Here is a 67,775-nt window from a genome sequence, read left to right as displayed (position 1 = left end):
TTGCAGCGCATGTTTCCATGTTTTTAGGCATTTTTTGCAATGACACCACAGGACCAAATGCAAGCTGCAAAAGAAACTTTTTGTATTTTATTTTATGTAACTTTTTTATTTTTTGTATAATTCATTATTCATTATTACTGTTCTGAGTGTTCTGGCTAACCTTAACAAAAAGGCTCAAAATCAGCTCAAACTCAAACTCAGTCAAAACAACACAAAATAAAAAAGAAAAAGAAAAAAGCGCACAAAACATGATAAATGTTGGTAATGATGACAAATGTGTTCTTTTCAGTACCTGTGACAAAATCAAAAAATATATAAATGCAAAAAAATATTGAATTCTATAACAAAACATTGAGTCGGTTCATTGAGACGTACATGTATGATGTTAGTGCAGGGGACTGCTGTGATTGGTGGAATGAAAACGAAATGGACATAATTTCAAGACAGGGATTGGTTGAATTTGCAGCATTGCAACTTCCTGCAGGGACTGGTTTACCATCTGTTTGCAGGGAGGGTCCCTCAGTCTGCATGCTGGGCTGCCATGTGCCAAAAGTGGGGAAAGAATACTGTTTATTTACCCTGTCACCCAACCCTCCCCTGGTGGGATTCAAACATAGCGACCTTCCCTCCACCAGCCTGGTGGTCTAACATTTCTCCTCCTGCTGTCCCGACCACCGCTGCTGCCAACACAGCCACACGATCTTCACTGTGGTCTCATGTTGTAAACACTGTAAACATGTTCCACAGGGCAGCTGGAACACTTCAGTTCAGCTGCAGCATCACAACTACAATTCATCCCAAGTAGGTTTAAAACAATGTATATTATTATTGAATATGTGGCAGGGCTCAGTCAGTGTGGTCCACCTCTGTTTATGTAGTTTTAAAATAGTATTCCAAAATTCAGTAACCTAATCCAAGTATCACAATATTAAAGTAATGTATGTTGATTACTTTTCTTGCCTCAATACCAAATATGGTAAAATTGTTTAACCTGATATGTTTTATTGTAGGTTTATTTAATTGCTTAGATTCGCTAAAGCAATAACCATGCACTTTTAAATGTACTTTGTTATGTATGCCAGTTACAGTTTACACTTAAACTTAAATTAACTTGACATATACTGATTCTGGTCTTGGGCTTGTGTTTTTACCCAAACACCATCACCACCTGCAGTCCCCCAAATATTTTTTATCGGGTTTAATAATCATAGCAGTAGTAGTATTGTTTACAGGTTAGGCTAACTGAGTTTCTGTGTAGCGAATGTTAGCAGTTGGTCTGTGTAGCTAACATTAAGGTCTGTGTAAAGGAAAAGCGAATTTAGGAGCTTTTTTTCTGAACACATGATACTTGAAAATAGTTGTGAAAACATGTGAAAACACTGAGAACTATGCAGTACTGTGTCTGTGTTTAGGATTTTTTTGGACAGACCTGAAACATGGCTCAGTGACATGGTGGAGCCATGGTCCCCCAACACCATATAAACCCCACGAATCAACCCGGTGCTTCCTCCTCTCCTCATCCTCCCTAACAGTCAGTTACAAATGTACCTTCAGCGACTCTCTCAGTCCAAATCACTTCAGTTCCAACAATCTGACACAGAAGAAAATCCAATACCATCTTGGCACCGTCCTCCGGCTCTGGTGGCTCAAACATGTCTAAACACATCCGATAAAGCTGCGAGATGGAGTGTCCATGTTTCAGGTCGCTGGTGTTTGACACTGAGACAGCAGAGTGGACACACCACCAGAGGTTCAGAGAAAACTGCTTGTTTTTTCATATTTTTTGTATACTTAGCAATGTTTTTAATAACTCAAATTTGTCTGGGTGGTTAATAACACATTTCTGTGCCGTGGCAAACTCAGAACACATATTTATTGTTGCTTTAACAGTTAGTCTGTGTAGCTAACTTTAGCAGTTGGTCTCACCTGTAAACGTTTCTTTAAATTAGTTCTTAGATGACAGCATTTGTCACTGCGCTGTGATGTTTCTCTTTTCTGACTTTGAGGCAAAGTAATATTGAAATTTCCATATTTTTTTTTCATTAGACGTCATGGTGATGACTTGACTGTAAGATTAGCAGTTTCACTCAGACCAGAGTGATGTTGTGAGACTTGTGTGCACTGTATATGGTAGTATATCATGCTTTATTTCAAAATGTATATATAATCTTATGACCTTTTTTCTGTAACAGTAATGGAAAGCTAATAGAATGGAAAACTTCTTTTGTTATCCGTTAACCGTTACTCCCCGAGACGGTTGATAACATGTTTATCAAGCGTCTAATCCTTGAGTAGTATTATTTTCTCTACATATATATAACAGCATCTAGTATCTTAGAAACTCCCAGATCTCCACAGAGGCCCCAACTCAAGCCCCCCTCCAGCAGCCCTGCTCCTTTGAAACTCTCTTGTCTTTGGTGCTTTGATATGCCAGGTGTTGCTCACCGGCGCTAAGCGAAGCTCTCTGTGAAGAGCTTTACTACGTGTCACGTACAGGCCACTCAGCTCCTCGCTTTTGTTCTAGCCAGGACGCACAGATCTTGTCTGATGTGCACTCCTCACTGCGGTCCCCCGGGACCCGTCTCCGCCCGCGTGGAGACGATCTCCTCCATCTGTTTGCATACACACGCACACATGCAAAGCACACGTGTGCGCACGCCCGAACACTCTGTCTCTTGATCTGAGGTGTCAGCTGTAATGGAGGATAATCATGTGAGGCTGTTGCCACTCCTGCACTGACATTCTGATCACACATGGAACCACACTGCATCTGCCTGCAGCACGGTTCCTGCTCAGGTGATGAAATCCAGCCAAGCTCAGAGAAATTCATTCACTTTAGATGTGCAACATGATGTTTGACGTCAACTCTTCCTTGATCTTTTAAAACCAGCTTCCAGAGAGACACTATAGTCCACCTTCAAAATGATGAATGAGACACTTTGACTGATTACATATTAATTGTATGATAAATACAAAATTAATGACTATTTGTTTCACTGAATTGGAAGGTTTTTCTAAAAGCAGAGGATTACAAATCTGTTGAACTGTAATTCAGACTAGTAAAACTTTAGAATACAGTCATGTGACGATGCAGAGCTACAAGAGCCATTCACACAGGGATAACATTTTGAAGAACATAACATTTATACTCAAATACTGCAGTAAGTAATAACTATGTTAATTCCTGCAGTGCGATGAAATAATCACCGGAGCTGACACATTGTTAGTGCTAACATCACTGCTCTACTGCTAGCAAGCTTTAAGTTAGTACAATATAAAAGTTATGTTATTTTGCAAATAATTTCTGTCGCACAGTCTTGGACCAGCAATGCCAATTCAGCATTTCTCTACACATTCAAGGTTTGTGGCCAGTTAAAAGGCGTTTTTTCCTTTCCACTGTCACCTTACTGTTTGCTCATGGTGGGAATCATTGGGTCTCTATAAATAAAGAAGGGAACAAAGTGCACAGTCTCCACCTGCTCTATATGAAACGAGCCCTGAGATGACCTCTGCAGCGATTTGTGGCTATATAAATAAAATTGCCTTGACTTGACACATTATAGGCCTGCCTGGTTCATAAAACTGGCGGTGCTACTTAAAGGTAGATTCAGTAAGATTTGTCTGAGTTGTTCGTAAACGGACCAGCATGATGGTTGATTGTTAAGTGTCATTTGCAGGATGTCAAATATCGAGGTTTTGGGTTGTTGATGATGCTGATTATGCACATGGGATGTGAGAGTGTCTGTGGTGTGGAGGTTTTTTGAAGTGTCAGAAAGAGATAGTGAAGTTGCTATTTGCAACTTTGAGGTCGTGTGAGGAGGAGCCAAAATACATTCCTTCAACACTACAGTTTAATTGCCCATCTTAAGAACGGTGAGCCCGATAATTACTATGAATCTGTGAAGAACAAAGAGAAACAGGCATCAGCAAAAAAAAAAAAAAAACGCTGTCAGCAGTAGTTTTCTTATTTTGCCCTGTGAACATGTACATTTTAAGAAGCAGCGTGTTTCATGGCCGCAACTGCCAGTGGACTGACAACTCAGGATACAAAAAAGGTAACTGTATTCCATTACAGTTAGATTACAGTTACATATAACAAGAATGGGGATTATTTAGCGAGATTACAATTTGAAAATACATCTTAAGATAAAGAACGATACACTACCATATGAGCAAAAATTCTCTGGATGGAAATTTCAACATTATTTTGTCTTTAAATTCAAAAAAGAGGAACAACATCACAGTATAGATAAATCCAGCAACGTGAAGGAAGTTAACAGGCCACCGAGAGCAAACATTCTGACCGAAACCATGAAAAATCTTGCGAGAGTGTCGCAAATTTAGGGCTCCCTTCTAGACCAGACCAGCAGACACAGACAGCGATGGACACAACGTCCCAGTAAGATACACCAGTGAGGCAGCATGCACAGTACTAAAGCCTTGTGTATCTAAATGGAATGCAGCCATTATTATGTAATGTTATTGTCTTGTTCCTGCTATGATGTGTCAAAGTGTCACGTGAAAAAAGAAATGTAAGAACTGCACGTTACCATGAGACAAACAATAATCAAACTAAACAACAGCCTCTTAACATACAATTGTGATGAGTGTGGGGGGAGTCGGGGGGTGGGGGGGTGGTGGGTCATTATGTGCTCTCCATTGACTTAAGTGATTGAATCTCCATGTACCAACTCAACTGCTCCCAGGGGCTTTGTGTTGTGGTGTGTTTCCATGGCGCAAGTCATTTGCTGTTTGATTGTGGTGCTTTGGTGTGTCATGCAGGTGTGTCCCCTGCAAGTTTGCATGTGTGTGTGTGTGTGTGTGGGTGTTTGTGTTTGTTTGCAGCTGTGTACGTGCACCATTGGACGGGCGATCCTGGGAGGCGAAGGTCAAAGTAAGCCGGGTGTGCAGGTCCCAGATAAGCTGCTGGATTTGACTAATCTGACAAGAGAGGACGTGGAGAGGTGGGTCAGTAGGCCTGTGACTGACACACACACACACACACACACATGCAAACACACACACTTACACAACTCTGTCAATAACATATCTATACACACACACACGCACACCAGCGGCAGGTAGGTTATGTCAATACACTCAGCTGGAGTGTGTTGTTTTTGGCTCAGGCTGAGCTGCATTGCGGTGTGTGTCTCGTGTTTCATGTGCGGATTAAATGTAAGGTGTGTCTTTTTACAGTAGGATGATAGATTCATCCAGAACCTGTCCTAGTGGTTCTACCGAGAACCTTTTTATATTATGGTACAAACAACCCTTGACAAATCCTTGAGGACTCCTGGAAACAAAGGTGCTAACTAGAACCTTAAAAGGTTCTTCAACTTATCCCCATAGGAGAACCTTTTTTGGTTACTGGTAGAACCATTCCAGGTTTTACTTGGAAGCCTTTTGGAGATTTCCACCTACAGCCCCCTCTGAGGGTTCTACTGAGAACCTTTTTATATTATGGTACAAACAACCCTTGATAAACCCTTGAGGACTCCTAGAAACAAAGGTGCTAACTAGAGCCATCAAGTGTTCTTCAACTTGTCCTCATAGGAGAACCTTTTTTGGTTACTGGTAAAACTGTTCCAGGTTTCACTTGGAACCCTTTAAAAAACTTCCACCTAGAACCTGCTCTTGGAGTGCCACTGCAAACCTTTATATATCCCAAGGGTTTTATCTAGAACCCACCCCAAGTTAGACGTAAAACCTTTTATATAGGTTTCACTTGGAACCTTTTCAGACAGTTCCACTCAGAACAGCCTCTTTCCACCTTCTAAGGATGACAAGAACCCAGCCAGGTGGTTCTACCAAGAACCCATTTCTATTTCAAGGTTTTTATCTAGAACTTACCCTAGTGGTTCTATTAAGAACCTTTTTATTTTCCAAGGGTTTTATCTGGAAGCCACCCTAGTGGTTCTACCAAGGACCCTTTTATATTGTGGTACAAAGAACCCTTGACAAACCCTTTCTTCCAAAAAATTTTTTTGAATGAAAAGGCATATCAGTAGAACCCTTAGTCTTACAAAGAACCCTTGAGGAACCCTTTCTTCCAAAAATGTTTCATCATAAGTAAATGGTTCTTGGTAGAACCTCAGCCCTTCAGGAGGAACTGATAGATAGATAGATAGATAGATAGATAGATAGATAGATAGATAGATAGATAGATAGATAGATAGATAGATAGATTGATTGATTGATTGATTGATTGATTGATAAGTCTGTTGTAAGTCACAGTGGTATCAGTCATCTGGTGTCTTGTCGAGACGTGTCATGTCCACTCCATTATGCTGATCCTGTCTCAGGCTTTTCCTTGACAGCCCTGACCCTGACCCTGCTGTACCTCCCCCACCACTGTGGACTATTTCTCGTGACCTTAACACCGGACTGTCTACACCAGGGGTATACGACTGTTTTTCATGGGGGGCCACATGAGAAATTGATCAGGCTGCCATGGGCCAGACACAAATAACATAAGGTCTGAATAATGGCCAAATCTCTAATAATGGAATGGTCAGAAGTGTTCTTTAAAGGACACCCGGTCCCTGGTCCACATTTTGCCCTGGTCTGGTCTACATGAATACAGCTAGGTCACACTTTCAACTATGGCTACTATCTATTGTTCATGTCTTTCAACTGCTAAGAGGTTTACTTTGTACTAATGCAGAGCATTTTAACTGGACATTGAGTGTTTGAATTTGTGAAGAAGGACAGGTATTTGTATTTTTTATTTTTGTCGATTCATGCATGCTGCTTGAAGGTTGTGTTTTAAAGGTCCACACTGTAAACAAAATATTTGTTTTAATTTAGTTACTGTCTGGGCTGCCTTAAAATTTTGAGTTAACTGCATTTGAAAGGACAATTGGAGGTGATTTTGTAATGATTCAGAACAAATAAACTTTTCTAGTCAAATAAACTCAAAATGAACTCAGCTGCCCCTGAGAAAACATGTTCAATAAGCTTAAGATATTTAAGTTGAACCAACAAATCATCTTTTTGATGAATACAAACAAATTTGATTTCTGTTTTTCATTTTTCTCAGTCAGTTCTTCATCTCACACAAAGAACTTGGAGCTGCAGCTGCTCCTGTTGGAGCTCCTTTGTTCCAACACTGGCATTAGATTTTAAGTGTAAGGAGTCAGGGACTGAATCGTAATTTAACCAGGATCTGTCTCATTGTGACACAATATCTTTTCTTCCAAGCAGTCCTGTTCAAGACAGCAGCATGAGCAGTTTCACATACAAACTATTTCACATGTTACAACACATACAATACATACAAAACACCCACACAAGGGAAACAGAGGCATACAGGTAGAAACAATAATAACCATAACACATTTCACCTCAGGTCAAAAATTATGTAACGTGTTCCATTCAGGGCCGTTTGTTAAAGACCTTTAAAGGTATTTGAAGAAGGCAGCACGTCTAAGGTACTGCAGCTCATTCCATGACCAGAGTGCGTAACAGGAGGAAGCAGTTTTACCAACTTATGAATCTACACATTAAGTCTGTACTAGCAAAGTCGTTTCTTAGGTTTTAGCTAATTATGCAACAAGATTTAGTTTGAAAATAGTTTGTTGTTCACTGAGAATTGAGAAAGGACACAACCTTAGTAATGGATTTAACTACAAGTAGCTGAGGCGACCTAAACCAGGGGAGGTGATATTATCCAGACTTTCACAGCAAGTTAAGACTTTTCAAAACATTTTAATACATTAAATTAAATTTTAAGGCAAAATCAGGATTTGACTGAGCTGTTCGTAAACGCACCAGAAAAAGAAACCAGTTGATTGTTGAGGATTGTTGAGGATGTCAAATGCTGACGTTTTGGGCTGATAGTGTCCACAGCCAAAATAATTAAGTATCTTGACTATTACATTTATATGAATATTTAGTAAATGTTGCATTTTATGCCCTCAAACATGGAAATATAGGCCCGCTCTTTTCAGTAAATATATATATATTGTCAGTTCAAAATTATAAGTAAAGCCAAATAACAATAAATAGTTTAGTCAGAGAATATTTATCCAGATATGTTCATGGATTTTACATAAATATCTGGATGCCCTCCTGTTTCATTTAGCCTACAGACAGACGTTTGTCATGATGGTTGTAAACTTCCTCGTGCAGATTGGACTGATGATTGCACCCTTTTTAAGCCTCCACACCGGTGACAGTCGTGGCCAGAGGCATTGTATTTTTGAGTTGTCCATCCATCCGTCCCGTTCTTGTTAATGCGGTATCTCAGAAACACCTGGAGGGAGGGAGTTTCATTACATCTGGCACAAATGTCCACTGGGACTCAAGAAAGAACTGATGAGATTTTAGAGGTCAAAAGGTCACTGTGACCTCACAAAACATGCCTCTGGCTATAATTCAAGAGTTCATACACTAATTGTGACCAAATTTACACACAAATATGTAATAGGATAAAATGAGTGATGACATTTTATAACCAAAAGGTCAAAGGTCAACTTTGCTGTGACATCATAATGTTCAGCTCTCTGTCAGTCCTCTGTCCTCCTGTAAAAATAGTCTGTAAGTGAAGACAGCATGTTTCTCATCATTATTCACTGAATCACACATGTAATTACAGAGGTAGGGATACAAGTGTGAGGTGGAAATTCTAGTTTACAGCTCGCCTTTTGAAATTAAATAAAAAGGTATTTTAGGCTTGGATTAAATTAAGGACTGTGCTTACAGCATTCAATAAATGGAATTTAATGGACCTTTTAATTCTCTTAAAGCCCTTATTTTGTAAACATTAATTTAAGATATTCCCTGGTGTTGATCAGTTTTGGCTAAATGTGAGATTAAAACTGTTCTTTATCACTGTGGGAAACCCTTCATGGCCATGAGACTTGTAGCGGTAGAAAGAGATCTGAAAATCTGTACAATTACTGTTACATTACAAAAATATTACTCAAGTAAAGTAGTGTGTGTTTTCCTCAAACAGTAGTAGCTAACAATTGATTAATCGTTTGTAATTTTTGAATTTTTATTTTCATTTTAAGTCTATGTTTTACTCAACAAACATCTCCACCAGAAACATCAGATGAGGTACAGTTACTGCCATGACTATTGATTAAATATCCATGAATACATGTTTAATTGGTTAAATTCTTAATGATAATTAATTGATTAATGATTAATCACTACCGTCCGTACTCCAAATGTGTGCTGCTGCAGTGTTTTGTTTACTTTTTCGTCTATAAGTCTTTGTTTTCATTGGCCTGTTTCTGATCAGATCACCTGATTGGCTCCTAAAATGCAGACAAAAGGTTTGAATATTAATTCAAATTGTACTCAGTCCTCTACTATGATTTTAAAAGTAACTAAGCAGATTATATTTTGTAATGAATACTTGAGTAAGAGTAAGAGTACAGACAAGTACTCCCCCCAAAAAACGACTTAATTACAGTAACTTGAGTATTTGTAATTGGTTACTTCCACCCCTGGTGATTTGTAAATCAAAGACCGATATCAGCTGAACAGATGCATTTGTTTCTTTGTATAATAATATAAAAGGCTCCTTGAAACAAAAGACTAAATGTCAGTCATTTGGGATGCAAATGGTGGAGAAGGCAGTCATGTCCTTCATCTTGAATGGACGGACTACATGTGAGTATTTCAACATGTCACCCCTTGGAGCTCAGTCCAGATTCCCAGTCCGGCACCTACAATATATTGGAATAGTATTGGGAGTATTGGAGCTAACAAGGCATTAGCAGGCTCATGGTGGAAAACCAGTCTTTTCCATTGGCTCCCCTCCCCCTCGGCAACCAGACGGCTCCAGAAGGGATGCTGGGATGCCTTTCAAGACGCCTCATCCCCCTCTTTCTTCTCCTTCTCCTGGCTTCGTGTGTGTGTGTTGGTTACTGAGCAGCAGTCAGATGGCTGTTATCATACAAACCTGGGATTTGGCCAGCAGATTACTCTGAAACGCACTGGATGGCTGGCGAGGATCAGGCCCCCGTGGAGGCTCTCTTTCATCTGTTGTGCAAAAACCTCCTCATTACTGTCTATTCGAGCTCTACATGAAGATTAGTCATTGTATGAGAAACCGGTGGGTTGGGTTGCTCGGTTAAAGCCTCTAGTTGTTCTTAGACTATAAGAATGACTGAACAGGCTTTTAAAGCACAAATAAAGACAATGACGAGGTGATAGGTAGGTAAACAAGGGTTTCAAATGTTTTATTTCTTTAATATCAATGGCAAATATAAATTGCTGCTCCACAAGGTTTTTCCCCCCCAACATTTGAAGTGATTTCTTTAGAAGACAGTGTCCAAATTCTCCAATTCTTGAAAAAGTAAGTGCACAAAACGCCCTCCTTTTAAGTTATTATTGTTCAACAAACAGACCTTTCTGAGGAGAAAGGAAGCAGGCGACGACGATGTTCTCGGAGCTATGGCGCGGTGTGTCTGCGGTGTGTTTATTGTGTAATGCATGAAAGCACCACGCCTGAGACCGTCACAATGGAAAAGGAATGGCCTTTGTGTGATACATGTCGATATATCTTTAAACACTCATACATATAGAATTCTGTTATGTGTTTTTCTGTTTTTAAGGCATTTTTAGCCACTTCGTATGTATGCAGGGACAAAAATGTGCAAAAACCAAAAATAAAAACACACATGAACATGAGTTTTTTTTTCCCCTGATGCTGAAACCTGTAGCTTAAACAACTGGTCTGACTGTAGTCTTGTTCTTTGAGAGATTCCACACCTGCTTCTTAAGGCAGATGCTGAGAGCACCAGGGTCTTTTTAGGGAGGGAGGAAGGGGCGTGTGATCGTCGACACGTAACGCCGCTCCACCACCACCACCGACACCACACGCCCCTGCCTCGCCTCGCCTTGCACCACGGATGCCAACGCAGCATGTGGAGGAGGAGGAGGGAGTCACGCTCACACGTACACACACACACACACACGCACGCACGCACGCACACACAAACATGTTGATTGGCGAAGACAGACAACAGGCCATGGATGGAAAAGAAGAGGACAACTCCTGAAGACAGACATTAATGCTTGGGTTAATACATGAAGTCTTTGTCAAGTGGACTGTTTTTTTGCATTTCACTAGTAAACAAATGAACAGAAACAGCCTTACAAATGTTTTTTTTTTTGAAACCGCCCACCCTCTACCACCCCTGAAAAAAAATTCTCTCTGAAGACAGTGACGAAATAATCACACACACTCACACACACATACTGTATACACATGCACGCACCGACAGATGGCATTTCAGTGAACACACCTGCCCACTCACACCTACTTTTCAATACCCCTTTAGTTGGTTTGTCCCCCTTATAGCATGGCTACACAGTTCCTCTCCGTTTTGAAAAGGTTTTCAATTTGACAAAAAAAAAAAAAAAAAAAAAAAGCAGCATTCCACACTCAAAGACTAAACAATCCTATTATATCTATTTGTCTAATTCATCTTCATGCTTTAACAGAGATTTGGAAGCTGTGGGCGCAGGAGCGGGGAGGTTCCTTTGGCTCATGCAGCAGGGTTGAGGACATCTACATTCAAAAAGCTGCAATCCTCTCCCCGCCCGTGATTTATTTTGAGCCAAAAACAAAAGACGGAGGAGCCATTTTGTTTAAGGCAGCACAGCTTTCGCCAGAGGAATCGTCTCCACTTCTCAACCAACCAGCTCCCCTCGCTTTTACACTTTTTAATTCACATTTTTAGAAATTATGCAGATTTTTTTGTCCTTTTTAATCCGCCGTTTAAAGGGCAAGCTGGCTTGGAAAACGGCTAAAAAATTATGATCAACCACAAAGAAAACATTCTATTTATTTTTTTTTTTCTTTTTAGGAGCACCGTGCCGAATTCTGAACAGACACAAAAGCCTCGAGGCACAAGAGACGTCTCTAAATACTCTAAATATTCTATGGATTGACTAGGCTGTGCAAACAAACTACACATAAGAAACTCTCAATAAACCTCACGAGAAGAACATAGGCTAATATGACTAATTAAATAGATTTATATATATTCATCTATATATTTAGTATATCTAATAAATACATTTGTTGATAGACATAGAGATCTTTCTGTAAACTATTTACATTAAAAGATGTACATTTCTGCAGAAACAATAAATAGCTATGAAGGCAAGGCAAAGGAGAGAAAAGCTGTGGTTTTAAAGGGACAGTTCACCCCAAAATCCAAAAAGCTGTGTATGCATCTAGATAGGTTTGGTGTGAGTTGCAAAGTTTTGGAGATTTCTGCCTTCTCTCAAATATGACAAAAAAACAAAAACAAAAAAATGACTCACCAGCTATTTTGATAATCACTTTGAGTAATTCTTTAAGAAAAAACAAATCAAAATTCTTTTGATTCCAGCTTCCTAAATGTTAATATTTTCTGGTTTCTTGACTCATTTATGACACTAAACTTAGTATCTTTGGATTGTGGGCAAAACAAGACATTTGAGAACGTTGTCTTGGGCTTTTCTAAAAATTTTCAGACATTTTATGGACCAAACAACTAATCGATTAATTGAGAAAATACTCACTGCAGCCCTACTCAACAACAGTATCTCTTTCCAGGCATTAAATTATATTATATTATATAACCTGGTTAGTCCATGAAACTGCTCACAACAAGGTGTGTAGAGTATCCTGAGTAACCTGGTCATGATTTCTGTAAAAATACATTGCTGCTCAATATTTCAAAGTTGAGTGACATCTAGTCCCATTATATCGGAGAAGGCAGACATCTCTAAAGACTCTGCAACTCACACAAAAACTATCTAGATGGATAAACAGAACTAAAGGCCAGAGGGAAAATATGTATTTTTGATTTTGGGGTTGGGCTGTCCCAACATTTTAGTGCTTTTCACAAGTGAACACAGACAGAGAGAAGACTCTAAGCGTGTTCCCGCTGAAAAGTTAAAGCCAGTCGTTCTGTCTCAGGGTGACTCGGCTCGTCTCAAACTTCTCCCTTCATAAATAATTGGCAGGAACATCCACTTGCAAAAAATAATGCTCTCCTGTCCTGTTCCTCTCTACATAATGGAATGTGCTCCAGTCTCTCGACTGCTCTCTTCCCTTCCTATTATTAATACCTGGTGAACGGGGGCAGTGAAGAAGAAGAAGAAGAAGAAGAAGTAGTGTACAAAAAATGTACCAGCACCTGCCAAAATATACCAGCATTCGGCCCTGGTGGCTGGTGTTTTTCAAAGTTACCAAACCTTGCTAGTGACCCCTCTGTCGTCGCCAGGCTTCAGACGTGACATACACACATTATGATAAAAGGATGCTGTAAAAACGCCACAGTCGTCAGAGAGAGGCAGAAAAACATCAAACCCACCCCAAAACCCTCCCGAAACCCCTTCACAATCTCATGCTGCACGAGTTTTTTTGTTGTTTTTGTGTTATTTTCCCTCTGGATGGCAGGTGTGGACAGAAAATTACAGGATTTTTCTTTTTTTTTTTTTTCTTTCTTTCTGTTTTTTGTAACGAGCCTGCCCGCCAAAAAGCCCGGGTTCTAAGGGACATATTGCTGTCGGCCCTGACGATTTAACACCAAACAGTCAAACTTGAGCGTCCACAAACTCTGACGTGATTTTCATCTGGTGACATTGGTGGAACAGCTGCGGTGGGGGGCCTTTACGTTTTTAAAGAGACAGCATTTTTCTTTACAAAAGCAATTTTAAGTGCAAAATACCATGCACAGATGGTCGACTGGTGAGCAGGGCAGAAAAAAAGCCCCACGTCATGTCGGTGTCACACCTTTTTGGGAGGACTCTGTCTCACTGGACAACTAGGAGCGATGGAAGAGAGTGTGTGTGTGTGTGTGTGTGTGTGTGTAAGTGTGCGTGAAGTAAGGGTGAAATCTCATAAGTGCTTCCCATGGCTCTTGAGGCATAGAAAAAGAGGCAGTGGGACATTGTGTGGTAACATTCTCTGGCTGAAAGTTGTGTTTCTGAAGGACAGACGGACGGACTGAGGGAGGGAGGGATGGAGTGTCTTTGAATTCCTCGTTTGATTGGTGCAGAGCAGAGCGGGTGACACCCTGAGGACGGGCCGCTGATGATGTGCTGGATGTGGGCGGCCGTCTCGGAGGTGTTGCAGTCTGAATGGAAGTCACCGTAGAGGCCCGGCTGGAGGAGGGAGAGGCCTCAGACTCGGTCAGTCCTGGTGGGGAAGGAGGGGAGAGGAAGGAGGGCGAGAGGGTGAGACGATCTTGGGACGGGATTGGCTGAGGGGGAGGAGGCGGGAGTTGGGTGTAGGAGCAGTGGTGTCTATAGGCTGCAGCCCAGCTGCTTGGCCCTCTCCTGAGTGTCCTGCAGGCGCTGCAGGCTGGCGCTGGCGTAGCCCTCGTCGCTACAGCTGCTGCGCAGGCTGCCCCGCTCGTCCCCTGAGTCGCTCACGCTGCTGGTGCTCCACTCCAGGTCACCCAGCAGGTAGTCCGTCCCCTCCACGTCCACATCCAGGTCCTCTGTTGGAACACGAAGACAACATATTTATAGATCTGAATGATAATTTGATATTACCAATTATTTATTTAACTTTATTGGTCATCAATCTCATTTGGAGTGAAATGGACCATATTCTGATTTGCAGCGTGTTCAAACAGTTGTGAGAAGGGTTCTGCATGTTTTCCAAATGTAACGTAAGAACTGAGTATTAAGGTGGGTGACATTTCTATGATCAAATATTCTATGCATTGTAACAACATCTTTTTTTATGTTAGGATTATGAATGTTTTACCACTTGATTAGTTACGTGGTTACGAGTACAGTATACTTATCTCAGATAACTGGTGGATACTATCTGTAAGTCTTTGGATATCATCTATTTGGACTTTGTACAGTGAGCAGCTTGTCTGTGTGTGTGTGTGTGTGTGTTCTAGTCTTGCCCTGTTTATTTTGCAGTGTTCTGTGTTATGTTGTAAATTGTTAGCGCATTGTCACAATGTAAAGCTTTTGTGGACCCCAGGAAGAATAGCTGCTACAGTGTTGTAGCTAATGAGGATCCTGATAAAAACAACAAACAAAAACAAAACAAACAAAAAGACTAAACTAGGACTTGAGAGGCCACACTAACTACGGCCAAATCTTACCACTTTTTAACACGTAAATACAAATTACTCTGTTGGACTGTAGTCCTGACACATCTGCACTGATTACAGTGAAACTTCCTTGAGATCAGCACAACACAACACTTACATGCACACAGGTAACATCAATTATGCCGCAAATTACACTGATTTCTTACTTATAAGTATTATTTTACTTATTAGTTTAACTAAGTTAAGTACAGTTAAGTACAGGTTTAATACATAGTTTAGCAAATAGTTACATTTAAAGAAAGAGTTCAAAAACATCCAATCCACTGAGAAGACGTAATCTGTTACCAACCAGTGCAGACAGTCAGTCTCTAGATTATTGATGGGGGTAAATGTCTTTATTGTTGTCTTGTTTCCATCCGGATGCACCTGCTCATGTGCGAAGGCTCACCTTGGTCAGAGTCAGACTTGTCGGAGGACCAGGTGGAGCCGGTGCTGTCCATACGGGTCCTCTCCACCCCCAGCTGCTCCAGACGCCTCCTCAGGTGTCTCTGCTCCCGCTGTAGCTGCTCCACGGTGTGCTGAGCTCTCCTATCGCTCTCCTCCAACCTCTGCAGCGCGGGAAGAAAGAAAAAGACAACACGTCAGGAGAAGCTGTGACAAATGTTGCAGGGTTTTCACTCACTGGCTCATCGAGATGAACACAAAATAATAACTTAATCACTGTGAGAAGGCAACCCATTGAGCGCTGTGCTGGTTGAGTACGTATGTGTATACACAGTCTGTCCACACACCTTGATATGATCTTTGGCCTTCATCAGCAGGCTGAGGGTGGTGTGCCTGTTAGCATCTGGTCCTAAGGGAACGAGGGATTTCAAGCGCTCTAAACAGAGTCGTAGATGTGCCCGTCTAAACACAGGAGAGAAGAAACAAAGAGGGAGAGACAGAAACTGTCAAACATGATCAGATTTTTAACACATCAGACACCCAAAACAAGCACGTGATCTGCTGAGTGTGAAAGTTCACTCTTCGCCTAGGAAACAGCAGTTTGTCAAAAAAAAAAAAAAAAGAAAAGAAAAGAAAAATCTATTTATCAATAAGTAACTCAAGCTCCACTTTCTCAATTTTTTTTTCTGGGGCTTTCAGTTGTATCTTATGGTCTTCATCTTTGGAAGGAGGTCAAACAATGACAACTGAGACATCTCATCATGACAACTCCATCCCCTGATGAAGACCATGAGACGCAGGTGAAATCTTCAGAAAAAAAAAAAAAAGTAAATTTGTAATTGATACAACACTGTAGAAAGCCATTGCTTACTTATTATTAGGGCTGAGAATTTTTAAATACTAATCTCAGTAAAATACCAGTGTTGGGACTGATACCAAAATGAACAACCTGTTTTTTAGCCATGCTTGTGGTTTTGCTTGAAGGATGGTTATGTCGTGTTGGTTGGTCCACCACTCTGGTCCATACTGAAATATCTCAATAACCATTGGATGGATCGCTATCCAAAATCCCTTGAGTTTTTAAGTCTTTAATTTTAAGTTTTACTATTTGACTTTACAGCCCCAAACCCACTGAAAGTATCTGATGCCCGCGTATTAAAGTACATCTGTTGTTTTTAATGGGCTAATGCACGCAAAAAGTGCACTGCGGGCTCATCAATTGGCATGCATCAAATGAGGTGCGTCAATAATCGCTTTCAGTGTATTTGGGCCTTGACTGTGCCTGATTAAAATGCACTCTAAAACTGCCAAAATTATCATATGAATCAAAAACAGTCAGATCAAAGAATAAGTGAAGTGTGTATCTGAGTAACCATTCAATGCTTTCTTTTGATATTTGACAGTTGCTACAGACACATTTTGGGCTGAACCAAAGAAGTGCTCAACTTCCCCGCCCATTATGAAACACCATGAATGCAACTTTGTCATCAGTCGAAGTAGAAAATAAATATCAGCCAAAAAGGAAGGAGGGACGGTGATTCTCCAAACAATAGGAAGGAAAAAATGAACAAAAACGCTCCAATGTCAATGAGGTACTTGTATTTTCTCTACATTGTTCTGATTTTTGTCGAGAGTGCTGGAGTTACTCATTCACATTAAGGGGTGATGAGTAAAAGGTTAACGTGTTGCACAAGGTTCTATATGAACTGATGAGACTCTCTGTGTACGTTTCCTCCCAGGAAGTTATTGTAACATCACTACACACACTGTTGCCACACCGGATGTTTCATTGAGCAACAGTATACAAATACGCCCTCTACAAGAAGAAAACTGAAATCCAAAGATCACATGTGACATACGTTCAGATCTGAACTCATTATTAATGTCACCTGTCCTATAGCGCTACCCACCCGCTCTCAGCCACTGTCAGCTGGCAGCCTTGCCGGTTGCTAAGGTCTGGTGGGTGTTTGCGACCACTTGACCCCGCTGTTACACAACACACACCTCCAGCTCCAGCCTCGGCGGAGCGCGTACGTGTCTGTGTGCCTGTGTGTGCCTGAGCGAGTGGGCGTGTGTACGTCAGACTCTTCCTGAGAGGGAGTGTATAAATGGTTTTTCGGAGGGCTCGATGAGCTGTTCGCTTATTGTCTGCTGCAAGTAATCCTGAGTGAGCATCGCTGCCGGAAGAGACTTTATTCAAACTGGACAGAAGATGAGACAGATTTTACTGTGTTCAGAGGACGCACGCTAATATATTCTCACCCCTTGCCCTTTTAAAAACACACGCACACTCACTGCAAGTGAATCCCACACACGCACATACAAAGCAGTATTCAGCAGCTGAAACCTGGTGCCTGGTTCTCAGCTGACTCAGTCCAAAGGGCATGCAGACTGACATTACATAACATACAAATACCCTTGCCTGTTGCTCTGACATAATAACGGATCAGCGGGGCTAGCTAATGTTTGTTAAACAACACAGATGAGCAGCAGGCCGATGATACAGCGCTAGTCACATGGTGTCTGAGTGAGAGAAAAACTGTATGGGCGTGTCTGCAACACACAGTGCTTCTTCAGCAACAGGTTATTCTGGTTCAGTGTGGCTCCAGTGCAGTGTGTCAATAGGTGAGGATGTATGTGGAGCTACAGCCTGAGGACAGAACCTACATTTCTCTGCCCCAATTTCACACTTGTGTCCTTTTTAAAATGCACAGGGCCGGTCTGAGTGTACCTGCTGGGTCTGACATGAAGTGAATGCACTTGCATCCAAGGATATTATAGTAAATGGAGCAATATGTGGAAACTGTGCGTCTAAAAATGAGTATTGCAGTCCAAATATTGAGTTGGAGCCATAGACTTTATATTAAATAGGTTTAAATCCTACATAATATACGATCTATTGTTGAAGCGAGTTGTTTCCCCCTGCCCCCTCCTCCCCAGACTCAAGGATACTCAGGGAGCTCCTTCAAAAAGATGATTTCTTACAACTCATACTTACGACACTTACTCATTCTGTGAGCATTCTGCAATTAATGTGAAACGGATGAAAAAAAAAAGCCGGATTATAATGTTATTCCGGTCCAGAATGGAAATTGAGTTAAAAGGAGGACAGCGAGGCTGTAGAATTGTTGGCGAATTAGCGAGTATTTCAATTTAGCATGTTTCCTTAATTTCTAATAACAGGTCAAGGTCATTTTATTATTTATTACAGGAAATATATTGCAGAAATCTCCTTTAAAGGCACAATGTGCAATATTTTCCACCACTAGAAGTGTGTGGTGGAGACTCTGCACAGGTGGGTATGAAAAAAACTTTTTACTAACTAAAATAAAATAAAGATATAGAGGAAATGTCTGTCAGTTTGGTCAAATTTTACAGCACAAGCATTAGGAGGCTTTGGTGCATATTTGTGGTTTGGTGTATGCTTATTGACACTGGGATGTTTACATGACAGTGAATCAACTGCCTTCACAAAGTGTTGTATTCTAATATCTATTCTGAATTTCCTAAATCTTGCCCCTGACAAATACCCCCTCATTAAAAAAAATAAAACTAATACAGACACTAATAAACACTGAACTAAAACTAAACATCTTTAAACGATAAAAAAATAAACTGAAACGAGCAAACCCACTCTTGAGATTAAACTGAACTGAAAACAAAAATTAAAAGCAAATAAAAATAAAAACTAAATAAAAACATTAATTCATTCATTTTCCGTAACGGCTTATTCCCGAAGGGTTGCGGGGGGCTGCAGCCTATCACAGCTGACATTGGGTGAGGGGTTGCACATAGAGACAGACAACCACTTACTCTCACATTCACACCTACGGGCAATTTAGAATCACCAATTAACCTAGCATGCATGTCTTTGGACTGTGGGAGGAAGCTGGAGAACCCGGAGAGAACCCACGCAGACACAGGGAGAACATGCAAACGCCGCACAGAAAGGCCCTGCCCCAGCCAGCCGGGGGATTTGAACTCAGGACCTTCTTGCTGTGAGGCATAAAAAATAATGATAATAATAAAATAAAAACAATAATAAAAATAAAAATACAAAACTATAATAACTCTGGATGCAACCGAGTTGTCCCTTGCTGCCAGAAATGGTTCCTCTTGCAGCAGCCCCTCCAAAACCAGACTTACATCAAACTTAAAACGAAAACCAGGTCAGCACAGTGCACTTTTCCTGGCCAGCAGTAAATCAAGCCGCTCTCCTCGCTCTCGCCCCCTGACCTCCAACAGTAACAGTGACTTGCTAGGGGGAAACTGCATGTAAAAAAGGCTTGGCAGTGGCTGGGGTTGCGTTACGTGGACATAAACATGCACACACGCACACACACTCACACGCATGCTCTTGGTTCTGTGTGCAACGACAGAGAAGAGGAGGCTTGTGAAGAATAGGACTCTGAATGTGTGTACGGAGATTTCACTGAGCCAATATTGCTGCGGGGGGGATGGGTCTCGTTGCACTCCTCTGGCTTTGCTAGCAGAGGGTCGCCATGAGTAATTTACTATGTGCCTGTGATGGTTTTCTATCATCAAGCTACTGGTGGGAGAAACTGGCTAAAGGCTATGAATGTTCTCAAGTGTAATACGACGGGGCCGCGGTGATAATTTTGACTTACTGCCGGGCAAGAGGTGTCACCAAGCACACACACACACGCTTAGCCACACACACGCAGAGGGCTAAATCCCAGGCACAGGCCTTAGTGCCATATATTATTCAGGCTGTCCACTGAGCTGCTGGTTTGGATCAACTAGCACAGGCAGGTTGGAGGCACTGAGAGCGACAGAGACTCCGACAGCAGCCAAAAAAAAAAAAAAGATTAATATTCTGGTCTAAAATGTCTGCCTGAGAAACTACAGTATTCTCAGTTTCTCAACTGTGACTTAGCCAAAGTGTTATAGTAGAAGTATTAACATGATGGTGATTAATAGCAAAAGTAATAATCTACAGCCAAGCTAGCGAGTCTGTGAGGCTGTGGCACAGCAGCGCTCTCAACTGAGGCTGCACAATATGGTATAAAAGTGTTATTGAAATTGCAATAGCGATATTGTGATATGTTTAGTGGCAATGATTGTTTTTGCATCACAATATTAATTTTCAGGAAAAAAAAGATTAAAATCACAATAATGTAATATTTGTTGGGATTTGTACCATACAAACCATACATTTGGAAATGCAGACATTTGTAGGCCAGGACATCTCTGCAGTATTACTTTACTTGCACTTGGCCACACTGCAGTTTTGATAATATTGTGAGTATTTGTTTGCCCTACTTTGAACTATGTGCTAACATCAGCATGCTAAAACGATCAAAATATCAATGCTAACATGTTGATGTTAAGCAGGTATGATGTTTACTATGTTAACAAACTGTGCTATCATTTACTAGTCAACATTAAAGGGAAAATTCACCACTTTTTACATGGATGTGCAGTCAGTGTTCATGGTAAATGTAATCATTCAAAGCATTAAACTCCTCAGTGTGTGCTATACTAAACAAGAGTAGTGGTCACCTGTTCACCTGGCAAAAACAGTGTTAAGTGATCAAACTATTCACCTAGCATGGCCCCCTGGCAACCCAGAGGAGGAGACAAGAAATCCAAGCTGTAATAGCCTGTAGTTCTGTAGAACAACCGATTTTGCAGCAGGAAAATTCAGCTTTAACAGGCAATATATTATAGCTCGAATTGAGGAATTTATTGCCTCACATGATGAACAGTGGGCATCCACACTTGATGATGGTGAAGATCAGGGGATCAACAAAGTGATTTAAAGTCATCCTCTGTGGTCCATCAATGTGCGACCCTAATTTCGTGGAAACCCATGCATTATTTCCGTTTAGATCAAAGTGGTAGATCTGCCGTTGTTGCCATTACTAGAACCATGCTGCTAGCAGGACTAAAATCACATACAGCAAAGCGGTTCATAACAAATCAGTGTCGTGCTCCAAAACAGTATTTCCTGACAGTGGAATGTTTTATTCTATATAATTCATACTTATATGTCTGTCTTCAATGCACATTAAGCACCTTAATCTCACGTTCTACCTGTCATGGCTTTCATTCCTCCCTGATATTATTTTGTTTTACAATACCAGCTCCTTCGCTTGCTCCTGCAGTAAATAGGAAAAGTAATAATGGAATGATTATTATTGTTATTCATATGCTCCAAAACTGAGCAGCATAAATGAACCAGCTCTATTGAGTTTGTTGAGACAGCTCAGTCGCAGGTTATTGAAACACGGTCAGCAGCACTCAGGTGCCAAAGGGCACACTGAGTCACCTGATATAACCATGATACCTCAGTTCTCTCATCGGTTTCAGAAGGTGGTGAAAAAGCAGTGGTTTTATTACCACAAACCTATTGAAACATTCAACAAAAAGCAGTATTGTTATTATTGTTATTCGGGCTACGACTAATGGTTACAGTATTTCCATTATGGGTGATTCTATATCTGCTCTATTATTCATTTGGTTTATTAAATGTCAATCATAATTTTCTAGAGAACAGTGTGACATTGTCAAATGTTTTGTTTTGTCTAAGCAACAAAATAAAACAAACCCCCTAATGTTAAATTTTGTGAAATATCAAGAGAAGCAATAAATTCATGTAACTGAGAACCTTGAGTTCAACTTGAAAAATTACCTAAATGATGAATCTGTTAACAAAGCTGCTAATTTTCTTTTGCTTGACTAATTAATTAAATCGACAAATCATTGCAATTATTATCTGTATCAATCTCTTGTCATTTTAAGGCTGGTTGAGCAAGAATAAACTTCAAAATGCTTGTTTTTTTTGCCAGGTTCTCTCCTAAAATTTTAGACTTTTTTCTAAGGATGTTTACAGTTCTTTAAGTGTGTGCCTAACAATAGTCAGGTGCATAACAATATCAAATCTTCATCATTTATTTTCCTTTTCAAGAACAATTGCATTTGCATGTAAGTACTTAATTTAGACAATTACATATCAACTTTTCAATTTCACTTTTCATTTGGTCATACATGACCATTTTACAATATCAGTTTGTTTCAAAAATCCAATTTTCTTTTTTGTTGTCCTTAAAAAAATCATGAGGATCTGAGTCTCCTGAGCATTAAATAAGGATCATTTATTCATCATTTTAGTACTTCTAAACAATCTGATGTAAAGAATCTATATCCTTGGTGACAGCAGGGTGGTGTGTGACTTGGTATTCTTATGGATTGTGGAACAGCAACAACTCACAATTACGCACAAACACACACACGAACAGACAAATACATTTTAACATACCTGTTCTTTTCCATTTCATTGTGCGTAGACCTGTGGAGATAAAACACACATGTATGAGAGACCACACATAATAAGAGAGGCACTGATTAAAACAGGGTAAGGTTTCCTCTCTGTGTGCCATCAATGCAGTCCAAGGCCTTACTGCAGGGGAGTGAGGGAGAGACAGAAAAGGCTGTGTGGGAGTTTATGAGCAGTCAGAACGGCTGACAAAATGAGATTCTAGGAAATAAGAAGAACAGGCAGGGTATTCTGATGCCCGAGGCTTGTTCAACAGAGGACACTTGTGCTTTTTTAAGGACCACACTCAGAAATACGTGATGGAGGAGGCCGGGGGTAAACATAGTAACAGTAACCAGAAACAGAAACCAGGAGCAGAGGAGATGGGACTATGCCCCTTCATATTGGCTGATTATCCACGGTACGTGTAGCACAGAGAGGTGGGGGTGGGGGAAGACACCGTGCTGAAGGTAAACTGAGAGATGGAGGTGTGCTAGTGGCCGGCGTGACTCCTGCATTGCAGTGTTAAAGCAGCACACACACACACAGAGAATGCAGAAATGGGGTTAAGTGTCATTTCTGGAAGGAATGTGCTGGTGTGACCTGTGTGGTGGTGGTGGTGGTGGTGGTAGTAGAGGGGGGCAGAGGGCAAAGAAGAAACTCCCTTCAGCATTCCTGAACTTTCATCTACCTCCACCTGACCTCCTGATCCCCCCCCCCCCCCACCCCACCCCAGGTCCCAAAAATAACCTCTGCACCTTCAGCTCCACTAGGCTCAACGCCGTCACCATGTCACTGTCAAGATCTTCAGGGGAGGCGCTCACAGACACACACTTTAATTCACCTCCACGTTCGACAACTTCACTAACCTTAAAACTACTGTCTTCCACTATTCTCAGTTGCAACCTTTGATCAGCAGTGAGTGTCATGCCTGTGTGGCTGTGTGTGGTGCAGGGTGTCATCTTGTTTCAGCGTTGGGTGCTCTCTGTCTCACTTGGCCCCCTCGAGCCAGTGAGCATTCCTGTGCAGGGCAGACAGCCGCTGGTGACATAACAGTGCTAGCAGGGGAACGATTCCACTTATTTAGGCTACATTTCAGGCTGTGGGACAGCTCCAACCTGCTCCTCTAGCACTGTATCCCTCCACCTAACACACACGACGCAACACGGAACAGCTAATATAAAGTAATGATGAGATTTTGTATTGTGAGCAATGTGGAGTAATGTATGGTTTGCTGTAACTCCATATCAGCATGTGACATTGGATCCCTGCTGGTCTACCAAATACACACACTGACTCCATCACACTTGGTCATTCATTACACTGGATTACATAATGTTACTCCGAATCACTGTACTACTATCATATTACATAATCATTATATTCTGAAGCTCTATCTCACTAATTCTCTACAGAAAAGGAAATACCTTCCCCATCTATGTTTCAAAGAAGATCCAACTAAAGTTCACCTACGAACTGCCTTTCTAACAGAACAAGAAACTATCTGGTTACCAGCAGCCTAGTCTGACCATATTCAAGTCCCTGTTGCTATGGGAAATGATGACAACAACCACCTCTACATCCTGAAAAAGTAATTACTCACCGCCAGAAGGACTGGAAAACGCTAACAACCAAGAAAAGGGGGTTACGGACTTGTGGCCATGGTGTTTTTCTTCTTCGTCTTCAGATTAATTAGCCAAGACATTCAATTAGTTTACACCCTGCGGGCCCTATTGGACAGAAGCTGCGGTCTACAGGTGCACCCTGTGAGTTTGTTTCAGCTTTACCTGGACTGTTTAACAATTTTACAGACAATTTTACAGACAGTTGCTGCTGTCATTAGTGGATGATGTTGAGGATAACGCTGAAAATGATGGCGCAACCAAGAGAAGAGGCTGAGCATTACCAACTCCTTGAACTCTGCCTTCTATGGTTCTTTACATGTTTTGCAAAATTGCTTGAGCTGAAGTGGCTTCTATTCGCAAGGTGGTATCAGAGTAGTGTCATAAGTACATGAGCACATCATTGGACTGATACCTGGAGCTGGTAGTGGTGCATTCAGATCAAACTTAAAAGTCGGAAAAGTTCGGACTACAGGAGGAAGGTGTGAAAGGGCTTAAGAACAGATTATACTGAATCACTGAATTTTAGCATGATGATTCAGAGTTTCCTCCAGCTCTGTCAACAGCAAGGTCCTTCAACCATTAACCTGCGATTTCACCTCTAAAGCCTTCCTGTAGCCTCACCCACCAAGTCAACCGCATCAGCCTGGAAAACAACACAGGGTGGAGAGCGTGGAAAGACTCCATTTGCCTGCTCAACGAGGACGGCGAGATCACTGTATGATTTCCATAGTGCACTGTAGATACGCTGTGTGTGTGTGTGTGTGTGTTGGTGTGTAGGGTGGGGGAGGACTCTTCATCTATGTAATGGAGGAGCTGGTGCTCTCCACTGCCTGCCAAGAGTGAGGAACAGAACAGGAAAGACATGGAGGGGTGGAGGAGGTGAGGAGAGAGAGAAAACACAAGAGGGAGAGATGAGGGGGAGGGGGGAGTCACTACTACTGACACACATGCACACACACACTCACACACGAAACATTGTGTATGTGACTCCCCTCCCCCACTACTCACACAGCTACACCATAGGGAAACAACAGACAGTGGAGGGGCTTGTATGGCTTCAAAATACATACAAGGCTTGCCTGCTCTGTATTTCACCAAGTGTCAAGAGGAACAACAAAAACAAACTTATTATTAAGCCTGATCAATTAATTATCCACTCTTCTCTGGCAGAAATCACCCCACCCCCCACCCAAGAGGCAAATTCATTCTGTCATAGTGCTGGTCTGCCTATTAATGATCAAGAGCCAACATCATAGCTGAGGAGAAACCCTTATTAATAACAAGTGTGGCTCTGCTGCCCTTAAATAGTAATGAGTAATAGCTGATAAAGTACTCAGAGCTGTAGCTTAACATAACCTTGATGTTAAATAAATGGTCAAAGTAAATGCTGGTAAGCTGAAAGGTTTCATGCCTTAAAATAAGGACAAACCCGCAGCAGCTACTTGACACACAAAGCTAGTTCCACATCTTCTACACTACGCACTTCTAAAAATATAGTGCATGCTAAGCATGTTGAGGCATGTTGGGAGCTGTATGCTCTTACAGCACTCCACATCCTGCGTGTTTTAGTGTAGGGAGGTGATGGAAGAACACCACATATTTGTCACTGTCACTGACTGGGCTGTCGAGCTCAACAGACAGACAGACTGGCTAACAGGCTAAGCCAAATATTTGAGTAACTGCAAGTTCCTTTTCAACTGCAGTCTTTTCTGCATACATACATTATGTCTATAAACAATGAACGAAAAAGTCTTCCTGTCTCATTACAGGAACATTCCTAACTGCTTGTCTTGTCTTAAAGCTGGGGTAGGCAGTTTCCTTTTGGTGTCATTGAGCAATAGTTACATAATAATCTTCAAGCATAATGTAATTCAATTGGTCTGAGAGAAAACTAGACCTTTGCTCTTTTTCTTGTCTCTGTTTTCAGGTTTTAGAAAATCTTTTCTGGGACCTTTAACTTAAACTGGGCATACACTGTACGGTTTAAGTCCATTTCATTTCAGAATGAAATGGTCCATTTCAGAATGTTTGAGTTACACAACTCATTTTAGATTCAGAATGAATTTAAGCTTTGTCCGGCGTAGTTTTCCATACAGTGTAAAGGGGGAATGAGGGCCGACAAATTGCTCCTGAATGATCATCGGACACTTGGATGAATCTCCGACACGTGAATGAAACTTCAGTTGGCTGAGGTCAGGTTCTCACACAGTTGCAGTGGCAGGTGCCATGAGTGGATTCCCTGAAATCAGTGCCCTTTTCACTTTTTTTCCTGACATACTGGATCGCACAGATGATCAAGACATGTTTCTGTCTTGTTAGCATTATCGAAAGCAAACTTCTACCTGCCTCTGAGCTTTCAAACAAATCTTTATTGACAGTTGTCATAAGCTGTTTTCCATTTTACACATATAGTGTGGCTTGACAGTGAAACCATACCGTGTGAGCACATAAATCATGAGTTTTCTTCACATCACAGATGATTTAATCGGCCATTACAATTGATCAAGCGTAATTTAATCTAACTACAATCGAATAAAGATCTGAAATATAACAGATTATATTCATGAGCACTCTGTATTTTAGCTGATATTCGAGTTTATGTGTTTGATACGTAGGCCTTTAGGTCCTCATATATTTCACAGGCTATGTAATGCCTATGAAATATGCAATATGTTGCTGTGGAAAAAAAGCTTCGATTCGGGGGGAAAACACAGTTGGTATAGTTTGGCATAAGCAAAGATTTTTTTTAAATCAACACTTAATTGATTAATTGATCTTTAATATTACCAATGATTATTTAAGGAAACTGCTTACAATTTCCAACCCTAACAACATTTCTAAAATTGTTCAGTGCATGCCCAGCTTTAAGTTTCAAAGAAATAAAATCTGTCTATTCCAGAAGCAATTCCAAAACTCATCGCTGCACCATATCCTATTTTAAATCTTGTATCTTATCTTCTGACCAGAGCTGTAAACTCAATTCTCCAATCTCCACTCGTCTTGTCACGCCTGTATCTGTCTGTAATGTACAGGAGACTTCTTGTATACACGACAGCCATCTCACTTCACTTGTAACTGGCTAGCTAGCTTACTATAATGGACAAGAATAGACGGGCGTTCAATTTTAGCTTTGATGAGCGGGAGGTATTAATTGTGTCCATGAAGAAGAAGGAACCCTGACATGCTACATTGATCAAATTCAACATTAAACTTCTTGGCAGTGGATATGCCATTAATACATGGTCCAGGAAACCTAAAGCATCATCATACAGTTTGAGTAGCCTTTAGATAAATTCCTATCCTAAGAAAAATGTATTTAGGAAATACATTTCTGTAATACCAAAAAGCCTAAACGTCATCCTAAACTGACGTAAGACTTCAAACTAAGGATGATTCTGTAACAATGCCTCTGTTTATCAAATACACTACTGAAGTAAAAGTGGGTACTTATTGTGCTTGCAGCTACATTATGACAGTCGACTAGAGCTGAAACGATAAGCTGATTAAGATATTAGTCAACTGGCTAATAAGGAAATGAATCTGCAATAGTTTTGATGACCTAATGATCATTTAGTTCTTTTATCAAGAAAAACTGCTGAATATTCTCTAGTTCCAGCTTCTCTACTGAGATCATTTCAGTCATTGAGTATCGGACTGCTGGTCAGACAAAAAGATATTTCAAGATGTCACATTGGAGTCTGAGAATGTCTGATGATGCTATTTATTTAATTAAAAATATAATTAACTAGTTAACCAATAATGAAACTGACTGTGAGTTGCAGTCCATGCACCGAGATGTAGATGGTGTAAATAGGGCTGTGATACAATATAATGTAAGATGGGTACATACTCAGCGTATAGCATATTCAAATGTCTCTGTACAACAGTCTAACTTTATATCTGCAGGCACTAAAGCTGGATATACAGTGGGTTACACAAGGTAAGAAGCCTATATATAAAGCTGCTTCACCTCAGGTAACCTGCCTGCTGACTCATTTTCAAACATCAGGCTGGCAGAGGAGGACATTCAGTCCCGTGGAGAATGGATGATGGACAGTGTGGACTCACGTGCCCACATGACCCGACATACCTGATGTGGGTTCAACCCAAGTAAGCAATCAATCTGAATGTACCAACATGAATTATATGACCTGGCCACCACTCTACTCTTCTGTAATGCTTTTTCATTGTGGCGTTTTGTTGCCGTTTCCCACCTAATATGGTATTTATTGTTTATACATCAAACGCGCATTATGCAATTTGTGCTGCTAAAACAATAAACAAAAGACGTAGTTTGATGATATTGTCAAGTTGCATGGGATCATGGGAGTTGTTGACCTCATTGTTAAACAACCAGCGCTGACTGCCCAGTTAATTGCAATATTATCGAAGTGGCCAAGTGCAATATTCAAATCGCAAAACCAAATGTGTGGGAGAACAGCATTATAATGAAGAAATATAGTGCTGCAGAGATGCCCTGACCTAAACATCTTCTCAGTATGAAAGAAAACACCAAAGCCCAAACAAATATCACATCAACACAATTTAAACTGTTGTTTTCAGTGTAAATGAAAATTGCAATTAAAAAAATTATCATTCACGCTAATCATATCCCATACTGCAACCGTAATTTCTGTCAAACGCAGCCCTATTTACAGACGAGGTAATGCATTTAAGTTTTTATCGTGTTATCTTCACTTAAGTTCGCTGACTTCCTTCCTTGCTTTCTGACGTAGCCCGTGTTTCCTCGAAGTTGTACCAGATAGCGGCTATTAAAGAAACACACTGTTACCATGAATAAATGATGGATTTGTTGACTGGTAAATTTTGGTGTAATACAAGTACACACCTCAAGAAAATATATATCAAAGGATAGTGCTTTTAGACATTTCAATGCAGAAATGTTACATATTGTTGCTTTAATCAGTTGCCTCTCTCTACACACATATATACACTGTTTTTCTCACTTGCCCCTTTTTTCCTTTACTTTTTTATCTTTCTGATGAAAAGGAGGCACATAACGGTGGGTGGCAGCAATATGTCATTGTTGCGTCTACTGAAGAAGCAGGTCCCCCAATGTCACCATTTATCTGAAAAATCAATTTTTTTGGCATGCTGACTTTTCTGCTTCAGCCAACCATAAAGCCCCTTTTTGCACTGATTAAGGCTTTTTTTCCCCCCAAGTGTTTCCATTTAGGGCTCTCATGTGCATAAATACATATTCCATTAAATCTTTTTGGTCATATATAGTGTGGTTCCACTTGTGCTGCCACCTTTGATCACAGAGTCGTTTCATCCTTCCATCGAAACAATCTCAGAATCGTGCCTCATCAGTGTCCGACATGTACAGACGCTAACTAATTACACAAATACAAACTATATCCTCCTGCACAAGCCCATAAAAACCAAACTGCAATCTAATCACAGAGCGCACATTGATCTGTGGGTGGATCTGTGGATGCAACACCAATCTGTCCTGAAATGACTGATTCATAGAATTCCTTTTACGGGGTCTGAATGTACACTATGTGTGTGCAGCACAGGTTCTGTTGAGGTGAATGGATCTGTCAGGACAAGAACCCCCGCCCCCCCTCACTGTAATGTCTTCTGCAGTCACCTTGACTGACCCAGTTAGCTTTACTGAGTGGCCACTCACTTCAAGCCAGCCTGATGTTTGGTGCTGTCAGTCACACGCTTTAAAAGACAACAAGGGGCAGTCAAAAGCATGGCCTTAGACCAACAGACTCGCACACGCAGACACAGCTTGTGATAAGAGAGGACATGTCAGGTCTTGTGTCTAGGACTAATTAGCATTAGGAAGAGGGATGTCAGCATTTTCACATTGTGATTTTGACGTCGCAAAAATAGCAATGAAAAAACAAAACCCTTGACTTTGTGCAGGTCAGTGAGTGATTATTCCAAATGAGAATAGATTCCAAAATTACAATCCTGAGGGAATCATTCAGAAATTTTAATTTCAATTCTACTTATTGAGTCCTACACAAATTTCACTTGCACTAGTTTCAAAATAAACCATGTACTGCAAACACCTACTGTATATCGATTTAGCTATCTGCCTGCTATCTCCGTCCTATAAACATGTGAGTTCAATGCATGCATGTCTTCTTGTCTTCTAATGTATTTGTCTTGTTAAATTGTGATGCTTAGTTAACCTACTCAGTCATTGCCAGGTTGCTTGAGTAGCAGGTGAATATCAATAACTGACACTTGTACCATTCATCACATTTTAGCCAAATGCTATGCTACAAAATGCTTTATACAAAGATTCAATTGTTACAGTAAAGTAGCCTACATAAACTCCAAAATATTCAAGAAACCAGAAAAGAGAACACCGCTGTGACAGTTATCTAGCTAACATTAGCTCAACTCAGTGTTCCTGCTGGTAATATTTCAGCCTGTGATAATTGGTGCTTCACAAAACTATGCTTTGTAAAATGAAGAATCGGAACAGAGAATTGTTGGGGACTGAAACTGATAAGCAAAATCAGAACTGTTAAAATCCAAACAATAACCAACACTACCTACCACAAATAAGTGATGATCTCAGCAATAGTTTAAAAAACAGGTACCTGTGTCCTCCAATTACATAAATGGGCGATACAGAACTACAGGACGCATTGCTGAAAGATTACCCATTATGCTTTTGATGCTATACTGCCCCTAACTTTGGGTGGAGAACCTCTAAAAGCCCACTATTTTCATCACTAACTTATATAGTTCTATTTTCTCCAAAACAAACGGTTAGAGTTGTATCAGTGGGAGGATTTTCACACTAGTGTCAGTTCTCCCAGGCTACCACCAAATACCAGTGTTACCCACTTTCAAATGGATTCCCCAGCTTGGCCTTGGCCAAAAAAATCTCAAGTATCACGTTTATATACAATAAATATCTCAATAATTATTAGGCTGCCATCTTTAAGTGCTTTCTAGCCCCTCCCCGTACTCCACCACAACCCATTTCAGTGGGTGGTGAAAAAATTTTCATATTACTCTGGTTTGAAATATGTATTTCTAGCTGCGGCACCAACAAATGCCAAACAAAATAATGTTGATTCAGTCACCACAGATTTTAAATTGCCGGTGAGATTTGAAAAGAAAAAACACAATCCAGGGGAAAATGGATTAACCTTGCAGCACTGAGCAGGGACACCCTTGACGTAGGGATATTATGAGCACCTTGTTGCAGCAGAGCTGAAAATGACACAATGCACATTTTCTGGCCAAGAAGACCTCAACAGCCTTTTACCTGCTACTTGTGTTTTTCTTGCTTTTGCTTTTCCTTTTCAAGCTTTCCCTCTCTCGGCTGCTGATGAAGGGTGGCATGGAGGCATAGCCGTGTTCAGCTTCTGCAAGCAAATAATAAACAACATAGTGGTCACATGTCCAGATATCTGGCAATGCACAAATATAGCCACAGGAACAAGAAGCCAAACCAGAAATAGGAAGACTACAAAATGTGCCACATTTGATCTTGAGCTGTTGAGAATTCAGTAGCAATGTGTTGTGCTGAAGTGCAGGCATGCAATGAATGGATTTCATGCGGTATCTTTATACAGTATTTTCTCCCCCTCAGCCTGGACAATGATGTCATCTTGAACTGGAATAAACCCCACTAGCAAACCACAACAGAGGGAAAGGAGGGGCCTCCACGAAAACAATGTCTCCCTGCACATCTGACTGCATCTGCCACATATGCATTAATTCTTTCGTTAGAAAGAAATGCACATCCACGTGTGTTTTTGCACATTTGCAGTATATCCCAAAAAGGTGAATATTGATCACTTTGAGTAGGCGATGCATTCTGCTGAGGTGTTGTGCAAAATCCCATAACGTTTCTGTATTTAATGCATGACCCGATTATTTTTATATAAAAAATAAAGGGCAGCAACAGGACTGAAGATAGCTTTAAAATGACATGTGCATAAATTAACGAGGTTTGGGGGGGTGTCATTGTATTCCTTTTTTTTTTTTTTTTTACAAATACATCAACAGACCGTGGAAAACAATGCAATTACACTTTACCTCGTTCCCTGCGATCAAGGTACTCGGCTGCTTCGATCAACATCTGCACCAGTCCGATCGCCGCCATTTTCAACAATAACACTGATAATAATATAAAAATCCGATGAGGGATTCCGTGGCTGTACACAACCTGCTTCAGGTCCTACCTCTGGCTCTCCTTCTTCTCACACTCAGGCTGGCTTTGCTGTTCTGTCACTTATTGTTTCAATAGGCGAGTTAAAGAGTTACTCCTGCAGTGTGTCAAACGGGCTATTTAAAAGTTAAAGGTCCTGAACGCAGCACCAATTAAAAGCCACACGAGCCGCTTCTTTAATGGTTGTTTAAATGGTTAGGGTTTGGTGTTAGCTGGCTAATCAAGGCTGACGCTAACACTTCTTGGTTGCTTTGCCCTCTTTATGAAGCAATTTATTTTCTAAATATCGTCGGTTTTCGAGGCAGTTCTTCGCGTTAAAGCGGCTTGTTGACAAAAACAAGACGAAAGGCAGCTTGACATATAAAAATTAGCCGAGTGTTTTCTTTTTCTGTTTGGCAAAAGCTGACGTTAGCGCTCCTGACAAGTTGCCAAATTAACGATGAAAAGTTGTTGCTAGCTCGGTTATATTGCAAAAATTCAGCCAATTAAAATACAAGAATGTCGCCTCTTTCAGTTGTCACAGACTTGCCTGGTGTGAAATGGATAAAAACGAGCTAGCTTGTCTTCAAAGTTAAAAACCGACGATGTCATCCAACCTTATCGGCTCAGGGCTATGTGGCTGGCTAGTTTTGTGCTGGTTTATCGCTGAATCACGCGTGATACGTCTCGCTGGAAACACAGATAGCGACTGACATCAACTGAGGACAAGTGAGTGTTTATCAAACTGCTTCCAAAATAGTGGCTTGTTGATCTGGGCGACTGCTAACTACTGTACTCTACCACAAAGCCTCTGTGTGCCGCGACGTGATTGGCCACTGGACACAACAATTCAAGCTCCTATTGGGCGTTCGAACAGTCAGTCGTCCAGAGGGGTGGGCGGACTGATACTGAGGGCCTTAGTCCGCCATTTTGGTTCTAATTCGCATTGACTAGAGCCTTAATGGAGTGTCCCTGCGCTACACACTCCTGCGCCGTGATTGGCTGCTTTCAGATAAACTTATTAGTTATTGGTCGCAGTGCCCACGAGCTAAAGTGACAACGCCCGCTTCTGACAGAAGCCACGCCTCTTTGCCATGCTGTTTCGCGGTGGATGGCAGTGATTGGTTCTCGTTGTGTTGTCTTATTTCGAGTTAAGGGATTGGTCTGATTCACATGCTCTCTTCTTATTGGTCTCTTACTTCACCTATCACAAATACATCCGCGCAGGCGCACGCCCACTGCCTTCCGAAACATGATAGCAGTGAAAAGGCTGCTTCAAAATGAGACGGATGCCCATTTAAAGCAGGAAAAAACCCTGGACCTACGCAAAAGATAACATACAATGGGTGTTTCTGCAGCAAAACGTCCTTGGTCTAGGGCTAAATTTAGCTACTGAATGAAAAACAGCACATAGTATAGCACATGTAGAGAGAGAACACTAAATTAGTCTAAATTTAGAGGCAGAAAAACATACAAGCGAGCTAAAAAAGAGCAACCAAGTGATAACTGAGTGTTGGTTAAATCATATTTAGAAACTCAGCTGCACTAGACTCCTAACACTATGATCATATTTATCATTTTTATAAGTATAAATGTCAGCGTTAAGAGACATTAAACACATGGATCACAAAAAGTTCCTGCACACTATGGCAGATGCACAACAGGCAAATATGGCTTTAAACAAAAAAAATTCCACAATCAGGACTGCACACATTTTTGAAATGCCTTTATTTCAGATAAAACCTCAAAAACACAAAGACCTATGCATTGTGTCCACAGTGGGTATCCTATCGATACTCAGCTGTGGCCAACTGCAAGCATTATTATTTACATTCACTTATAAAAATGTATATACAGAATTGTTGCATAACACAAAACAAGGCTGAAGTAACATGAAACAGCACAATATCATCCACTATTGGAAGGGGAGAATGGAGGTAAGCTTCTCAGGTATCACAGTGAGTTGTTGATACTTTTCAAGCGATGAAGTCCAGTGGTCTGTTGAATCCACCTTTTCTGTTCATGTACTGCCTAAAAAATAAATATATAAAAACACATTACATCACTGTTACCCTCGCAACACTTGCAGATTACATCATCGAGCACCAATGGGAGAGCCGGGATCTCTGCATAGAAACACCTGCAGAGGTGATTGGCTATAATAACGGGTTGATGCTGAGAGCGCACACTGTGAGGGGACTGAAAAGTTGACGTTTTAAAACTCGGGAACCCGACCAGCAACTGGGGTTCAGATAATAACTTCAAAAAAAGATTGCTATGTAATAAAAGCAGGGCTTATGAAACATAGCAGAGAATGGTCTGTGGCTATGTGCAGCACTGCTGCGATGCTACACGACCAACAAACAGTTCCGTGCAATCAGAAACACTTGTTTTCTCTGATGTTGACGTACCTGTATTTTCTCTTCATGGTCACGTTGACAGCATGTGCTTTGGCTGATCCTTCCGCTTTCTTCCCCTGTTTGAAAACAATGTTACTGCCTCTCACATCCAAAACATCACATGTTACAGTTCAAGTTAAATACATCACTATTAAATGAAAGGTAGAAGTCTCTGCTTGAGCTCCATTGCTCCTTTTATTTACAAAACTGACTTGTGAGGATTATTTATGAGCCTGTGCAAAAACCTTTCACATCTATTTTGAACTACAGTAAACATACAAACAAGGTTTCTGCACGTTTCAACAAGTAAAATTTTAAGGATCAGTTCACTCCCAAATGAACAATACTGATTTTTTTTTCCCCTGACCTGTAGTGCTATTTATCCATCTAGATTTTTTTGGTGTGAGTTGCAGAGTTTTGGAGATATCAGCTGTAGAGAAGTCTGCCTTGTCTCAACAGCGATGTTCCTGCAGTAGAATCTACTGGAACTACTTTCTACAACAAAGAAAGTTTTGGGTTTTTTTATTTTGGGGTGAACTGTCCCTTCAAGACCTTTTCAGACCCTTCTAAGAAAATTACAAACGCAATTTATGACCTATTTCATGTCCACATTGGCTAAAAAAGCATGCTGAAGGGATAATTGACCCAAAAATGAAAATTCACTCATTGTCTACTCACCATCATGCCGACTGATGTTCGAGTTTACTTTTACAGTCCACAAATACTGCTGAAGTTTCACAGGTAAACCACATTGCTCCATCTCCCAAACAATGGAAGTGAATGGTGACAAGACAAATGTAAAAAAAAAAAAACAACAGAGTAAAAACATAAAATGCCTCCATACTGCTTGTCTGGTGTAATCCAAGTCTCCAAAACCTCCAACATGCCAAATTGACTTGAAAGACATCATTCACACCATGTTTTTATCCCTAATCTTCACTGTAGATCCTTAGCTTGGAGCCACGTTCACATGCCACATGCACACCGTCTGAACTGGATATGTGTGTTGTGACTGTGTGCAAATGACATGTCAGGACTTGAGCAGACTTGGATTATGCCAGATGAGCATTATAGAGGCATTTCAGGTTTTTTTTTTCTGTTCTTTATGTTTGAAAACTGGTCAGCATTCACTTAAAATGTTTGGGAGATTCTGCAACACTGTTTTCCTGTGAAACTCCAGCAGTGTTTTGTGGACGAACAAAATTAACCCAACCCTCAGTTGGCATGAGGGTGAATAGATAATGAATGAATTTTCATTTTTGGGTGAACTATCCCTTGAATTAATTTCTTAATAATTAAACTCCTAATGAAATTTATCAATCCAAATTGCATAATGAAAGCCTTTATCTTTTCCACACTCTAAGGTTGAGCATGAAGCTAGCTGAGTGGGTTCTGATAAATTCTGACTGGGCTTATAGTTTCCATTAGTGGTTATTGGTTCCATGTAGGTTTTGATCTGTATATATTACAGCGTGTAAGCGAGACTGAAGCGAGACTGAAGTTAAAACGTTAAATTCATCATCCAGTCAAATTTTAAGACCTGCCAAAATTTGATTTAAGACATTTTAAAGCATAGCAGTCAGATGATCTTTTTAAGGGCCCCTGAAAACCCTGAACAACTGAAGTAGAGCTGAATTTGGCTGAGAAAACACTATGGCCATGCTGGCAGTTTTCACATTGTATCTGACAAAATAAACATAAAACTTCATACATCCAACATGTATTTCATAATAACGCATCCACTGACAGAAAGAAGTTCAATCCAACATTTCTATTTCCTTCAACATCACAAGCCTGCAGCTGCTTCATAATGAAACACGGACAATCTGATGGAAAGTGTGAAACAAGGAAAGCCGGTGGAGAGACTTCACTGTAAAGCAGCTGCATATAGAACGTATGATGTAAGCTAAGTAATTGTGAAGTTAGCTGTGACGTCAAGTAAAAGTTACTCTAAATTTAGATGTGATTTTAAGTTTCAGATTTGTTTGTTTTCACTTGTCTTTTTTGTCAATAGCTAATTAATAGTGTAATACAAGCATGATCCTCATCACACCTTTCATATAGCACATTAAAGGGGAAAACAGAATAGTGACCACTACACATTCAGGAGCTACCTACTCAGTTAACCCCGGCTGCTCTGATACTATTGGCATTCACCAACAGTGTTTGTGGAAATTAAGAGGACAATGGTGATAAAAAAAAATTGGTACATTGATCGGATTCACCAAAATGAAGGCAAACAAACAGCAAGCCCTTCTTCAGTTCAGCTGTTGTATGCTATTAACTTTATTTGTGACAAACTGCGCCTCCTTGTGGCTGACCAACATATGACACCCTTGTGCTCTCACCTTGGTGCTGTCAAAGGAGGAAAATCCCATCAGTTTCATCATCTCAATTTCCTCTTCTGTTTTGCCCTGCATGTCCTCCGCTGTCAAAAAATGATGGTATTGAATTTCTGGCATGAGCATAAATGTCACATTTGCAAATGTCACAAGCACAGAAACAACTGAATCTCCTCTGTAATTTATATGGATATACTAATACTATTCCTCTAATACCTGAGATCTGAATGGGCTTTGCTGTCTTTTCCTTAACTTCTTTGCGCTCATCGTCACGTCTGTCTTTTTGTCTCACAGGAGAGAGGGAGGAGGAGCGGTGACGTCTGGGAGACCTGCAAAGGCAATACAAAGATGGTTGCAAGACGGGTTACCACGACTACTGAGGATGGACACTTCTGTAACTAATGAGTGATTAATATTGTTCATGGTTTGTTTAGCGTTTTTACACTGCAAATAAATGAGCTTGTTTGGATGAAGGATGAAAAGTCCTATAAATGCAAAAAAAAATCTAACAGATAATGCCTTTCAAAGTGCTTCAAAAACTGTTTGCTCACCTTGAACGCCTCCTGTGAGGAGACCGTGAGCGACTTCGCCGACGGTCACGGTCCCGATCTCGAGAACGAGAGCGGTCCCTCTCCCTTCGCCTACGCTCACGCTCCCGTGAAGTTGAGCGGGAACGCCTTCTCTCTGCAGACGAGGAGGAAATGAGATCATGACTTTAGTAGTAAACTGGGGGACTGTTAATAGGGCACACTGGCATTCATACACTCTACTGTTATTCTCTACATAGAAGATCTGGGAGATTTTTTTGTGCATGTCTCTAAATTTTAATTCACTATACCTTATGTTCATATGTGTATAGCCTACATGTTATTGGTACCATGCAAGTCCTATTTTAGTGTTGTATGTACAGTTTTCTTCTACAAGGATATATTGAATTCAAACATATGCCACAAGGTTGCTCTGAAACTGCCAATACATTGGTAAGATATACATTTCTTACTGATGATGTAATTGTAAAGTCACATTTCCTCTGATCTTTCACCTGTGATGATTTTAGGTAAAACTATACCCAACAACACATTTCATCAGGAGAGCAAGATTTTTAGGCCAGGTCATCCATACAGCACTGCAGTACCTCATTGTAATGCTGCAGTACGTTTTTCCTTTTTCAAAAAAATAACAATTTGGTTTTGGTTCTGTGATTTGGCTTGAATTGGACTTGGCCATACTGTGATTTCATTACAACTGATTGTGCAGCCTTATGAGTGAATTTTAATATCTGGATGAACTATCCCTTTTAGATCCTTAGACTTTTAGTCTGCAGCCGATTTGACATTCACATAGTGACATAGGGGGGGAAAAAACAAAACCAAAAACCAGATTTAGCGTCAAATCTATAGTGAATTCTGCACACATCTAGAACATTTTATTGGCCTCCAGCTACTCCAAAACACGATCGTTTCTCGAAGAGAACTCCAGACCCCCGAAAGATCTCGCGAGAGTTATCATTTCACCCATAATCAAGATGTTTTCATAACCAGCGCCAAGTGTTTTTTACCCCTAAACCTACATCGATTTTAACCACTGTGTTGTATACTATAAAAGAGAATTAGTCTGAAGAACATGCACGATGTAGAAACAACGAGTACAAATCTCGGGAGGTTCGCAAATCAAGGGTTCTCTTCTTGACACGACCCGAAACACATTTAATGCAACTCAATGCAATTCAATAATATTACATTAATTTCTGAAGCCCTTATAGCTAATCATGTCAAATAGCTAATCGTAAAACGCTACAGAGGAACGTGTGTATTCAACTTATAGAAAGCTGACATTAATACTATACACTATGCGCCACATTTTAAGATGTGAAGTAGGCTAAGTGTCAAAGAAAAAAATACTCCCATTAACACTCTCTTATATGAATGTATTTGCTCTGTCTGAGTGCAAACATAAGACAGCAGAAAATAGCGTTCTCGGAGCTAAAATATCCAGCTAACGTTGACCATACGTAATGTTAACGTTAACGTTAGCTTAGTTAGCTAAATACTTTAAATATCTTACCTCGTCTGGGGGGAGTTCGACTCCTGCTCCTGCCCATTTCCCTCACAGATCAAATGCTTCCCCCGAAGACCAATGTAGTAATAAATATAAACCACTCCGAGGTGACAAATATTAATAAATAGATAGGTGTTTGTAATTCGTTGTCGTTGACTGCTGCTATTTCAAGGCAGGCTCCTCTGTTGCCTGAGGTTGAAATGCGAGCATCCGGTAATCTATCAGTTGAACAGCGCCCTCTGTCGACCGGGAGGAGAGCCTGCGTCTGTGTGACTGTAGGACCATACGACAGATCATCTGTGGGGTCCTCAGAGTCAAAAAAATAAATCAGTATATCATCCCTTTATATGTCCATATCGATAGATATAATGAAAATGCTTAGAATTATTATTTCATGTTATTTGTCCACATTTATTTTCTTAGATCTCTTAGATTTATACTTTTTAAGGAACTCCTTAAGGGATATTACTTAGAGTAGTACTTTCAAAGAACACATTTATGAATACAGAAACCAATATTTAAAAGCAAACAAATACTGTGTATTAGTTGACAAATTAGTAGCAGCAGTACCCTTGTGAGAACTTCAAAAAGCCTATGTAGGTGAAAGCGCCTTTCTCATAGTTGATGTGGTTTTTTTTTTGTTTTGTTTTTTGTTCTTTTTGTGAATTCTTTGCACTATTTACACAAATAAAAATGGATTTTACTGTCAACCACCTGCAGTGTAAATTTCCCTTTTGCAGTCATATTTGTGTGGCACTCTTATCGAAGTGACAAGCAGCAAGTGGTGAACAACACAGGAGAAAAACATGAAACACATGAGATGCCCGGTTGGTTTGAAATCAAACTTGATCTTTAATGACTGATACATGGTAACCTTGCAACACTCACTTATACATCCTAATAAAAAATAAATTAAAACCATGAGCAAACATCACACGTCAGCATTTTTGATAACAGCTACTGGTTCGAACAGAAAAGAATTACAACTGTTAAGAGGTATTTTGCACACATACGTACATTTGAAAGAAAATGAAGAAAGTGGAATGTTTAGTACCTTCAGTATCTTCTGTTACTGGGTTTCAAACTGCATCGGCAAGCAACAATTTCTTTATGCTTCTTTATCCTTTTTTGGGGTAATAGTGGCATTAATAGCGGCTTGTGTTTTGTTGCGAGCCAGTGTTTTTATTTTTTCCTGCATTCTTTTTCCTTGTTCATCCCTGCTGTAATAATATCAATAGGCTGATAGTTTTTACACAAAACCAGCATTCAGAAGAGCACAATCAGTAGCTATCAGTATATTTCTACATGTACCGCACCTGTGCTCACATGGTATACCTGCAACATCTATCTGATAATTAAACCAAATCATGACTAGAAGATGCCTATGATGGTGAACAAATGCAACGTACTAGAATGTCAATATACATATGGGAAGTGCCTATACATGGATAAGGGGTGCATAATTCAAGGGAACTTAAATTTCCACCGTGTCGAGCAAAGTTGTGGATTTAAAAACATGGTAAGAAACAGCTGGAAGTGCACAGGATCACACCAGTGATTCCAGTTTGAGAAAAGAACATGTTTGACTGCCTATACAGTGAAGTTTAGTAATGGTTTGATAGCACAGCAGGTGAAAATAAGATGTGAGTAATACAGGGACTCTGTGTGTGTGTGTGTGTATGTGTGTGTGTGTGTGTGTGTGAGAAGTAGTGCGTCAAAACTTGTAGCCGACCTGGGTCAAATAGTATGTGAAAATAATTATCAGTGTTTTTTTTTAACCTGCTTAAAGGGATAGTTTGGATTATTTGAAGTGGGGTTGTATGAGGTAGGGGAGACTGGGGGCAACTGTAACAGGGATCATTCTAACACACTCAATTCATTCCTCTAATCATAAACAAGCTGAAGGGATGACGTTTAGTCTGCACGTGCTCAGAAGAATTCTTTCTCAGCCTGCGAAAAAGGAGCAAGATCATTTAATCTCGGCAGAAGTTTTCAACAAAAAGATGATTTTGAGGTATGAAATTAATCTCTGAATGTTTAGAAGTTTCCTTCTGTGGTCTGAAGTTTAGTAACTGTAAATTTAACCTGTAGGTTATTGGTTAAAAAAAATTAACATGAGCAACCTTTGCTAATATAGGCGTTGTTAGCCATCACACAAGATTTTAACATGGCTGCAAGATCAGGGGCAATCCTAAAACTGTGTTACACCTGTCCCTGAGCCATTAGAATAGTTCTGTAGTCTTCTGCAAAAATAGAAACAGACTTCTTCTTTAAATGCTTGAGGTGATCACTTGAGGACAGCTCTTATTTGAGATACAGACGGTTAATATGACTCTTTTTAAGATTGACAACTGTCCCCACCAAAGGCGCAACGGTGACACTCTGACTTCTTGCAATTAATTAAATTTTATAGTTCTGTCCATATCAGTGAAAATATAATCAACTGTATTACTAATTAGTGCACATACATACGTTTCTTGTTTTAAAAGGTCACCAGTGTATTTCAAGGAGTTTGTGAGTTAAGAATGAAAATGTAAAAAATGTTACAATTGCCCCTGGTCTCCCCTACTTATCAAAGTCATATCTATAGCTTTTGTCCCGATTCTCCTGCTGCTGCTCGCCGTCGCCATCTACTGTAGTTCATACACTCACTATAAATATTTCATAAAACCCCTCTTCAAATAATCTGAACTATCCCTTTAAGATGAATCACCACATAGATACATCGGTGAGTACCAGTGTTACAGTAAAGTATTTGGGTGTACACCATGTCTATGAATGACATCTTAACTGACAGGGTGTGAATAGATCTGATGTGGTTAACTCATCTGCTACTCCATCACACACTAAGAAATGTTTCACAGTAGTATTTCACCGAGGTCTGGTGTGTGTGAGCACCTCAGGTCTCTGCTTTCTCCTTCTGCTTCTTGCTCTTTTTCAGGAACGACGGTGGCTTGAACTTCTTTTTCTTCTTGGACGGCGACTTGGAGGGCGAGCCCTCCGGGGTGCCGCCTTGGGGTTTGGCGGGCGGAGCAGCGGGCGTGGAGGAGGTGTCATTGGTCGAGAGAGCCTTCATCCCTTTCTCCAGCTCCTCTGTCGTCTGCTTCTCCTCCTCTCCTCCATTCTGTATGGCTGGAGAGTCGGTCGTTGGCTCCTCTGCTCCGCGTATCGTGAGAAAAAAAACAAACAGGGAACATTCAGTAACCAGACACTGAGCCCAGAGTGTGGTGGAGCTGCAAAGCTACATGCAGCATGTCACTGCAGATGAACATGCTTGCTTAATGAGACATGGGTTGTTGTCATACTGTTTCTCTGTACTTACTAGTGAGACAAGACCAAAGCACCAGAAGTGTGCCCTATGAATCAGTGTGGAGTGACACAGAAAAGGACAGACAGACAGATACAGAGGGAGAGAGTACAACAGATACAGTGGGTACAGTGACAAATGAATTTCACAACAAAAGGAACTGAAAAGTGGCAAACATAAATCAAACAGTAACACACTTCAGACATTTTGACTTATGCAGGTGTAACTAATAACAGAAACCATGTCTGCATGCAGTTTACTCTGGGTCTTTGGAGATTTTCAAAAGAATCTTTTAATGTCTTCCATCACATTTTATGATGACATCACCCTAAAGAAAAACAATCCACAAACAAAATCCTCCAAATGAACTGATCAGATTAAAGGAGTTCGTCTTCTTTTTATTAGAGCCAAAATAGCTCCTTTCATTACATAAATGTAGTTAATGGTATTGTAAGATTGCTGCTTGATTGCCCCATTAATACAGGTGCGTGCCTCCCTTTGTGTGCATCACACTGAGCTTTTTAACTGCAAGCTGAAGTGATTACATCTACCTTTTTTCAATAAATCTAGATTTTTGGAATTTAGTTTAGTTATTGGAAATATTTGGATCACACAAATGTGTGTGAATGTTGTAATCCGACCTTCTGTTCTTTGCTTTGGTAACCAGTGTAGTCGTGTGTGCAGGTTGGTGCACTGTTGGCTTTGAGGATTGTGATATAACGCCACCTAACACAATGAATTCATTCATTAATTTTCAACCAAACCAGAGCTGATGACTAACCAAAATGGTTTGTGTGAGTTTTATTTTGTTTTCATTTCTATATTGGGAGTATTTTACGATGACTTGTGAAATAAAATTACTGTATTATTGAGTGGAGTGTGGAGGGATGACGTGCCCATTTGTTTTGGTCTGAGATGCTGGTGCTCTAGTGCGATATCTAGTGGCAATAAAAGTTATAGAACCGGTGGGTCAAACTCATTTGAGTTCATGCACCTGTGTAAAGAAGTACAACACTCTGAAAACATTCACAATTACAAAACAGATGATGAGCAGAGATGTCTTGAGAAGTGTAATTTCAACAATATGAATCAGGCATAGCGGTCCATTTTATTTAAAAACTGGAATTAATCAACTCTCTGCAATTTTCCCAGTTTTGAGATACTTTACTTGAGATTTCATATTTAATGCCACTTCATATTACGTTGTACATTTGCCTGACAATTTAAGTTAACGGTGACTCTTCAGATTTTGATTTTAAATACAAAATATGTCATAATTTGTTATTAACCCCCCAACAGCAGTTAAACTAAAACAATAAAATGCTATTTACTGTACACATGAATGCAACATTAGCATTTTCAGTGGTAATAATTATGCATTTTGTCTACCTAAGTACTTTTCATACATTAAGTTAATTTTGTTTATAATATGTCTGTTTTTAGTTTAAAGATTTGAATGTAGGAACATTACTTATAACTGAGCAGGTTTAAATTATGTTATTGTTACTTTTACTTACATAACAGATCAGAATATTTTGTCCACTGAAATTATGTCAGTCAGCAAACTAAATGCTGCCACATTTTTATAAAATACATATTTATCTGTCTGATTGGTGCTTAAACTAGGATGATATCTGAATGTGTGTTTTATCTAAACACAGACAGTATAAACTGCATATGATGAGGTGTAACACAGTGGTCAGGTTGCATGTGAAGCGTGTAAAAGCAGAAGCATGAGGCTGCCGGTCAGAAACGCAGCGTGCAAGGCGAGCAGGGCAGACAGTCGGCGCTCTGCCAAGCCTCACCTGAGAGAGGAGGCTGGCTGGGCGGAGGGCCCTTTGTGGGGGAGGTAGCAGGGGGAGACTCCTTGTCACTTGCCACCTCCTCCCCTACTTACACAAACACAGAGACACACAGTGAGAGACAGTGAGGGCTCGGCTGTGCAAGGTTAGATTTGTGAGGAAAACACAAGTGAACAAAGTTTACACGACAGTCACACAAGTGATACCAAGTTTGTTTCAAGGGGCTGCGTGGAGCATTTCAACTTCAAAAATGAGCATCTTTACATTTTCAAACTTTAGTCTCTATCAGCGTCTATACTGCATTTTACATTTTGTACCATTTAACAAGGATTCAGCAGGAAATCTGCTTGGAAGGAAAGTGAAACACAGCAGAAACAGAGCAGTCGACTTCACAGGTTCTTACAGTAATAGATGCTGGAATAAGTTTAATTTGAAACTGATAGCCTCTGTTGGCATTTAAAATGCTTCACACAGCACCTTTCAGAAGGTCAGAGGACAGTGTGCAATGCATTAATAGTGAAAGTGAGGGGAAGCATGTTAAGCTGTATTAATAGACACCACAATGTCGACAGTAAAAGAGGGGCGGTCCAAGACAGTGAAAGGTTATAAGATTAATCAAAAACCAAAATGAAGACATACATAATTAATACAGTAGGTTAAATAATGAAAATGGATATATTAAGCTTTATGGTTTTCCCTTAACCTCTGGCCAGTTGCTAAAAAATGGAAAAGATTCTCATTTTTCTTTCATCTCTTGTCGGTTGAAATAAAGTCAGATACTCTTAGCACCCAGGTGTCAGTAGCCAAACAGGTATTTGCACCCAATGTGGCTATTTACACCCACATAACAGTGACAAACTGATTTTTTCTAAACCCAGAGGAGGGAAATAACGAAGTACAAATACTTGTTGTTACTGTGCATTAGTTTTCAGGTATCTGTACTTTACTTTAGTATTAATTTTTCTGACAACTTTTTACTTTCATCCCCTACATTTGAACACAAATATCTGTGCTTTCTACTCTTTATATTAACACGCTTGTTAATGCAGTTTTAATGCATTTGAGGGGAATCACTGATTATTTTTATTCTGCTTCATTATGTGCCGTCTTCCCAACATCAAAACTGTTTCAATGGACACTACAATAACGCATTCATCAGTGCATATCAAACACGACAAGATGGAAACAATATAAAAGACATAAAAAGACAAAAACAGACAAGAGAGGGAGAGTCGACTGCTTTCTACCTGTTTTTTGTACACAAAAAGCAGCTAGAAATGTCCTTCAGAGGACTACTTTTTACTTTTGTACTTTAATTAGATAGAAGGACGTTGAATCAGTACTTCTTGTTTACCAGACTAATTTTTTAGTATCTGTACTTCTGTTTGAATAATGAATATGTATATTTTTGCCACCTCCTCCTAAACCTAACCAAGTAGTTTTGCTGCCTAAAAATAATAACTCAATTAAGTCTAAAAAGTTAAAGTGAACACTGACCCCAGTCTCCTGGATCAGCACTCGAAACTCTGTCTCCTCTCTAAGTGTGCGACAGAGACTGTCTGCAGCTTGACAAGTGGGCTGAGTGTAAATAACACACTAGTTGCAGGGCGACTATTCTCACCTGGGTGCAAACAGACTGTAAAAATCACTTAAAATTTAATTAATGGTGCTGTTTATCTTTAATTTTGCACTTTTTGTCTTTTACTTTGGTTTTAAATGTAGATGTTTAATCATTTACCTGTTCCCTTTTTTCCAAAAACTACAATCTTTTCCCTTTCCACATCCTTACATGATGAAACAAGCATGTCCGTATATGTCAGGACATGAACTGGGTCAGGTCGTCTTTGTGTGAGTGTGTGTCTGTGTGTAACTTCAACTTAGAGCAATGACAGGACTGTGTGACCAGCAAGTTTACCTTAAACAGCTGTCGCTAACTAGCTAGCTACAACAGTGAGCGCTAGCCTTTTCAGTTAGCTACTTAACTTAAGAACTTAAGGAGAGACATGTACTGTAGATAATGGGTGTCAGAATATCAGAAGTTTCAACTTTAATACAATACTAGTACCTCTTTCGATACAACAGGCAAAAAAAAGTCCTACACGCACATTTTCTTCTTTTCTTTACGCAGTGCTGGTACAGAAAACCTCACTGAACACTGTCTAGTTTTGCTGCTGCAAGCCACATTTCAGACAGGACAATGAAGACTGAACTGAAGTAATCTTTTTTTTGCTTCACTGCTTTTAATACTATGAAATGTTAGTATTTATTGCTTTCAAATGTAGTATTGAAAATGTATTGAAGTATAAATACTTTTTGACAACCCTCATGCATATTATAGGAGTCTAATTGTATGGTTAAGAAGCTAAACAGAGTTCATATAATCAGTGAGTCAGCTGAGTCGAGTTGGATGAATCATACCATTAGTCCCTCCATCCTGTTTCCTCTGCACTTCCTTGCGGTACTCCTCCAGCTCCTGGTCTGTCAGCTCATTGAAGGGGTTGGGAGGCTCTGGCTCTGGTGGGACTTTAGGCGGGCTGGGTGGAGACTAAAGGACAAGCAGAGGCACAAAATTACAGCTTTTAACTCTGCAGCTCATCACGAGGGGGACTTGGAAAGGAAACAAGGCAGATGTTCAGCGAGCAGTGAGACTGCAGTTTACCGGAGGACTGTCAACTGTTATAACGCTGGCGAGGACTTGAGACTGTGGTCCTGCCGTCTTCATGTCCTGACGATTCTGCTGTCGAATCTAAGGAGACAAAACATCTTCTATAACATGCAAAGATAGGACTGGTGGGAGACAGAAAAAGGCTAAAAGCAAGGAAATTTTACCTTGTTTCGAGTCTCAATCACCTCTTGAGGGTTGGTGAAAAGAGGCACAAACTGGTTTGGGTTCTCTATCTTAATGGCTGTGCTGCCAGCCTGTGTCACCTCTTCTGTTTTCAACCACTGAGGGAAAGGAAACAACATCAAATCAATACCTTCTAAAGAACAAACAAGCACAATTTTAAGACTCACTATGTCCAAAACTTAGAGGAGCCTGTCTGTAAAGAAAACATCCACTTTGTTACTTTAAAAAATGTTTTGATCAAGCATCTTTGATGGTATGGATGTTTGCCCAGCAGAGGGCAGACTCTGCTCTGCAGTATCATCACAGAGCAGTGGGCTTTCACCTGCAATGCAGAGGAGAGGAGAGAGAGGTGGGTGGGAGGGACTGAAGGGGAGGAGAGAGAACAGAGAGGGCGAGCCAAGCTCCTCCCACTGATGTAAGAGGAACCAGTCTCATATTGTTTTCATCTCCGAAGGACTCATCACTGCAGCTCTGCTTCGCTTTTTCTCTGAGGCACGGAGAAATAAAAACAAATGCTCCACAGTGTGCATCAACCTCCGTGTGAGTCAGAGGGAAAAGTGTTGATCTGGGACACAGTGCACATCAAATATAGCCAATTTCTTTTCAAATCATCAAAAAGATGGGGAGTCAGTTACTTCATATCCACATCTGCTGACTGCTCACATCAGTCATCTTGAAGCATAGTTTCAAACCTTAGCAAGATTCGAGCCTTTTTTATACCTACACCTACCAAGTTATAGTTTTGATACCAAGCCATTATTTTGAAAAAAATCTCATTATTTTGAGATACTATGTCATTACTATAAGATACTATGTCATTATTTTGATATGTTAAGTCATTATTTTGAGATACTAAGCCTTTTTTTTAATGTGAGACACATTATGGCCACAATGTAATAATGTACACAGCATTGTTCAAACTGCAATGAATTAGTGGAATAATGTTTTTGGACTACAACTTTATCTTAATGAGAGAAATCATTCCCAGGGCCTCACAGTGGTGCGGTGTCCCGGGCTGGCTTGCTCCTGGCTGACTTTTTGGTAAGTGTTGGGGGTGTTGAGCCATCGAGTCCTCTCCTGCTGCTGGCGCTGGGCAAAAGGGTGCTGCCTCAGAGCCGGGTGGATTCCGTCGTCGTCAAACTGGTGGAAAGCCGTGGCGGTGGCGGGCACCTCCACCTCCCTCCGCGTCCGCGATCGCTCCAGGAGCACAGGGAAGCGGTAGGCGTAGCCTGTACGGTAGCCCTGGAATACAACAGCGGAAATACGTTTTAGGTTGTAAACATGCTGCAGAAAATATTAACTCAACTGCTGCTGGACAGAATGCTGGAAATCAGGAAATTTTCCACTGGTCTCCTGTAGCAACACAATTGCTGCACCATGTCATGTCAATCTGTAATTGTACGCTATTCAAATGTCGTCGCACAGCAGGAGATAACAGCCCAACTTTAATGGTGTCTCAGCCTCCAACTGAGCTGACAGGAACAGGTCAACATTTTGGGAAATACACATATTCACTTTCTTGTTGGTAACCAAACTAGGTCTAGTTTTACGTGAAATTATGTGCAGGGACTACATCTTGGCTGAGAGCAGCGACCTTCTGGAGTCTTGTCACTGTGAGATTGTCTGGTGACCAGCAAAAAAAAAAAAAAAATCCTCTCTAAAACCACAACTTGACATTTTTACCGTTCTTAGGATACAGCCAGGCTAGCTATTTCCCTCTGTTCCCAGTCTTTATGCTAAGCTAAGCTAACTGGTGGCTGATGGTAGCCATATATTCAATGGATACATATGAGAGTTGAATAAATGTTATCGTTAAATTTAAACTTTTCAATAACTTCTGTGATTGTGCAGGTGACTGGAGAGGGAGTAACATTTTCTAAAGTCTTGCCACGTTTTGTTTTCAGTACTTGTGTGTGATGCAGAAGTTTCTGCGGTTATTTGCTGTTTAGTTACTGCTGATGCAGACTGAACATTTCATCCCGCTGCTTTACATTAAAAGCTTTCCATTTGCAGACCACAGGAAGGCTTTCACGCTGTTATTGTGAAGCAGCTACAGGAAATGGAGCGGTATTTGTCACAGCGCTTATGGTAGAGATGGGAAAGATTCCCAGCAAGCATTCACATCACTGGACAACTCAAGACGGTTGTAGGACTGCAAAATTGGTGGTGTGTGCAGACAGAGGATACAGCACTATATCCATTACATTTGGTAGAATTACTTTGAAGGACTTAAAGGTACCCTGTGGTGTTTTATCCACTCATGGTGCTGTGAAATAGTGTTTCAATTAGCGGGTCCCCATTTTATTTGTATCTCATACATGAACAAGTAAATACAATTCCTGTTGAAGGCTGCTATTCCACTGTTAGTGGTGCTGGAGATGTTAGCTATTTAATGTTAAAAGAGAAATATGTAACACTGTGATCGCTATATGTCTTCAGAGATTAAGGCAAAATGCTTAACTGAAATACTGTCACCACCAACAACAACACTACAGCCATGACGTTCTCATTTGAAACGTCCATTCCAGTCCAGAAGATCTGTATTTGTTTGCCCATTTCATGTTAATTAGAGTTCAAAGTAATGCTGAATGTTTGCTAAATGTGTCTGTTAATGAGACGTAAGAAATCAAGATGTTCATAACACTTAAACTGATCAATATGTTAATGGAGCTTGGCAGGCAGTGAGACAGGCAGTAGAGTGTGTATCTTCAGAGCAGTGGGCTTTTGTTTTCAGGATAACAGGATAAGCTTACAGTGAAAGACAAGTGACAGTTATAAACAGCTGATCAACTTACAGTGTAAGACCCATCATTGCTTGTTATTGTCCAATTTTAATTTTGCACTCATCTTGTGCTCGTGCATCTTCTGTCTCTGCAGCCTGCAGGCAGCCTGCCTGAGCTTTGAGTCTGAGCAGGAGAGCGTGGCGTGTCAAGTCACTTCAACCACAGATCATATATTACATAGAAATTCAACTTACTTAATATATCATCTATGGCTCCAACTTGCTATTTAGACTACAGTGCTTATTTTTGAACCCTAGGGTGTTACATATTCCATTATTAAACTAAATAAATAAATAAAAAGAATTATGAGACAGGAAATGCATTTAACATGTTTTTTAGACCTTAAAGATACAATAAGTTTTGGTGAGAAACACTGGATGTAAATATAACTGTATCTGTTTACAAAAAAACTCCACAGGGTACCTTTAAGCTCATGTGAAGCATTAATATTTCCTTGTCTTTTCCTGCTCTTTCATATTATTAAGCACCGAGTCGGATATATTGTAACTTTTAGAAAAATACTTTTCAACGGTCATAGTTATGACTTGGATGTTGACAGGAATGATATTTACAATTCAGATGATAGTAACCATGGTAATGTCCATTAATACACAACTAGTCAACACAACAAGATGTGGATATTTTCTGTGCTGTTTGTGTTAGTGGATCAGTTTTTCATTTTGCATGGGAGGAGTGGTAAGAGAAGCACACACAGCCAGAGTGAGGCTGCTCAGATGAAGAGCTGCAGCTGACAGACCTCCTGCAGTTTGTGTGAATCAGCAAACCTCCCACACACACATCAAGGTAAGTAAAACCTTTTAGCTTACCGCCCTTTTAATTCCAGCAAATCTTAAATGTGCAAAGAGAGCCATCAAAAAATGAATATTTAAAATCAGAGCAGCAGATGCAGAGATATCCTGACTTGTATTCTTTAGTATTAGCCAAGCTCCAAAAACACTGGATCATACGCTTCATAAAACGGGACTCACAAGCCTCTTTCATAAGACATGTCTGGCAAATGGGGGGCGATAATCACCAGCAGTCTCACGACACAATATTATCATGATACAATATTATCACAATACACAAGACGATATTATTATCTTAAACATTCAGTGATACGCTGAGTATTGTTATAACACATACTGTGATATATTTATTATATATTTTCAACTGCAAAATGTCCCCAAAGGAAACCTTGTTGACATCAACGTTATTACGTTATTAATATGAAGACATTTCATTCATCCCAGTATATGGGACTCTTCATGATGAGTAAATTGAACCTTATGTTGGAAAGTGGTGCAGTGCCCCTTTAACAAATCCTAAAAGCTGTATTAATCCTCAGTCACTGTGCACATGTTAGTGTTTAGTATAACTGTCACCTACCAAGTTATCCAGAGTCCTCATGAGGGCTTCAAACTCGTGCTCCCCGACACGGCTCTTGTGCAGAGGTCCGAAGGTGGAGCCGGCCCAGCCCACAGTGCCGGTTGGGTTGGGTTTGTGAGTAGTCCGGTCCAGCAGAATCAGGTTGTGTTCACCACCAGCAGAGCACAAAGCTGACACCTTACACACAAAAAAAACCCCAAACAAAAAAAATTAGAACAAGCTGCAGCTTCTCTTTATTCAGGAGAGAAGGTAACACTTTATTTGAAGTGGTGTGTGTCATGACACCTGACATGAACATGAAGGAGTTTTAATGAATGTTTATGACTGTTGTCATTAAGTGTCAATCTGTCAATTATGTATTTTTTTTAAGATTATTTTTTGGACTTTTACAGCTAATTAGACACGATAACTTGAAGATAGACAGGAAATAGGGAGAGGGGATGACATGCAGCAAAGGGCGGCAGGCTGGAATCAAGTCCATGGCCACTGCTGAGGGCTCAGACTCTGTACATGGACCACATGGAGCACCCAGTTATGAAATTCTAATGCAAAGCTGATATTTTTTGCGATGTCCTTGTTAAGACAACTTGACATTAGTCAAGACCTTTAACCATTAGAGCCTTTTTAAACCATTTAGACAATAAACATTTTAGATATGAGTATCTACCAGCCACTGAGAAATACATGTTCAAATTTACCAGCCACTCAACAGTAAAACATAATTTCAGGTCTGAAATCTACTAGCCACTTTCTTGTTTTATCAGAAATAAGCTGGTGGCTGGTGCTGATTTCCCTCCCTGATCAAGACAACACAGCTGGACCAGGACTCAACACAGTCTCCGATGCCTCAGATGCCAGTTTGACAGGGAATATAGTACCAAGGTGGTTTTCTTGCTGGGTTTGGCTCCTCTTACTTCGGGGCTGAATCAGTTAATAACACAACTAACTGTACAGCTAACTGAGCTAACTAGCCAACGCCAGCTACAGTTATCTGCAGATAGTGGTTGGCCTGTTTTAGCAACAAGTAAACTAGCTTTTTGTCCACCAGCAAACTTTGTAAATGACTTCAAAACTGTACTCTGTCGTAAAACTGGTCTTATAACATTTAATGACATCTTTATGGCAAGTCCAAATGGTACCACTTTAACAGAGGTTGAGGGAATTATTCATGACACTGTTATAAAAGCATTTGATGTAATAAAACTTAATGACACCTTAATGACAAATCCAAAATGTATCACTGTAGTTGAGATCGAGGAAGACGTTCCTCCTGACACAATTTTAACAACAGCCAGTGTCAAAAACAACCACGTACGACATGTAATGTAATGTTATAACACAAAGGTTATGGTTTATTTAAAATTGATAATGGGGCCTGACATGGCATATTTATGACAGGGTACATTATGTTAGTTAATGTCACGTTATCCTAACAAAGACATCTCAAACAATGTCAACCTTGCATTAAAAATAACATAACTAACCAAAAGACACTCAGTGACAACAGTCATAAACATTCACAAAGACTCCTTCATGGTTATGATGGTGTCATGTCAGTCTCATGCACACCCCTTTAAATAAAGAGCTACCAAAAAAGTTACTGAGCTCATTTTATCTTTTCCAAATTCTACTTCATACACACACTCAATATGCATCTTAAGCATATTTCCTGTGAGAGGGGACATATAACCTACAGTGATGTATCAGCTTACAGGCCACTGTTGGTCCTGTACTGCAGTGTCTTTTGGCACACGACACTCCTCTAGTGTATTATACTGCAGTGCAGAGCTGCTGGCTGAATTACAGTGACAGGGGACCATGAGAAGGGCAACTGCCCAGGTGTAAAACTGGTGCTTCTACGTTATGTACGCATGCCAGCTTACTCTCCTACACTCACACACCCACACACGTGCAGTAGCAGCACTTTGTCTGAAGTACGTCACCTGTTAGTCACTAGTGTGTGTGTGTATATGTGTGTGTGTGTGTATGTGTGTACCTGGATCTGGCAGGCAGCCTGGATGTGATAGATGGTGTAGAAGGCCTCCTCCACAGACTCCCCCAGAGCCACGATGCCATGATTTCTCAGCACAAGAACCTGCACATCATGAAATCAACGTTCACACAGGAATAAAAAAAAACAAACACATTCATTATTTCTGTTTCATAACACCTGCAGGTTATGGAGAAATGAGAAGGCACACTGAGGCCAACAAGGTGAATCTCCAAACAGCAGCACCAGCTTCAATAATTAATCCGGTGTAAGACCACATCACCTTCTGTCTTTCATTCATTCATTCATAAAGCTGATAAAATCCTTGAGGGAGCTACAGGAGCAGGTGACTGCTGAACCGAGTCACGATATTCAAGTGTCAGATGAAACGTCTTCACTCTTCTGGTGTGCTCACCTTACAAGTTGGCCCCAGGCTCTTCTGCAGCTCCACTCTGTCCTCCTCCTCCTCCATGACTCCATTGTAGTCGTAATAAGCCACGTCACCGACCAGCAGAGCCTCATGGGAGAGTGGCAGGAGGCCGCACTTCATAGCTGAAACCTGGAGACAGTCAGCTGTCAGTCTCACAGCAGCAAAGGTCACGAAACAGGCTCATATTCACAATCTGACTAAGAGACTACAACTGCTACAGCTATTATTTTATAATCACCCTGTTTCTAGTAGTTTAATTCTGATTTGACCATTTTACTTCACTTTATTTCTCTTCAAACTACGGTCATGTGCTCACCTTGCTTTTCGCTCCTCACACACACACACACACACACACACACACCTCTGGGCTCTTGTGGCACACAAACATTGGGGCTTGCCTCGCTTGCCTACCCATCATTAATTTACCTGAGCAGCCCACCCCAGTAAAGTCTGTGTTTGGGAGACACTGTCCTGCATGCCCCAATTACAAGTGGACAGCTTTAAGTACACCAGTTCAGACCTGACATTACAATGCACCTCCACATGTATCTCAATGTGACCACTTGTGATCGGATCTCATGTGCAAATAAACAATTTCCATTTGCAAAGACCAAATGGGTGTTTTTCTTAACTAGCGGCCCAACAGTACGAAACAACAAATTGGGATTGATGGAGACAATGTTTTTACACAAAAAAGCAATAACTTAATGTATACCATTTGCAGAATTTACAAGAAGGCCCAAAAAAATTACTAATTTGTCATAGACAGTATTTCACAAAGTTTATAAAGCTTCTCCTAATGCAAAAACTCTTTTTAAAGTAAATCTGAGGACTTTTGCCACAAGTGACAAAGAAGTGGCTATTTGAAAAATCTGACATGTATACAGTCAATAACATTCATAAACTTAGTATAAATGGTCAAATCAGTCAAAATGCCAGGTTCAAATAGCTGCTAAATGTAGCACAAGTACACCAACGCCACAACAAACTGACATGTATGCTACATGTTTTGTTTTTTTTTACAAGAAAAGAAACAACTAAATGTATTGCATATAATACCAAATTTACAAGAAAGCCATATTGCAAATGTTATTAATTTATTTTATTAAATTTAGGGATGTGCACAATTAATCGACTATGATTTAACATTGCTACTTCTCGCTGGTCGGCACCAGTGACACTAGTCAGTTAAACTAATTATTTATAATTTATACAGTACATAATCAAAGGCTGTTAATTGTTAAATGCCTCTAAGATGATACACAGACGCCCACCACTTCAACACCGGCAGACAACAGCCCCCTTCTCCCCACACTAATGCCCACATTGGATGTTGTAATCAGCAAAGTGGGACGGATCACAGGTATATTATATAAACCATCATCCAAGATGCATGTCAACATTAAATTTAAACAGGCCCTTAGTTAATCAAAACTGAGCTCAGGTGTGTACTGCAGATGGTATCCCATGTTCAGAGTATGAATGTGTTATTACTGCATCCCTCATTCTTCCGTGTGTCTCTGATGTGACCAGCATTAGTGTAAAGGTGTCTCCTCTAACCAGGATAGGACAGAGCTGTGAGCTGATGCCACCCTCCCTCCCTCTGGCACGAGCCCAGGCTGACTCACCGCTGCTGTGGCCGGCGTGTGGAGGTGAAGCAGACAGCGGACATCTGGCCGGGCCGAGTAGATGGCCGAGTGCAGGCTGAACCTCTCCGTGTCCACGCCCAGGTTGGTGCTGCCCTTCTCCACCACCTCACCCAGGATGTTGACCTTCACCTGGAAACCACACGGACAAGACGCCATCTGCACGTGTTTCTCACAACAGTCACATCTGGCAGCATTCGCTTCCAAATGAGACACCCAGAGTTTGATGAAACTGGAAGTGACACTTGTCATAAAAGCAGATTTCAGTTGACTGAATGCTGTGCAATGTTCTTGGGTTTTATGCAGATTCAGACTTTTTCCACCCTCTGATGTGGGTTTTTCGAAGGCTGATAATAGACGCGTCAGACCTGTTTTAAGTGTTGTGACCCTCACAATTTTTGACAGATACATGACCACCCATTTTTTCCTGATGAAGATAAATTATTGATGAAGCTAGAATTTTAGAATTTACAATTTACTTTGATCTGCAAATAGAAATAAGACTGTCATGTATATATCTACAAATTCATGTAAATGAATGCCTAGCCTCTCACAGAAAAATGGCAGATACTTAAATAATGCAATCAAAGACATTACAATAAAGAAATTTAACACAACTTAGACACTTCTGAAGTCCGACAAAGGTGTAGACTGAAGCTACAGCTTATAACTGTCTGTCTTCAAGGTGTCCTGTCTAAAACATTAAAATCCAAGAAAATACCTATACTAATAATAATTACAGCTAAAATGATAAGTTGAATAACTGGTTAGTCAGTAGGCAGAAAATTAAGGGACCAGTGTCTAGAATTTAGTGACATCTAGAGGTGAGAGCTGGTCTTTTGTCTGTTCTGAGCTACTGTACAAACGCCTCATTCTAATGTAATGAAAACACAATTATTATTATTTTAAGGTTATTATACACTAATAAAACAGCCAACTATGAATACTGTATTCCATTTCAATCTTACACACTGGACCTTTAATTGGGAAAAAAAATCAATAAATTGATTAATGGATAGATTACCCATAATAATGCAGGAATGAATGATCATCTAAGGCACAAAATCGATTGGACAATCCCACAGACATCAAATCAATGAATTATTGATCAATTATCTTATAAAAATGCTATCAAAAATAGCATCACACCCATAACATTACAGGGCTAAATATAACTGTGCATAAACAGCCAAGACAACATTCACTCAGTGAGAAGACCTGTGCAGTCTAATGTAATCCAATACAACTGTTTGTCCATAATATGACTTTTATGATGCCTACAAACAGTCGGCTATTTGATGGGGGTGCCATCCTCCATCCTTAGCAAAATGACCAAAATGCATCTCCCTTATTATGCTGTCACCCACCCCCATCCATCCCGTTCTAGCAGAGACAGTACAGGAGTAGAGGGGTTGTTTGGCTGAATATGTTACTCTGGACTGTTCAACTTGGACTGAATCTATGGACCTGACCAGGGTTGGGCGATTGGACTGATATATCGCCTATCGGCAGGGGGAATATATGGCTGATTGCTGGGCTGATGTTTGGAAATTTTTAACATATCGCCCACCCCTAGCCCCGACCATGGCTCTGTAATATCAGTTGTCTAACTGTGCTGTGAAGTCATAGTTAGCGACGGTATTATTAAATTATACTGAGAGGTGTTTCTAATAATATGCTCCTCTGAGGTACATAAATAAGGACAAAAACAAACATTTCCAATCCATTTACAGCAAAATAGTTATAAGTACAGGTAGAATTTATGGCAGAGCTGTTGTATTGATTATTGCATTACACTGTACAGGTGCACCACTGATAAAATGGTCACTGGGTGTGTGTGTAACCTTTATCCTGACTGGTAGACTGACTCACCAAACTGGATCCAGTCACCTCACTGTAGGCCAGGCCATCTGGAAGCACTAAGAAGTGTTCCTGTTCTTTACTAACACGCAGCTGTCAGGGAGGAACACACACACACACACACACACAAATTAACAAAAACACAGAGGTTGATGGGAGCAGAGCTTCGTCCAGTTCATCTCAGATTATGAGACAAACTTATCCTGTGGCGGGTTCTGACCACCAACAGCCAGGCAAGCTACATTTCAGTACCTCCTACTGTTGTGATGACAAGTCTGCCCAGGTAAATGTGCGCTCTGCCTCACAACAGAAGGACAAATAAAGATGAAATCAGGATTGTAATGTGAGAAGAACTAACAGTTAGACAGGTGCGGCTGATCTGGGCCCAGCCGAACAGGTCAAACAGACGATGGACGCTGGCCATCTTGCAGCGCATCAGCCTCTCCCCCTTCACCATGCTGCCAGGCTCCCAGCCGTGCAAGTCATTGATGGGTGTCACCATCATCATGTCTGTGGAAGGAAGAGAGGAAACCAGACAGAGACAGAGAGCGGTGAAGATAGTGCTCTGCAGGAGAGTAGGAGGGTGCAGTGTTAATTATGTGAATATGTATCTGGATTATGTCTTGTTAATGTCCTTTTCTCCTGATGTATTTCTTGTTGCTTGGAGTGTACGTGTTCTTTTGCGTGATTTGCAGTGAGGCTTGAGGAAGTGTTTTTTGATGCATGTCTGATTAAATATTCATATATATTGCTTTCTGATTAAATTTTTACTCTATAAGATTTCATCAATGCTCTTTTTGTCAACGTCTCTCTGACTAGGCAGTGTAACTTAAAGCTTTCATATGCAACATTTCTGCATTTCTGCAACTAGACCTATGTTATATATTTTGCTGAACATACTCAAATCTACTTTTTCAAAGTAATGGTGCCTTTCATTTGGTTGCTAGTTGACATAACTTCTGGGGAAACACTATTTTGGCGTTGCCGGGGATCTCACAGCTCATTTTCAATTTCTAAGGGATGCAGATCAAAACACCTGTGCACAAAACTGGATAGACCAACAACCAATTAGAGGAACAAAACATGTAACTGGTTGATTGCACTAAGCACGGCATGTCAGCTCCATGGTTTTGATTCGTCACATATCTGCAGCCCCCACCAGCAGCGTTTCAGCAGCGGAGTGTTTTGCCCGCCTGATTATGTTTACTTGCTCAGATTTTGTTAATTTGGTCCTCTTTACTTGCTCTTTGTGCTTCCACTATGGATAAGTACAGTGTGTAGTTAAATAGTTTCATTTCTGTCTGTCTTTATGATTGCAAGTCTGCTCAGGGTCTTCCTGCCCACTCGATATGCACTGTGCTAACTGACGTGGTGTCCGTCATAAATAGCCTTGGAGCAAATTTGAAGCAGAGCAGAGCCAAGAACCTGGGATGTGGCGAGGTGCTGCTGGTGGAGTGACAAGCATTGTATAAGAATGGCTGTGATTGGTTCTGGCTGCCCCAGCACGGCCATGATGCAATGTGCTTGTTGAAATGTAGCTGTAACACAGCGCTGAGCAAAACATGCAAGTCGGGGCTGCCTTCCTCAAATCACAGCTAAACAATACAAGAAACTCCTAATTCAATTTTGATCAGCACTGACCAGTTTTGTAAGAGCTTCATGAGCCTGGTGTGTTGCACCCAAAAGTTCAAATCTGGCCTGATGACGCTCCTGTCTCAGTCATCATATCAGACTTGACCCATATTAAATAAATGCTGTGATTGGCCTGACAGGAGCCAGGGCTGGTGAAAATCTGTCTGAATGGAGGGGATGTATCTGCCAGAGCAAATTAAATAAGAGCTCCCAGATTCATCTGGTTCCCAGGCTAGGAAACATGAGTAACAACCAGATTGTATGTCAAATAGTGAAGAAGGAAGTCATTGAACGTGAATAAATGTAACATGAATTTAAAACTTTAACACATAACTAATGCATAACATCATCAAAGTCTGCCCTTTATCATTGTTTTGATCAAGGGACCCCCGGTGGCAGAAATTACATACTGTGTCTTTCACCTTTACAATTATCATATTAGTATATGGCTTCATATCTTTCCATGTATAGCTTTGCCAACATTAATCCTGAGCAGAGGTCTAATCAGCCAGAATAACTGTGTGGGTGTACAGAGCCACAACACTAACACTAACAAAACAAGTGCACAAATAATAGTTTTCTCTCTGTGGACGAGATAAATATCTTCAATTAATTTGATAGATTTGTCTTTAGATTTATCAAGGTCAATTTTCACCGGCACCGCAATAGACTTTCGTACAGAAGATGTTCAAAGGATCACAAGTAAAGCGCTTCTGTGACGGGCTGCTTCAAAATGAAGTTGAATGAACAAAAAGGCTGCATTAGCTCCATTTGGTTAACTTCATTGTCTTCCTTCTCTGCCAGCCATGCTCCCTGTGAGGGATTCATCTCTTTTCCTCCAGCCTGCAGCATTCAGAGTGCTTTTACCCTGTGTGTGTGAATAAGTCCACACAACAGCATAAATGGAATGCAACCACTGATTACTGTCATTAGTTACTCCTGTGTCAGACAGGGGACAGCGTTACTTTTTTATACTGTATGATCAGCACCTTGTCTAATAATAACAACAACACCAAGACTTCACATTTAGATGATTGTGTAATAATGGATCTGAGGACCCAGGCTAATAGAACACCTGGTTTAAAAATAAAGTTTAATCAAGCTCAGACTAAAACTGTCTATCCCATTGCACTACCAGAGCTAACAGACTAACAATAAGACCTCTGAGCTGAGCATCTCTGAGCATTGTTGAGGTTTTTGGATGCTCTGGTACTTTATCTCTAAAAAGTGACTCTGACTTCCTGTGTTTATTGAGTCTGTCTCTGGAAAACAGTGTTCTTGTGACTAAAAACCATTGAAGCAGAATAATCAAGCTAACAATGGAGCAGATACACCTGGGCTATAGCCAGGACGATATGGCTATACCAGCAGCGGAGCACCGATGTTAACAATAAAGGGATTATTCAGCAGGTGATTTCAGACTCAACACAAAGTGAATTTTAGAGGCTTTTCGGGCGGGTTTGTAAACAGACATACAACACACAGACACACGAATGGAAAACATTTAAACTTGAGCAAAAATGTCTCCCAATGTTTTATGGTAACAGAAAGGAGAAGGTCTGGAGTGAAATAACAGACAGAACAGAAAGGGAGTTCCTGGTAAGTTCTGAGATCAGTCACAGGTTGAACTGTCAACACACAAAGACATACACACATGCTGTCTTCAAACGGGATTGTGTTTACTGTGCTGAAAAAAGTCTAAACAAACACCTCCCTCTTGTGGTATTCATAAACTTCAAAGTAGAAATTTTCTGCTCAGAGCAAAACTCAGTTGGAAGTTCATTTTTCGGTGGATGTTAAGTTCATACACTGTTCTGTATTTTCAGTTGCAGAGTTTTATGTCATAATTTTGTAATATGTTTGAGGAAAAAGTGTTGGTGTGTATGTCGCTAGTTAGCTTACAGCTAACATCTGTATAGCTGGTATACTGCAAGTTTGGAGTGAGTCTAACTTAAAAGCAATCCAGTGGTCAAATAATACGAGGTGAAAATTCACTTTGCATTCAGTGTGAATATGACAGTATCTATTAGTATAAATTCACTGGTATGGGCACAGGTAAAAATGAACTACTTGCAGATGGGCAGCGGGTGAGAACAATAATATAACTCATATAATACAATACAATAATATGGTTTCCCTTTTAGAACTCAGAAATGAAAATGACTGCAGTTACAGACATATAACTGTAATATATTATTCAAAGTCAAAGGCCAAGCTGAACGTTTGGGAGAAATTCGGTGAGCTCACAGACTCTGAGTATAATGTTGCCAGTGGCTTTGCTGCTTTTAAAAAATGGATTAAAAAATGTATGAAAATGTGTTAGCTTTTCATAGCCACAAGCTAGCAACATGATCGCTGAGGAAGCACATCGACAGCAGCAGCGTGACTGTGTTTTTGTGTTTAATCACAGGCGCGGGTCTGGATTTGTCCTGGTACTGAGCTTTGTGCATACAGGTTTGCAAAAATTACATCTGTGCAGGACTCTGACACTGGGACAGATAACAGAATACCATTCCCAAAAATGTCATTGTTGAAGTATATGGTGAATATGAGAGGTGTATTTAAAAGTTTTTGTACTTACTAGAGGGGGAGACAGGCAGGGAGGCTGGAGAGCCATGTGAGGCCATGAAATCAGCCAGCTGTCTCAGTGCCCATAGGTTGGACGAGCTGCCACCCTTCTTCATCTGTTCTTGGATGAGCACATCCAGCTCCTCCCTGAATGACTACAAACAAACACATGGATATATATCATCATCCATACATGTATAAGCAGACTAGACATTTCAGTTTCAGAATAATACTAAATTTAAGCCCCTTTATGTAGGATTATCTCATTATTTCCACAAATAAAAACTTAAATATTTAAATATTTCACTTCATGGTCACGCTCTACATTTCAAACACAAGTTCATTAGCATCACGGTTCCTGTTCTATATGCAGAAACAAACAATCATGTACTCAGAATGGTCTCCATCGCTGCAGCCCGAGCTGTCGAGCGTCATTTGAGAATGAGAATGAGAATCATTTAACTCAGTCAGCCGTCTTACCGGACTCTGGAGCAGACTCGAGATGCGTTTCTTATGCTGGGGTCCGGAGCCGGGTGTGGAGTGTTGAGGAGACTGGAGGCTCTCGGGGACCCCATCGCTGGGGCTGCGCTGCACCGGGGTGCCTTTAGGGGTGGGGGACTTGCTCATCTTCTACTGTTTTGCAGTGGGTGTCTTACAACCAGGGGTGGGGGGGGGGGGCTGTAAAGAAAGGGTGTCAATATTAGAAATGCTTTTTAAATAGCACATTTTAGACAGGCAACATAACAATCGAGTGAGAGAAGATTTAATTTACACATTAAAATATGTTTTTCGCTTTTATTTCCACTCTTGTGTCTGTCCAAAAAGGGAAATTTCTGCATTCTTTATGGGGATGCCAAGTCAGTGTTTGATGGTAAATGCAGTAACAATGTAAAATCTGTTATTCTTCCTGCATCCAGTTATGACACAGTGATGTAATTGGTGTTAAAGAAGAGCTATAGGCTGCTTCAACTTAGATTCCTAGTCCCCACCTCTGGGTAGCCAGGGGATTTGCTAGATAGGGCGTTTAAAATTATGATACCAGTACCAATACCCTTAAAATGACACAGATACAATCAGAGTACATGCAAAGTCCATCATGTGAATGTATGCATTTCTGAACTGCCAGCTCCTTCGGATGCATTCAACTTCATCAAACCACAGACTGTAGAGGTTGCAGCAGTGGTGGGCCAATCACATGCCGCATTAAATCAAAGAATGTTTGCACTGATTAGCTGCAAGCAAAACCATGTGACTGGAGAAGTTTCAATACTTCTTATTACTTGATTATTTCAGTGGGTATTTTTGTCACCTGATGAAATGTTTCGGCAAACAAAGTCATAGCTATAGGGTGTGGGTGGTGATACATGGGTGGGGGCATCATAAGCTTGTACTCTGTTACATGTAGACACTGCCAACATGGCTCCATGAGCAGGAGAACTCATCTTTCTTGGACAATATAGCACACACTGAAACTATTGCTTCTATTGACTACATTTACCCTCAACACTTCTTCAACATCCACATGAAAAGTGCAAAATTTTCCCTTGAATTACGAAATTACAGCTACCAACCAGTTAGCTTAGCTTTCCACGATGACTGGAATCATCTGCTATGAGTAAAGAGTAAAAATTTAAGTTTTATACAGATCATGTCTTGACCAGGAATAATAACTTACTCAAGCTGGACATCTCATCCATGCTACCATGGATTTGACAATGGCTTTTTTTTTTAAGGACAAAGTTTGTATTTTGAAAATATGTTCAATTAATCGCTTCCTGTTCATACCCAATATGCAAATACCCCAGCGGGCAAAAAGATCAGCTTTCTTGATCAGTACAGCATGCACTGACCACATTTACCACCACCACTGACTGGAAATCCACATGTCCACAAGTGCTGAATTTTCTGCACAAAAGTAAAAATAATTTGTGTATTCGCCCCATGATTCTGATCCACTCCGAAATTTCTGCTAGAGAAAATTAAAGTATGAGCCCTACAGATTCATTTCCTACACTCTTCCACTGAGTTTCATGAAAATCAGGCCAGTGTTTTTTTCATAATCCTGCTGACAAACAGACAAGTGGCACCAAAAAAAACACCTCCTTGGCAGAGGTAATTATACTAACCATATGCTTCTAAGGCAGCCGCCATAATCCAGTGAGGATGAAAAAGTCATTGCTATCGTGGCTTATCCTAGAAAATTTAAGTAAATGTGCAAATGAGAGAAGTGCAGTCTGCAGCCAGCAGAATACTTTATAATCTTCCTGAGCTAAGCCCTCCATAAGGATCCGGTGGTGAACAGCAGCCCACAGGGAGCTAAAAACTATGAAGAGATCCAGCAAAGATGATCAAATTGTCTGTTCAATCAATATGCTCACATGCACAATCCAAACCAAAACAAATCCTTTTGTATCTCGCATTAAAATGAATCTCCTGTTGGCAAACGCAACAACAAACAGTACAACGGACTGCACAATAAGCCTTGATTTCTTTCTGTTTTCAAATGGCAGCATTAAGATGAGAAACCTACCATCACATGCTGTATTCCTCAGGGCACTGGCCGGTGGAAGTGCACAACTATAGGAAATGCAGCATTAGCAGTAAGAGCTCACATGCAGACAGCAGCGTCAGAGGCACTAAGAGGAAGTTAGCTGCTGATCCGGCTCGGTAATTGGAGAAAGAGTAAAGAGTTACCGTAAGGATCTTCAGAAAACAGCTGGCCACTCCCCAACTGGAACACACACGCACACACACACATGCACACACAGTGCTGCAGGGAGTAGATAAGGTCCCAAACACACCACACCCTCTCTCCTGTGCTACATCTCACTAACTGACTCAATTACTTACTTCACTGGTTGCATCACTGTAACATAAGTGTTTGTGCATCCCTGATCCCTCATGTCTCTAACAGGACTGCAACAATTATTTCATCAGTTAATCTGCTGATCATTTTAACAATGGATGGATTAACTGTTTAGTCTGTAAAATGTCCAAAAATTGTGTAAAAAATGCTCATCACAGTTGAAACATCACATCACACAAGTCCCGCCCATTTTTGATCTGTGCTCAAATTACAGTGCTCTGTGCTCCACTTGAGAAAGATTAGTACCTGGCAGAACCTTGGCGAGATTTCTCCTTTCCTGTTCCCTGTACTTACAAATGCTGTCTCCTAGGCTAATCTATGTTGAAAAGAAAAACAGATTTGAAGGATGGTTAAGAGATACTGCTGGGGAACCTGCAAAGCCAAATATATACCTCACAGACATACCTTGTGTTAGCTAATGTTGGCAGAACACTAGGAAACTAGCTAGCTAATGATTGAGGTAGATTAGCTAGCTTGTTAACTAGCATTTTGCCACAAACAAAAATGCAAGCTAATGAGCTAGCTAATGATTGATGCATCCCGTAGTCAACTAGCATGTTGCTAACAATAACTTTAAGATGCGGTTCTGTATGTTGTTTTTAAAGGTCCCCCAAAAAGTCGTTTTAACCATCTTCAAAATTTGAATTTCTTATTCCTAACGCATGGTACAGGAAACCGAAAAGGAGAAAACTGACCAGGGTTCGACCAGCTACCAAGCGCTTGGTCAACTGTTGAGCACAGAGCAGAAAGGGGCGGGATTTAAGATTTCCCAGAGCCCAAAGTGGCATCTTGAAATAGTTTGTTTTGTCCAGCCAACAGTCCAAAACTCAAAGACTCTTCATGTAAAGCAAATCCTTACTTCTAAAGGAGGAATAATGTGTAACAATTTGCACCCAAAAAGTCCTGCAGTCGAAATAGTGAGTTGAAGCCATAAACAGTATATTAAATAGGTTTAAATCCTATTTAATATACAGTCTATAGTTGAACCCCCTCCTCCACAGACTTGGGAAAACTTGGGCAGGATGCAGGAACACTGCAGGAGCGCAAGATGAGCACAACATTAGTATTTGCCAATAACAAGCAACAGCGAGTCCTACACTTTAAGTTGGTCAGCTGGGCATAGCTGTCAATGTAAACTTACGCACATTATCCTGAAAACAAAAACCCACTCTCTCTGAAAATACACACTCTTGAGTTGGAGTTCAGTGACTGCCTGTCAGTCTCCATTAACATACTGCTCAATGTTATAAACATCTATTTCTTCTACAAGATTATAAATGATTTCTTATGACTCATAAACAGACACTGACTCATTTGGTGAACATTCAGCATTAATTTAAACTCTAATTAACATAAAACAAACAAACAATAACACAAGTTACGGGCCAGAATATGAGTAATTATGTTTCCATAATCATGTTCACTTTATGAGTTATCACAGTAGATATATGATAGATTTCTCCTTTAAGAAGATGGAACCAGCAAATGTTTGACATTTTTACAATTTGCCAATTAGCAAAATAGTTGGTAAATTAATTTTCTTTCGATCCACTAATCAACCAATTCTCTAACTGATTTATCGACTAATTGTTTCAGCTCTAGTCTCTACTGTCCAGGGCAAGCTTTTAAGATGCTCACTCCAAACGCTTAGAAGAAAGCTTCATCAGATCATGTGCAGCGCTAAATCTCTCTGCAGCACTGCACATGAGAAACTGTGACAGATGACTAAAGCTTTAATGGAGTTTCTGGATAAACTGTGCACTTTATCCTGACAACATCAGGCTTCCTGCGCTCTGAAGCTTAGAAACATTACATCAGCCAAAAACATCAAAAACATGAGCTGTTTACTAATCTCCATTAGCACACACTGACACACAAGCATTATGTTGTTTGACAGGTAAACTGCCGCCAGATCATGACAACTATCCTTTGAGAAATTAAGGAAAACTACTACTATTGAATCCATGGTACTTACATTTTAAATAGATGGTCAGTTTGCAGCTTTAAGCTATCAAAAACTTAGATATTAATGTATTCAAGTGGATGTTTTAAACAAGTTGCTGATTTTTTACGATAATAAGCGGCAGCCAGTCTATAAAATAAAAGCCATACTCAGAGGCAGCAGCTCTCTCTCCCTCTCTCACAATAAGAGGTTGGTCACAGTGTATATGACTCTCTCTCTCTGGGGGTAGAGGGGGCCCAGCTGCTGACAGGCAGCAGACAGAAAGCCTCTCTCTCCAGGGAGGCTCCTAATGACTGAGGGGAGACTTGAGATCTGGCTGCTGGCCCACCATCCCTGCCTCCTCCTCCTCCTCCTCCTCTTATCCTCGGTCACTCTGTGATGGCCGACCAGGATGTATCATCACCTCACTTTTTTTTCGTATAATCTCAGGATGTAGGGTAGCTGATTTCCTGCCATCCTCTCCTCCTGCAAAATAAAAAAGTCAGGATTGCTTCAAGAGTTTGACAGAAATATTATTCTCCATTTTTGCTATCATTCACCAGAACACACAAATCCACTAATGTAATGCTGCGGTGCTCTGCTACAAGATACTCTGACATCTTTGGCCTAATCCCAACATCAAAAAGAGTTGGACTAAACCATCAATTGTGCAAATTGTCTTCAAATATACAGTATATGCATCCTGTATTGACTGCTGTAAATACACCCACGTGCAGTGGTTTTAGAAGGTCTTTGTCTGAGCATTGACATCCAGCAGCAGAGAGGCAGATAGGAGTATAATTACCTAAGTAGCTCTGGATTGATTTTCTTTGGCTTTCATTAGGTTTATGTCATAATGGCTAGTCAGTGGAGCCCAACCACTTACATGACTAGTTTCTAACAAACCAAGGCCTTAACTAGCAGTTTTTCAAAAAAAAAAAGATAGAGCTTAATAAATGTGAGGATGTTAAAATCCATTTGAAAATCTTTTATATATATATAAAAATCTGCTCTGAAACTTGTTTAGGTGTCATGCATTAGCTTGTTTTAGAGTGAGAGAGAAAGTAGGGATGGGTGAATCATTTCTGCAGGATCGATACGTCGATATTCACAGGCTACTCATTTGGCATTGATTCCTCGAAAGAATATTGCAAATAAAATTATATAAATACAAAACACAGATGGCGGCATGACTTCCAAACAATTTCACAACAATTTTACACCTTTTTTGTAATGTCTGTGCCAATTAACAGCCCTGATGTATTTAGCTGACCGGTGTCACATGACTGTGGACTGAGACCTGAGAACCAACTGCGGACAGTCACAGACTTCTGTTCGAACTACTGAGGGAATGTCAGAGAGGAAACCTGGTGCGGTG

At 40.5% G+C, this 67,775-nt stretch overlaps 3 protein-coding genes across 6 annotated transcripts; all 3 read right to left on the bottom strand.

Annotated features, from left to right (window-relative positions):
* Positions 1 to 12,809: 12,809 nt before the first annotated feature.
* mxd1 (MAX dimerization protein 1) lies at positions 12,810 to 33,323 on the bottom strand. Its single transcript, XM_084729119.1, has 6 exons — positions 32,424 to 33,323; positions 31,648 to 31,747; positions 22,759 to 22,788; positions 15,824 to 15,938; positions 15,481 to 15,640; positions 12,810 to 14,459 (listed from the first exon to the last, which is right to left on the bottom strand). The coding sequence occupies exons 1-6, from the start codon at positions 32,488 to 32,490 to the stop codon at positions 14,263 to 14,265; spliced, it is 669 nt and encodes a 222-aa protein (XP_084585245.1). The 5' UTR covers positions 32,491 to 33,323; the 3' UTR covers positions 12,810 to 14,262.
* A 923-nt stretch (positions 33,324 to 34,246) lies between these two features.
* snrnp27 (small nuclear ribonucleoprotein 27 (U4/U6.U5)) lies at positions 34,247 to 39,546 on the bottom strand. Its single transcript, XM_084729117.1, has 6 exons — positions 39,341 to 39,546; positions 37,828 to 37,960; positions 37,493 to 37,605; positions 37,283 to 37,362; positions 34,947 to 35,011; positions 34,247 to 34,566 (listed from the first exon to the last, which is right to left on the bottom strand). Exons 1-6 carry the CDS (start codon positions 39,375 to 39,377, stop codon positions 34,512 to 34,514), a joined length of 483 nt encoding a protein of 160 aa, XP_084585243.1. The 5' UTR covers positions 39,378 to 39,546; the 3' UTR covers positions 34,247 to 34,511.
* Positions 39,547 to 41,977: 2,431 nt separating this feature from the next.
* On the bottom strand, positions 41,978 to 62,267 carry add2 (adducin 2 (beta)). Of its 4 annotated transcripts, XM_084729115.1 has the most exons (15): positions 62,070 to 62,267; positions 61,603 to 61,744; positions 57,748 to 57,899; positions 57,402 to 57,482; positions 55,512 to 55,661; positions 53,869 to 54,012; positions 53,460 to 53,558; positions 51,464 to 51,640; positions 48,288 to 48,533; positions 47,273 to 47,389; positions 47,103 to 47,189; positions 46,862 to 46,988; positions 44,447 to 44,530; positions 42,657 to 42,690; positions 42,405 to 42,490 (listed from the first exon to the last, which is right to left on the bottom strand). In XM_084729115.1, coding segments are annotated over exons 1-15 (1,788 nt in total). In that variant the 5' UTR covers positions 62,217 to 62,267; the 3' UTR covers positions 42,405 to 42,489. The 4 variants fall into 4 exon arrangements, with proteins under 4 accessions (XP_084585239.1, XP_084585240.1, XP_084585241.1 ...); XM_084729113.1 differs by lacking the exon at positions 42,657 to 42,690 and having other exon boundaries at positions 41,978 to 42,490; XM_084729116.1 differs by lacking the exon at positions 44,447 to 44,530.
* Between the last annotated feature and the right edge of the window lie 5,508 nt (positions 62,268 to 67,775).

The sequence above is a fragment of the Lutjanus erythropterus genome, chromosome 10 (genome assembly GCF_056507025.1).
Source record: "Lutjanus erythropterus isolate fLutEry1 chromosome 10, fLutEry1.hap2, whole genome shotgun sequence".
Classification (NCBI taxonomy): domain Eukaryota; kingdom Metazoa; phylum Chordata; class Actinopteri; order Lutjaniformes; family Lutjanidae; genus Lutjanus; species Lutjanus erythropterus.
This window is presented reverse-complemented; position numbering and strand designations above follow the sequence as displayed.

What these genes read in the sequence shown, in the direction of transcription:
- mxd1 (XM_084729119.1), bottom strand. Translation starts at nt 32,490, where the DNA reads ATGGCGGCGATCGGACTGGTGCAGATGTTGATCGAAGCAGCCGAGTAC. An exon ending in CCTTGATCGCAGGGAACGAG is followed by an intron (nt 31,748 to 32,423) that starts GTAAAGTGTAAT and finishes ATTTGCTTGCAG; the next exon opens with AAGCTGAACACGGCTATGCC. An exon ending in CAAGTCTGACTCTGACCAAG is followed by an intron (nt 14,460 to 15,480) that starts GTGAGCCTTCGC and finishes GTGTTCCAACAG; the next exon opens with AGGACCTGGATGTGGACGTG.
- add2 (XM_084729113.1), bottom strand. Translation starts at nt 62,216, where the DNA reads ATGAGCAAGTCCCCCACCCCTAAAGGCACCCCGGTGCAGCGCAGCCCC. An exon ending in CCTGCCTGTCTCCCCCTCTA is followed by an intron (nt 57,900 to 61,602) that starts GTAAGTACAAAA and finishes TTCCTTCCACAG; the next exon opens with ACATGATGATGGTGACACCC. An exon ending in GCCTGGGGCCAACTTGTAAG is followed by an intron (nt 53,559 to 53,868) that starts GTGAGCACACCA and finishes CATGATGTGCAG; the next exon opens with GTTCTTGTGCTGAGAAATCA.
- snrnp27 (XM_084729117.1), bottom strand. Translation starts at nt 39,377, where the DNA reads ATGGGCAGGAGCAGGAGTCGAACTCCCCCCAGACGAG. An exon ending in AAAGCCCATTCAGATCTCAG is followed by an intron (nt 37,363 to 37,492) that starts GTATTAGAGGAA and finishes ATTTTTTGACAG; the next exon opens with CGGAGGACATGCAGGGCAAA. An exon ending in ACCATGAAGAGAAAATACAG is followed by an intron (nt 34,567 to 34,946) that starts GTACGTCAACAT and finishes TTTATTTTTTAG; the next exon opens with GCAGTACATGAACAGAAAAG.